The 72,089-nt window shown below is 33.3% G+C and overlaps 5 protein-coding genes and 2 long non-coding RNA genes across 11 annotated transcripts in view; 1 reads left to right on the top strand and 6 right to left on the bottom strand.

The window, feature by feature from the left end:
• The window catches only part of LOC116142774, a 21,188-nt gene extending 13,120 nt beyond the window's left edge, over window positions 1-8,068 (bottom strand). For both annotated transcript variants that reach the window (XM_031428179.1, XM_031428183.1), the window contains exons 1-2: window positions 7,974-8,068; window positions 7,234-7,550 (exon numbers count right to left, since the gene is read on the bottom strand). In XM_031428179.1, the coding sequence (XP_031284039.1) occupies window positions 7,234-7,525 (292 nt within the window). In that variant the 5' untranslated portion in view covers window positions 7,526-7,550; window positions 7,974-8,068. The remainder of the gene's footprint in view (window positions 1-7,233; window positions 7,551-7,973) is intronic.
• Window positions 8,069-17,245: 9,177 nt separating this feature from the next.
• LOC116142775 lies at window positions 17,246-20,635 on the bottom strand. The gene is made up of 6 exons (XM_031428184.1): window positions 20,587-20,635; window positions 19,885-20,066; window positions 19,716-19,796; window positions 18,842-18,949; window positions 17,773-18,042; window positions 17,246-17,374 (listed from the first exon to the last, which is right to left on the bottom strand). Exons 2-6 carry the CDS (start codon window positions 19,960-19,962, stop codon window positions 17,246-17,248), a joined length of 666 nt encoding a protein of 221 aa, XP_031284044.1. The 5' UTR covers window positions 19,963-20,066; window positions 20,587-20,635.
• Window positions 20,636-38,482: 17,847 nt separating this feature from the next.
• Window positions 38,483-39,410, top strand: LOC116142724. Its single transcript, XR_004130036.1, has 3 exons — window positions 38,483-38,588; window positions 38,948-39,163; window positions 39,332-39,410. It is a non-coding gene; the product is annotated as an uncharacterized LOC116142724 (long non-coding RNA).
• A 1,615-nt stretch (window positions 39,411-41,025) lies between these two features.
• LOC116142740 lies at window positions 41,026-41,609 on the bottom strand. The gene is made up of 2 exons (XM_031428144.1): window positions 41,312-41,609; window positions 41,026-41,204 (listed from the first exon to the last, which is right to left on the bottom strand). The coding sequence occupies exons 1-2, from the start codon at window positions 41,607-41,609 to the stop codon at window positions 41,026-41,028; spliced, it is 477 nt and encodes a 158-aa protein (XP_031284004.1).
• A 2,690-nt stretch (window positions 41,610-44,299) lies between these two features.
• Window positions 44,300-51,499, bottom strand: LOC116142771. Of its 2 annotated transcripts, XM_031428176.1 has the most exons (10): window positions 50,750-51,499; window positions 49,750-49,860; window positions 48,799-48,985; window positions 48,042-48,370; window positions 47,758-47,932; window positions 46,857-47,037; window positions 46,688-46,768; window positions 45,821-45,928; window positions 44,922-45,191; window positions 44,318-44,569 (listed from the first exon to the last, which is right to left on the bottom strand). In XM_031428176.1, exons 4-10 carry the CDS (start codon window positions 48,343-48,345, stop codon window positions 44,432-44,434), a joined length of 1,257 nt encoding a protein of 418 aa, XP_031284036.1. In that variant the 5' UTR covers window positions 48,346-48,370; window positions 48,799-48,985; window positions 49,750-49,860; window positions 50,750-51,499; the 3' UTR covers window positions 44,318-44,431. The 2 variants fall into 2 exon arrangements, with proteins under 2 accessions (XP_031284037.1, XP_031284036.1); XM_031428177.1 differs by lacking the exons at window positions 45,821-45,928; window positions 49,750-49,860; window positions 50,750-51,499 and having other exon boundaries at window positions 44,300-44,569; window positions 48,799-49,085.
• A 4,647-nt stretch (window positions 51,500-56,146) lies between these two features.
• Window positions 56,147-62,257, bottom strand: LOC116142766. Of its 3 annotated transcripts, none has more exons than XM_031428171.1 (10): window positions 62,148-62,257; window positions 61,250-61,517; window positions 59,938-60,820; window positions 59,105-59,819; window positions 58,838-59,012; window positions 58,209-58,389; window positions 58,038-58,118; window positions 57,759-57,869; window positions 56,822-57,091; window positions 56,147-56,623 (listed from the first exon to the last, which is right to left on the bottom strand). In XM_031428171.1, exons 4-10 carry the CDS (start codon window positions 59,742-59,744, stop codon window positions 56,396-56,398), a joined length of 1,686 nt encoding a protein of 561 aa, XP_031284031.1. In that variant the 5' UTR covers window positions 59,745-59,819; window positions 59,938-60,820; window positions 61,250-61,517; window positions 62,148-62,257; the 3' UTR covers window positions 56,147-56,395. The 3 variants fall into 3 exon arrangements, with proteins under 3 accessions (XP_031284031.1, XP_031284030.1, XP_031284032.1); XM_031428170.1 differs by having other exon boundaries at window positions 59,105-59,751; XM_031428172.1 differs by having other exon boundaries at window positions 58,862-59,012; window positions 59,105-59,751.
• A 947-nt stretch (window positions 62,258-63,204) lies between these two features.
• LOC116142767 lies at window positions 63,205-64,344 on the bottom strand. Its single transcript, XR_004130039.1, has 2 exons — window positions 64,190-64,344; window positions 63,205-63,476 (listed from the first exon to the last, which is right to left on the bottom strand). It is a non-coding gene; the product is annotated as an uncharacterized LOC116142767 (long non-coding RNA).
• Window positions 64,345-72,089: the final 7,745 nt, after the last annotated feature.

The raw sequence follows: 72,089 nt of genomic DNA, 5'->3' as shown, positions 1-72,089 counted from the left end.
TTCTGATTTCTAGAACCGAAACCTACCCTATGAGAGTCGATTTCGGGTAAGAACTAGAACTGAAACCTAGGTGCTCACCGGTTCTGGTTTAACTGGTTCTTTTGCACACCTCTACCATCCACAGTTAAAATTTAATTGAAGAAAGAGAAAATGGTAAATTCAAAAATTAATCAAAGGGTGCTTATGTCATTTTACCCCTATATAAACTTAGTTTAAAAATTAAAAAAAAAAAAAAAAAACCCTAAATCAAACCCTTTAACCTTTCTTCTTCGCCCCTCAACATTAGAATCCTCCACCCCTTGGCTAGGTGCGATTTGGCTAGAATAGCACTCAGCCAGGTGCGATTCGATCAAATTCTCCACCCCCAATTGCACCAAATCTGCCCCCATCACACCATTTTCAGGCCATCGGAATCTGATGGCAAACTTCCAGCAAAACCTTTTAGTTGAGTTCAACTTTGTGGAATACAGGGCCATGAAGGTAAACCAAATCAACAAGGCACTAGATGAAGCAGTGTCTTCGTCACAAAATACACCCCCAATATTTCACGAGGCAATGAGGTACACTCTTCAAGCTTGTGGGAAACGTTTCGCTCCAACTCTATGCATTGCTTCATGCGAGTTGGTTGGAGGAAACGAGTCTTTAGGGATGCCAATGGCTTGTGCACTAGAGATGATGGTAGCATCAGCTGTGATTCTTGATGATCTCCCTTGTCTGGATAATGATGATCTTAGATGAGGAAAGCCTACAAATCACAAGGTTTTTGGTGAAGAAAATTCAATTCTTGCTATGTTGAAGTTGTTGTCGGGCTATGTCCAACACTTGGGTCAAAAGGAGTTGTGACGAGGTAGGTTGTAGACACCAACAGTGGAGGAAAAGAAGTTTGGGTGAATTAGAGTTCATTCACGGGAACAAAATTGGGAAAATTGCAAAGACGTCAATGGTTAATTTGTGGGGTTTTAGTGGGAGGAGAAAATGATGTTGAGATATAGAGGATTAGGAAACGAGAAGAGGAGAGTAGGTATTTTCATCTTTACAATATTTATATTATGTTAGTTAAGGATTTTACTAATAAATTTTAATGATGAGTTGTAAAGCATCGTTTTAAAACTTTTCGGCTGGAAAAGGTCTTTAGGTCAAACTTTGGGTGGGAAAATGTCGTTTACTTTATAAAAAAAAAATAATACTAGTCTTACAAAAAGGCATATAAAAACTCATACAAAGAGTTAAATCCAACTCTTGAAAGAAGGAAAAAAGAGAGAGAGAAAGAGGCAATCATAAATTTCAAAGACTGGATTTGACTCTTTGTATAGCTCTTTGTAAGGCTAATATTACTCTTTAAAAAATGATTATCAAAATGTTATAATATATTTAAAAAGAAGGAAAAAAGTATAGACTTTCTAATCCATACATTTTCCCCGTTGTTGGACAAAATATTGGCACATTAATACAAACTTTAAATGGATATTCCATGTTGGTTTGGATGAATTTTTATGCCTGTTTGATTTGTAATTAAAAAATAATTTTTCAAAAACTAAAATATGATTCAAAATTTTGACTTATGCCCAAGTATTCTTAAAATTTGAAAATGTATTTGATATAATATTTAAAAATTGTTTCCAGATTAAAAACTATAGAAAACTTTGAAATCGACTTTAGTTGATCTCTAATTTACACTAGTTTTAGGATTGTAACCAAAAACGGCTTTAAAAAAACAATACGACTTATTTGTACCAAACACATTTCCACAAAAGTAATTTGATATAACCCTTGTTTTCAAAAACAAAAATTGTATATAAATTCTATATTAAATGGATCTAAATATACCAAATTTTCGATGTCAAACATTAGGAGTTTATTTTATCTGTCCCCTTGGTAGATAGTTAAGTCTCAACTCTCAATTGTTACAACAAGTTTTGGAAAGTATTAAGAACACCATGGATGAGGGTTTTTCTTATTTATATATTAATGATCTTATATATATATAGTAAAATATCTCTATAGTAATACTCTACACAGGAATAAGCTCTATACAGTCATAAAAAATTATAGTCCCAACTTGGGATAATTATAAATTAAAATAAACTCTACATTGTAATAAGTTAAAATTTTTCTAATTCCTATATTAAGAAAGTTGCTTCCATATAGTAATAATTATCTATATATTACAATATATATATATATATTGTATTACATATTTAAGATGAAATAAAATATTTATTCAAAGTTATTGAGACAATGATTTATGCTTTAGAGTTGTTCCACATCTTTTAACTTGCAAGTATATAATAACACGTTAGCATAGACATCTTCTTGTTGAAACCAAAATATTTCTAACTTTTCAAGCATGCTTAGAGCTTTTTGGCATAAAACTTTTTGTATTTCCGAACTATTATCCTCATAATTATTTTCTGTCTCTTCTTGTTTAATTGCAGCAATGACTATTAAAATAATGAATTGAAATCCTAACACATACTACTAAAACGTGAATTATAAAATAAAAAATCAAAACAATAATTTTTATAACTACACCTCTATTAAGTTATAATCTTCTTATAGTAATAAATTAGTTAATCCCACCATTATGACTATAGAGAAATTTTAGTTGTGCGTATATATATATAATAATTTTTATAACTACACCTCTATTAAGTTATAATCTTCTTATAGTAATAAATTAGTTAATCCCACCATTATGACTATAGAGAAATTTTAGTTGTGCGTATATATATATATATTGACATGAGGTTTTTGATATGTTCACAAGAGTTTTGTGATATTTTTAGGAGGCTTCCCACAATTTTACTATTTCAGGGAGGTATCTAATACTTTTCAAAATTGTTGGGGCGCTTCGGATTTAGCTGTCTCTCAGGGGTGAATAAAACTAATCCCAAACATTAGATAAAGATAAACAATTATTGAGAAAAACTACTTTCTCTTTGTATCAACTTTTCAGACGCAGTGCTTTACAACATTATACAAATGGGTTTTGCTATAGTACAACGTTGTAACAATACATCAATGTGAAACTTGTAAATGGAAATCATAAAACTGTATTGTAATATCCACTATTACATGGTTGTACTATCCTGCAAACTTCTTCAAGAAGGTGTTTAAGTTACTTTTGGTAAAGCGAACCATTAAAGAACGAAATGACCTTTTGCTTTTCCCTTTCGCTGCTCTTGGTGGGTAATGGATTTGTGGAAAAAAAAATTTCATTCAGATTTCGAAGATTGTACATATTAATAACATAGAAAATTCTTAATTTAAAACAAATAGGATCCTTCCTGAATATTTTTGACCAACTTCTTCAAAGTCATCAGTCAACTCTGTTAGTTAACGGGAATTAAGAGAGACCTTTCAACTCCAGATTTTGCAGAGAAAAAGAAGGCTATATTTTTTTATGCAACTGGTGCAGTCATATTTTTCTTTGTTTTAAAGATTTCCAGCAGCCGCATCAGCAATTTTTCTTAATCAGCATGTGTCTTTAGCACAACTATACATAATCTATCCATGATTTACCAAGCATACCATTGTTGAAACGCCAAACTTGTACCATATTAAGCTCATACAGGGATTAAAAAAGAAAGAAAGAAAGAAGCATTAAAAATATTTTGTAACAATATTTACAAGAAATGTTTCCATCATTGGAAATGGACATGAGCTACTCCCATCAAGACATGAACGTATTATCATTTTCACAGTAGGTAAAGCTTGGCACGAGTTGCTTATGTCAAGAACTGCTCACAAAACAGAAAATGATCCCATATCAACCCTAAGGTGTCCTCAAACATATTATACGTAGTATACTTCTGTTCCTGGAAATTGGGAAAAAAGAAACAATAAACCCATGCAAGATCGTCTGTGTCCCGAACAAATAAGATAATAATAAATGCAGAAATATGTTGGGAAAAAAAAAAAAAAAAACACAGAAGTAATTGCTCATATGATTCATTGCAAAAAAATCATTAAACTTAAACACAGTTAAACTCAAAATATTTTCATTTAATCTTCTATGATGAAATGTTCATAAAATTTTTGGAATTTTTTTTGCATTTCATTGAAATTCTCTATCTTGAAATTGTTTTGCAACTCAACGGTGAAATTAGAATAAGATTGGGAAACAATAGCTTCAATGATAAATTTCTGAATAGCAATAATATCAACATTTATTAAGTCCCACGTGAAAAGGAATCAAGTGACAAGTTGAATGCAATAATAACATTACCAGATGTCTGAACTAATCGCTTAAACTTCAGAGTAATCTCAATTGAAGACTCCCCGTTAGAAGACTCAAAAGAAAATCGTCAGCATGTCTTACCTTGAGCCTCAGTGATGAGTTTTCATACAACTTATCTATTGTGTGCCAAACCTTTTTAACATGGTATGCCCCCGAGTTTGACTTCCCTAGGTGCCATCTCAAACCACCCTTCACTCCTGGATCTAAACAGCTGAACTAATCAGATTTCTAAGGCTTTGAATTTCTTCATCCTGGAAGAACGCAAATAATCAGTTTGATCATAGATATCATTCTCAAGGATAACTCTATAAACTAAAACATTCAATAGATACATGTTAACTACTGTTCCTTTGGTTTTCCATAATTACTCTTCTCAAAAGACCTACTCCACCAAAATATATATATATTATATATATATATATATATATATCAAAAAGGAACCTCATTGTGCAAAGCAAAAGCATTACAATTTTTATTCTACAACTTGGCAATTAAAACTTTGACTCTGATGATTTTGTTTTTTACTTCAGTCACTTGTTACGCCTCATGATGTCTGCAGAGAAACTCTCATAGATTGTAATCCTCAGTAAAAAGGTATTAAATATTTAACTGTATGTTTAACTCTTTGAGCATTGTCTTGTATTTCTTCTTTCTTCATCCCTTAGAAAATGGACTTTGTCCACATAAAATCAAGTTAGAGAATGAAGATTTCCTTCTACTGCTTTAAAGTTGTTTTTTTCTTTGTTTGAAATGAATAAATATTCTGATTAGTAACAACAACGATAAAATTAACATGATTAAAAGAGAGACAGAAAATAGAAACAAAGTTATGCTATATTATTCTACCTAAAGCATCTAATGGGTAGGGTTGCACATTAACTTACAGTTAAGTCAGTGCCAATACTCTTCGTCCATAGCGTCAGCCTCAGGTCTAAATTCTTATCCACGCATGATGTGTATATGGCCATTCGACGAGTATGGTTTGTTTCAACCTACAAGAAAAATATCTCCAATTGAGCATGAGGCTCTACATACAAAATAAAGATAAATTTAAAGTGAATATAAAATTCTGGCAATTCAAAATATAAATAAACAAATGAATCCAATGAGATACTTAATATTTCTTTATGTCCCCGATATATCACCCAGATCCAAATCCCATGAAGCAAAAGGCACTCTTCGAGAAGGGCATATTCAAGTTGGTTCATAATCAGCAATATTTTTTGCAATTTAACACTCAGGATCAGTACACCTGTAGATCAGTACACCTGTAACTATATATATACTTGGGTTTATTAGATACTTATCTAAGGGTTACGTCAACTTTACTTGTTTGGTTTATATCAGGACTTCTTACTCTTGTATAAGCAAGCCCTTTACAAACAATTCAAAAGAGTTGAAAAGTATTTCCTTTTTCTTCTTCTTTTAATGGTGAATTCCATTTAAATGTTTATGGGAAGACTTCTAAAATGGTCTTAATCAGATTCTAAAAATTTCTATCCTTATCCTGTTTCTTCAACTTTTCTTGCTTCTATTATAGTAGTTCCATCACTTTTTACAACAAAATTCATCTCACAAACTCAGTTCAATCCAATTTCTTTTTATTCAATAACATAGATATAGGTGCCGCTGACAGCTTTTTTTACCTCTACAATTCCTGGTATAATTAACTTTAGCAAAAGCCTTGTTTCATTGACTTTTCTAAAGCAGCTAACTCTGAATGTTTAAGAATCATGATTATCAAATTGAAGTATCGACCTCCATCATCCTATTTACACAACACTGATTTATTTTTATAATAGGTTAAAATAATGGCAACATTCATGCAAAATCTGATATATTAACCACATATATAAGCATGTAACAGAAAACTTGCCTTATAGAGCTCAAGCGTTTTATCTTCTTTTACTCTACATTTGCAATTAACGATTGAGTGTGGTCGCATGCTGTCAGTCACCTAGACAATGAAATTGAAGTCAACAGCTATATTATCAGAAGTACAAGTAACATGATTTTAACAGACAGGTGTTTAGAAGAACAATTACCGTGATCTGGTATACATCCTTATCTGCTTCAAAATCAAATCCTATTTTTGGAACAACTCCACTTATAATGTTTTCCATATAAGACGTAGGAATATTTGTATGAAATCTTCTCCTCAATGGTTCCAAAGTGGTTTCAGTGACTGGATATTTTTTGACCTTTTCTATGTTCACATAATAGGACCTGCATCACAAAGATTAATGTTATAATAGCTGCTTAGTACAATTTTTTTTTTTTCTGGTCACCAACTATTAGTACGTACATATGTTTGCTTTACATTACAAACTAATTGAGCTGCAAACATGACATAACTATTAGTAGATATGTGCTTTTGCAAAGTGTTTCCGTCTTAACAAAGGATAATGGAAGTCAAACGAAGGGTTTGAGTGAAATAGTAAATCATAACAAAAAAAAAGCAGCCAATTCAAAGGCCAAGAGATAGCATGTGTGATAAATCATTGTTTTAATTTTCTTTACTTTGGCTTTTTAAGAAATATTACCTCATAATTTTCCTCTAATTCAACTGCTAATTCTTAATTAATCATAAGATTCTGTAAGATTCTCGTGACAGTCTTAGTCATTTTGGCTTATGTAACATTCATAAAGAAAGAGAAATCAAGGAGGCATTATATAAAATTCAACCCGATAAAGCAAAACAAATCTTTACCCAAGAAAACAAATTTTGCCAAATCTAGCGACCAATATTGGCTTTAGTTTCTCCAGCTTTTTGCGCTCCATTCTGTTCCTCAGATTGTTAAAACAAGTCAATATATCTGGCCATGCATTTTTAGCAACGATTCCCCAAGGTCGTCTTGATATATTCCCTCCCGCTTCATCATTACCTACAAACAAGAGAGAAAAAGATCAATTCTACTACTTTAAACACTAGAATGAAATTCAAAAAAAAAATATAATACATTAAGATAATTCTAAACAGGGCATAACACCACCTTTATCTGCATGATCGTTCACTAAAACTAGGGACTTTTCTCCTAGAGTCCGCTCAATGGGTTCTGAAATCCGCTCAAGGTGGATAAATGAAGGAAATTGGTCATCATCATCCAAACCAACAATGAACCATCTGTATACGCATGTTTTTGGAATGATAATATTCACAACACTGTCTACATCCCTCAAGTTCAAATCTCTCTTGAATTGTGGAGCAAGCAGCTCTCGAGTTGGAGTTGGAGTTGGACGGTTCAAATCCTTTGAGTGTCGCTTGTGTGGTGGAATATAAGCCATAAAGATAAAGCAACAATCTTAAATCCTGTTAGAATGAATCATCAACAACGGAACTTTGCAAATAAAACCACTCTCCCAATTAACACCCAATTTTTGCAAAACCAACAAAGTAATAGAATAACCCAAAACCTCTAATACTCCAACCTCAAAACCTCTGAAAATAATAATAAGAAATAAAAAATAAAAAAAACAACTCAAGAAATGTTTCTCTTACTTTTATTAACAATTATATATCCAACCAATAAACATAATGGCTTGCAACCATTACGACCCTAATAGAAATAAACAGTCTTGAACTAGTCAACATCAGTATTCCAGATTGTAGATTGTCTAAATTTCTTCAGGTTCCCCAGTCATAAAAAGAGGAACACATAAAATAAAAATAATTAAATAAATAATAATGAATAAAAACCTAACAATTTATGTAGTAAGAATCCGTCTCACTTACAAGGGATTTCAAAGGCTTGGCAGTCTTGTTTGTTTCAGTCTGATATTCCCACTTAAGTATATTATACATATGTATCAAAAAGAAAGATGTCGCTATCCTTCAAACTTCTTCAAGAAGGTGTTAAGTCACTTTTGGCAAAGTGGACCGTTAAATATTGAAATTATCTGCTTTCCCTTTCCCTGATGTTGGTGGGTCATGGATTCGTGGAAAAAAAATGTCATTCAGATTTTGAAGATTGGACATAATAATTACATAGAAACTTCTTAATTTAAAAAAAATATATATATTTAACGCATAAATATTTGTGACCCAACTTTGAATTTCATTATAGCATAATAGCTTCTGTAGTGACAAGTTTTATCTCACTATCTTCGATCATATATTCAAGTGATTTATTAATGGATAATTATTTTGAAAAGAAAATAGCCTACAGTTATAAAGATTTAATTGAACTTTTTTTCTGTCATCTCTTTATCAAAGGATTTTAATATTTTTTTGAAAGGATTATCAAAATGTTATGGTTGTCATCTCTTCATGTGTAAGCTTCCAAAAGATTACTTCACCAATAAGATTTCAAGCCATGATGTCATTTTGGCCACGTGTTACGATACATGAAGGTTATTTTACACCTCATATTGGCCATATGTTCACACTTTATCTTTCACCTAAGTCTGATAACTTCTCCAGAATAAAATTCAACAAACACTGCAAACCCTTTCAAATTATTACAGTCTGATGGCTTCACTACAGTCTGATAGCTTCACCAGAGATTAGAACAACCACTGCAACACTTTCAAAATTATTACAGTCTGATGACTTCACTACAGTTTGATAGCTTCACCAGAGTTTAGAACAACCACTGCAGACAACCACTGCATACAATTAATACTGCAAACAGCATACGTAGTAGCCTTCAAAAACTCATCTTTAACTTTCATTCAGAAGTTTCAGCAACTCCTTTTGAATACTTTTAACTGACAATTCTGCTCCAATCCAATTCTGCACTACTTTAAAATTTCAAGATTATCACAACAACTTCCACAACAACTTCCAAAAAAAAACTTCAAGTCATCTTCAACCCAAAGAGAAAAAAAACTGCAAGTTCTTCAACTCAACATGCAGAAGTTTCAGCAAAATGCACATTGAATCAGAATCTTGACAAGTCTGCTCCAATTCAATTCTGCACTACTCTTCCAACTTCACAGATCATCAAAACTACTTTCAAAAAAAAACTTTAGCAAAGTCATTTCAGACCCTTCAGTAAAATCAGCTCAACTCATCATTCAGAAGTTTTCAGCAAGAAGCACACACAACCAATCATGCAACTCTTCCTTCAGTAAAACAGCTTCACCTCATCATTCAGAAGTTTTCACAAGAAGCACACACAACCAATCATGCAACTCTTCTGAAACACCAACCAACACCAGAATTGTTAATACACAAAAATTCACAAATGAAACACAAGTAATCAGACATTCACACAGGGTATTAAACTGATGGAGTGCTTTGACATTAAGCTTTTCTCGAAATGATACAAACTTGGAAGCTGGCAATGCCTTAGTGAGAACATCTGCTTTCTGAAATTCAGTAGGAACTACTAAACTTTCAGTTTGTTTTCATTAACTTGATTTCTTACAAATGAGCATCAAGTTCAATGGTTTTGTCCTCCATGAAACACAGGATTTGAAGCTAAGGAACCAGCACTTTGGTTGTCACACACCAATATAGGAATACCAACAAGTTGCAGTCCAAGCTCAGTGAACAGGCTATTGAACCAGACAATCTCAGTTGAGCCTTGTCAAGAGCTCTATACTCTGCTTCTGTAGAAGACAGAGCAACAACTCTTTGTTTTCTGGAAAACCATTGAATTAAGTTGGATCCAAGGAAGACACAGCGCCACTAGTGGACTTTCTGTCATGCAAGCTGCTGGCCCAGTCAGCATCAGTGAAACATTCCAGTTGGAACATATGACTTTTGGTGAAAATACCTCCATAGTTAGAAGTTCCTTTAATATACCTCAAGAGTCTCTTACAAGCCTGCCAGTGAAGCTGCGTTGGTGCCTTTAGAAACTGATCAGTTGTTCACTGAGTAAGCAATGTCTGGCCTGGATAGGATAAGGTATTGCAGGGCTCCAATGGTATCTGCGTAAAGAGCAGGATTGTCAATGACTCACTGTCATCAGGGGTGAGTTTAGAACCAGCTGCCATGTAGTAGAAACGGTTTGCATCACACCATTTTGGTTTTGATGAGAATGTCATTGGCATACTTCTCTTGGTTCATATAAGGCCAGATGCATCTCTTGTAACCTCAAACCCAAAAAGTATTTTAAAGAACCAAGAACTTTCAAAGCAAACTGAGTGTTAGTTTCTGGACAGTTTCTTGAATCAGCTGAGGAGTGTTTCCTGTCAAGAGTATATCATCCACATACTAAGACATACATGACTTGATCTTGACTATGGAAAATGAAAGACTTGGATCAGCCACTGAGTTCACAAACCCCAATCCAAAAGCTGCCTAAGCTTGTCAAACCAGGCTCTTGGAGCCTGTTTCAATCCATAGAGTGCCTTTTTAATTTGCATACATGATGAGGGTGGCAGAATCAACAAACCCTTCTAGTTGTAGCATATTTACACTTTCGCTAGGTCACCATTTAAGAATGCATTGTTAACATCAACTTGCTGAATATCCCATTCATGGCTCACAGCTAGATCAAGAATACTCTAACAGTGGGTGATTTAACAACGGACTGAAAGTTTCCAGGTAATCAATTCCAGGGGTTTGTTGAAGCCTTTTGCAACTAATCTTGCCTTGAACCTTTGAATAGACCCATCAGCATTATGTTTAACTTTAAACACCCATTTACAGCCCACTGGATGCATGTCTGGAGTTAGTGGAACCAATTCCCAGGTTTGGTTAGCTAAAAGGGCTTCAAATTCTGATTTCATAGCAGCTGTCCAAGAGGGATGAGAGAGTGCTTCTGAAACAGTGTTTGGTTCCTTGGTATCAAGGTGAGAGGTGGAGATAAGGGCAGTATTGTGAGCTTTAGCTTTGGACCTAGTGACCATTGGGTGAGTGTTTTGGGTTTGGGTAGGGATATTGGATGATGGAAATGATAGATCAACAATCAATGGGATGGTTTCAAAAGATGCATCAGAATCAATGGTGATAGGAGAAGTAGCAGACAAGGAATTATCAGGTACTAAAGATAAGTCATGCTTGTTAAAGATCTGATCCTGTGCAGTAGGACAAAGAGAAGAAGATGAAGACTGGTCAACCAGTGAAGTAGAACCAGAGTGATCAGTCATTGATGCTGAAAAAGGAGAGGTTTGAGAATGACTAATGGGATTATCAGGCACTATAGAACCAGGACCAGAACTGGGAACATGCCAAGGAGACTGAAAACAGAACCAGAAGAGGACTGTATGGAATTTGAGTAAGAAGTTGAAGTATTGGAAATATGTGCATTTGATGAAAAAGGAAAGTCCATTTCATCAAATTTAACACTTTGACATATATAAATTCGACCACTAGGAGCAAGATACTTGTATCCTTTGTGTTGCAAACTAAAACCAATAAAAGTACATTTAGTGGTATGAAAATCAAATTGTGATGATTATAGGGCCTAAGGAATGGATAAACAGCATAGCCAAAGACCTTTATGTGAGAATAGTTTGGGAGATGATGAAACAGTTTTTGAAAGGGAGAGAAATTAGAGAGCACTGGAGAGGGCAGTCTGTTAGTTAGGTATACTGCAGTTTGAAAGGCATGCCACCAAAATTTGAGGGGCATGCCACCAGAATTTGAGGGGCATGCCACCAGAATTTGAGGGGCATGTGAGCTTGTGCCAGTAAGGTTAGACCTTGCTCAATAATTTGTCTATGCTTTCTCTCTACTCTACCATTTTGTTGGTAGGTGTGAGGACATGGATGTCTAAAAGTAATACCATGTTGAGCAAAGTAAGGTGCAAGACTCCTAAATTCACCTCCCCAATCAGTTTGAACACATTTTAAGGTTGAACTGAATTGTCTCTCTACTAGCTTATGGAACTGGATGAAGACAGAATAAGTTTCAGACTTAGTTTTCAGGGGAAAGATCCAGGTAAACCAACTGTGATCATCCAAAAACTGGATGTAATACCTGAATCCCTCAGGTGAAGAGACAGGAGATGGCCCCCAGAGATCTGAATATATCAGATCAAGTGGTTTAGATGACTGAGAAGAGGACCTAGGATAAGTAGACTGTTTTAATTTTCCAAATTGGCATGCTTGACAAAAGGTGTAATCAATCTTGGACGAGTGAGGTACTTTAAGATCAGTTAGCATTTTAATTAGAACAGAACTATTTGGATGTCATAGTCTCCTATGCCATAGCATAACATCAGTTCTTTGAGCAGGAAATAATTGTATACCATGCATTGTTATTTCTATCAGAAGCAACACAAAAGGATACATTTTCAGAGTTATATTCTGTAGTTTGAACAGAATTAGATGCTACAACAGAAGGCTTATTACAAGACGACAGGGTTGCCAGCAGAAAGGCACAACCTGATAGACTCTTAGAAGTATTGTAGATGCTAAAGGGACAGTACAAGTGCTGAAAGAAGGCACTGAATTATTATTATGAAGCTGATGATGAGCTGAAGCTGCCAAGGTCTTCAGCAGATTTGAAGGAAGTAGGGATGAGGGCTGAAGTTGATATAGACCATCCTAGTAACCCTTGAAGAAGAATGGCTCTGGAAGTCTTGTCCTTAACCACACAGTAATCAGAATAAATTCAACAAACATTCATTATCTTTAGTAAATTAGATATGCTAAGGAGTTTTTTTGTAATTGTAGGGACATAAGTACATTTCTAAGATGCAATTTCCACTAGAACAGATAACCAAGAGAACCAATATGAAATGAAAGATCACCATTTCCCACTTGGAGCTGTTCACTGCCAGTGTAGCTAGTGCTTGTTGTTAGCTGCCCAAAATCAGAAGTGACATGGTCTGTTGCTCCAGAGTCATGTACCTGCTGCATCCTGAACAGCTGAGGGTGTAGCAACATAATTGATTGCTGCAGGGATTGGTTCTGAGTATGAGTCTGAGATTGAGCCATAAACACTTGACTGTTTGTGTGGCAGGTCCAGATCCAGAGGATTGATGTGTTGGGGGGGTAAAATCAAGGACAATTTGTGTTGTACTCCTTTGAAGACTGAACTGAGGATCCTGAATGCATATGGTACCAGTTAGGGATTCAGAGATCCAAATTGGAACCTTGATGACAGTCCTGAGTGTGGATAAAAGGATGGTCTTCCAGTAGAAAAACAGGTGATCCTGTAGGCTCAACATTTCTTCCAAAATTTGAGAAGCAAAAGTAGGGCTTGTATTGTTCCTGACCGTTGCATTGTTACCAGTAAGTCACATCAAATCTGTGGTAACAATGCAGAGCTAGATGGCCCGTCTTCCCACAGACTTGACAAACAAATCTGTTTCTACCACCTATTCTACCTCGGCCTCTTCCTCCAGTAACATGACCAGATGGATAAAGATAATTCTGATTGAGGAGTGTAGTACGCAGGATAAGTTTGATGTGCAGACTGATTTGCAGTAAAATGAGGTGGTACTGGGTTATGTGTGTTGTTGTAAAGATAATGGATGTGTGTGTGAGGAAGACTGGGAACTTGCTCTTAGAAAGGTTCCATTTGCATCCAATGATGACTTGTTTCTGTTACTATCAACACTTAAATTTGCAACATTAGCAGAGATCCCGTGAAACTCAGATTGCATAGCTGAGGTCAGTGCATTATTTGCCTTTTCTAACCTAAGCTCCAGTTTCTGCAGAATTATTTGAGCTTCCTGAACATGAATAGGATCTAATCTAGACTCTAATCTATAGTAATGTTCACAACAGCTGCGTCATAGTCAGAATCAAGACCATCAATGAAAATGAAATTTAACAATTCTTCATCATAATCATAATTCCACTTGAGGATAAACTCTCAGCAAATCCTTCATTTTAAGAAAGTGTCATGCATACTAAGGTCATATTTCTTTGTATTTTGCAGTAAGTTCTTAAATGTAGTGTTTAGCTCGTGACTCAGTAAGAAATTCCTTTTCTAAAGTAAGCCAAATCTCAGTTGACAATGACATTTAGAGATTACCGAAAAAATTGACTCTGAAATGGACGACAACAGCCAGCTGACGAGGAGCTTGTCTGTCTTCTTCCAGGTGGTATTCCGGATTAGGTTTTTAACAACTTCAGAAGTTAATCCATCTGATTAACTCGAACGAACGGCGCTGGACAAGCAATCATTCCGGTGAGATATCCTCAAGATCATGAGCTCCTACGGCAAACAGTACTTGCGATTTCCAGAATCTATGATTATTCTGTGAGTTTAGGGTTGATTACAGGGAGTGGTTTGAGGTTATTGTAGTTGAGCAAGTGTGATTGCTGAAATCAGAACTATGCTTTTGTCCAGATTGAGTTGAATCTTATCAGATTTGGTGTGTGGAAAGATTTGAAGAAAAATCGGCCATTGACGTTAGTCAGTGGCTCTGATACCAAGTTGAGAATCCGAATTTGAGAGGAAGAAAAGTGTTTACTGTTGAATCTTTTCTATTGATTAAAAAATTCAGAGTTTTACAAACTCTTTTATATTTACAAACAATACACGTGTAAGTAACAGAATTTAGCACTTGCCATTTACAGTGGTGCACGTGTAAGTGACAGAAATTACAATTTTGCCAGTTTATACACTAATCCTAACACACACCTAGATTACCCTCAGAATAATATAAATAAGGGGTTCTCACCTCAAACCAAAGATATACAAAATCTCTTTAACTATAAGAGCATTACAACAATAGTCTCTCTAGAACAAATTCTCTTTGTAAACACATCAATAAAATAACAGTAGACGTAGGAATTGCTCCGTGTATCTGAACCACTTAAAAATTATTCTTGTCTATTTTCTATTTATTTTTACACATTTACTGTTTAGCATTTCATTTACTGTACTTATAAACTTCATTGAACCCACAGGTTCAACATCATACTTGTATTTCACGATCTATCATAGACCCTTTGTGCAAACTTTCCGAAGGCTTGCGTATATCTCGGTGGTGAGAAAAACCACATCAACAATGGTGAATTCTGAAATGGTTTATAATTATTTTTCCAAATTTATACCCATAAAAACTGTTTACAAGAACGTTGACCCAAAAATCTTTTCAAAAACAATTCCTTTTAATATAATTATAATAAATAATATATTTAAAAAAGAATGAAGAAATTACAGATTTTCTAATCCATACATATTCCCCATTGTTGGACAAAATATTGGCCCATTAATAAAAACTTTAAATGAGTAAACGACTTTTTCCCACTTAAATAATGGTTTAATGACACTTTCTCACTCACCAATTTTTAAAATACCTCTTTACTATCCAAATTTATATTATATTTCTAATTCTGACATCATTGTGAGCCCAAACAACCACCATTTTCTTCCCCAATCATCACTCACCAAAACCCCTCAAACCCTGTCTCGCTAACCCTGCCAATCTCCAACAATCAAGTGATTAGGGTTTGCATAGTTGTCCCCTCTCAAGTCAAGTTTTGATCAATCCCAACCACCAAAATCCAACCTTCCACTACCAAAAGCCTCATCGGCCTCCTCTCTTCAAAAGCCTCATCGGCTTGGATCGAGTTTGATCTCTGTTCACTGCCATAATATAAATTTGGGTAATAAAATAGTATTTTAAAAGTCGGTGAGTGGGAAAGTGTCATTAAGTCATTATTTGGACGGGAAAAAGTCGTTAACTCACTTTAAATGTGAAATATAGGTTTGGATGAATTTTTATGTCAGTTTGATTTTTGATTCAAAAATCATTTTCAAAAACTAAAATATGATTCAAAATTTTGAGTTAGATCTTAGGCCTCTTTTGGATTGAGGGATTCTAAATGAATAGTTTTATTAAATCCATGGATTTGGTAAAATACTTCGTTGGGTTTTAAACACAAAAAAAAAAAAAAAAAAAAAATGTTGAAACCAAAATATTTCTAGCTTTTCTAGTATATTTAAAGTTTTTTGGCATAAAACTTTTTGTATTTTCGTTACTATTATCCTCATAATTATTTTATGTCTCTTTTTGTTTAATTACAATAATGACTATTAAAACAATGAATTGAAATCCTAACACATACTACTAAAATGTGAATTATAAAATAAAAAATCAAAATAGTAATTTTTGTAACTATACCTCTATTAAGTTATTACATTTTTATAGTAATAAATTAATTTAATGCCATCATTATGACTATAAAGAGATTTGACTTATATATATATATTGGCATGAGGTTTTTTGATATGTTCACAAGAGTTTTGTGATATTTTTACGAGGCTTTCGACAATTTTAGGGAGGTATCTAATACATTTCAAAATTGTTGGGGCACTTGGGATTTAGCTATCTCTCAGGGGTGAATAAAATTAATCCCAAACATTAGATAAAGATAAACAATTATCAAGAAAAACTGCACTTTATCTTTGTATCAACTTTTAGATATAGCGCTTTACAAAATTATATAAATGGGTTTTGTTATAGTATAACGTTGTAACAATACATCAATGTGAAACTTGTAAATGGAAATCATAAAACTTGTATTGTAATATCCACTATTACATGGTTGTACTATCCTGCAAACTTCTTCGAGAGGGTGTTTCAGTTACTTCTGGGAAAGTGAACCATTAAAGAATGAAATGGCCTTTTGCTTTTCCCTTTCGCTGTTCTTAGTGGGTCATGGATTTGTGGAAAAAAAAAATTCATTAGATTGTACATAATAATAACATAAAACCTTATTAATTTAAAACAAATAAGATCTTTCCTGAATATTTTTGACCAACTTCTTCAAAGTAAACAGTCAACTTAATTAGTTAACGGGGAACTAAGAGAGACCTTTCAACTCCAGATTTTGCAGAGAAAAAGAAGGCTATATTTTTTTATGCAACTGGTGCAGTCATATTTTTCTTTGTTTTAAAGATTTCCAACATCCGCAACACCAATTTTCCTTAGCATGTGTCTTTAGCACAATTATACATAATCTGTGAATGATTTACCAAGCACACCATTGTTGAAACGCCAAACTTGTACAATATTAAGCTAAGGATTAAAAAAGAAAGAAAGAAAGAAGCATTAAAAATATTTTGTAACAAATATTTACAGGAAATGCTCCACCATTGGAGACGGGCATGGGCTATTCCCATCACTGACATTAACGCATTAACATTTTTCACAGTAGGTAAAGCTTGGCATGAGTTGCTTGTGTCAACAAGTGCTCACAACACAGAAAATGATCCCATATCAACCCTAAGGTGTCCTTAAACATATTATACATAGTATCAGCATCCACCTTCTGTTCCTGAAAATTGTGAAAAAAGAAACAATAAACCCATGTAAGATCTTCCGTGTTCTGAGAAAATAAGATAATAATAAGTGCAGAAATATGAAAAAAAAAAAAAAAATACAGAAGCAATTGCTTACTTCATATGATTCATTGCAAAAAAATCATTAAACTTAAACACAGCTAAAACTCAAAATATTTTCATTATGATCTTCTATGTTGAAATTGTTCATAAAACTTTTGGAAAAATTTTGCATTTCGTTTAAATTTTTTATAGTGAAATTGTTTTACAACTCAACGGTGAAATTAGAAACAATATTTGGAAAACAATCACTTCAATGATAAATTTCTGAATGGCAATAATTTCAAAAAGAGAAGGTCAAGTGAACAAGTCGAATGCAATAAATAACAATTACCAGTATGTCTGAAGCTAATCGCTTGAACTTCAGAATAATCTCAATTGAAGACTCCCCAGTAGAAGACTCAAATCTAAACCGATCAGCATGTCTTACCTTGAGCCTCAGTGATGAGGTTTCATACAACTTAACTTCTAGGTGCCAAACCCCAGTAACACAGTACTGATCCCCCGAGTTTGACTTCCGTAGAGGCCATCTCAAACCACCCTTCACTCCAGGATCTAAAATAGCTGAACTAATCAGGTTTCTAAGGCTCTGAATTTCTTCATCCTAGAAGAACGCATATAATCAGTTTGATTATAGATATCATTCTCAAGGATAACTGAAACAGCTATAAACTAAAACATTCGATAGATGCATGTTAAACCACTGTTCTTTTTGGTTATACATAAGAAAAATAATACAGTAACCGAAGAATACGCACCGAATTCATGCACCGAATAACGTGACGTCATCCTTACTGTCGATTAATTATAAATTTCTTTTTTTAAGAAAACAGGATGGTACCACATCATTCGGTGCATAAATTTGATACGCATTCTTAGGTAACTATAGCATTGCTCTTTAGATAATTACTTCTCTCAAAAAACAAACTCCCACAAAAAAAAAAAAAAAAATCAAATATATTGTGCAAAGCAAAAGCATTACAATTTTTTAAGTCTACAACTTGGCAATTAAAATTTTGATTCTGATGATGTTGTTTTTTTACTTCAGTCACTTGTTAACGTTCATGCTGTCTGGAGAGAAAACTCTCATAGATTCTAATCCTCAGTAAAAAGTTATTATATATTTAACTGTATGTTTAACTCTTTGAGCTTTGTCTTGTATTTCTTCTTTCTTCATCCCTTAGAAAATAGACTTTGTCCAGATAAAATCAAGTTATAGAATGAAGATTTCCTTCTACTGCTTTAAAGTTGTTTTTTTCTTTGTTTGAAATGAATAAATACTATGATTAGTAACAACAAAGATAAAATTAACATGATTAAAAGAAAGACAGAAAATAGAAACAAAGTTATGCTATATTATTCTACCTAAAGCATCTAATGGGTAGGGTTGCACATTAACTTACAGTAAAGTCATTGCCAATACTCTTGGTCCATAGCGTCAGCCTCAGGTCTAAATTCTTATCCACGCATGATGTGTCTATGGCCATTCGACGAGTATGGTTTATTTCAACCTACAAGAAAAATATCTCCAATTGAGCATGAGGCTTTACATACAAAATAAAGATAAATTTAAAGTGAATATAAAATCCTGGCAATTCAAAATATAAATAAACAAATGAATCCAATGAGGTACTTAATATTTCTTTATGTCCCTGATATATTACCCAGATCCAAATCCCCTGAAACAAAAGGCACTCTTCGAGAAGGGCATATTCAAGTTGGTTCATAATCAGCAATGTTTTTGCAATTTAACACTCAGGATCAGTACACCAGTAACTATATATATACTTGGGTTTATTAGATACTTATCTAAGGGTTATTTGTTTGGTTTATATCAGGACTTCTTAATCTTGTATAAGCAAGTCCTTTACAAACAATTCAAAAGAGTTGAAAACTATTTCTTTTTTCTTCTTCTTTTAATGGTGAATTCCATTTAAATGTTTCTGGGAAGACTTCTAAAATGGTCTTAATCAGATTCTATCCTTATCCTGTTTCTTCAACTTTTCTTGCTTATATTATAGTAGTTCCATCACTTTTTACATCAAAATTCATCTCACAAACTCAGTTCAATCCATTTTCTTTTTATTCAAAAACATAGATATAGGTGCCGTTGACAGCTTTGTTTACCTCTACAATTCCTGGTATAATTAACTTTAGCAAAAGCCTTGTTTCATTGACTTTTCTAAAGCAACTAACTCTGAATGTTTAAGAATCATGATTATCAAATTGAAGTATCGACCTCCATCATCCTATTTACACATATAACAGAAAACTTGCCTTATAGAGGTCAAGCGATTTATCTTCTTTCACTCTGCATTTGCAACTAACGATTGAGAATGGTCGCATGCTGTCAGTCACCTAGACAATGAAATTGAAGTCAATAGCTATATTATCTGAAGTACAATTAACATGATTTTAATAGACAGGTGTTTAGAAGAACAATTACCGTGATCTGGTATACATCCTTATCTGTCTCAAAATCAAATCCAATTTTTGGAACAACTCCACTTATAATGTTGTCCATATAAGACGTAGGAACATTTGTATAAAATCTTCTCCTCAATGGTTCCAAAGTGGTTTCAGTGACTGGATATTTTTCGACCTTTTCTATGTTCACAGGATAGCACCTGCATCACAAAGATTAATGTTATAATGGCGGCTTTAGCCAATTTTTTTTTTTGGTCACCAACTATTAGTACTTACATATGTTTGTTTACATTACAAACTAATTGAGCTGCAAACATGACATAACTATTAGTAGATAATGCTTTTGCAAAGTGTTTCCGTCTTAACAAAGGATAATGGAAGTCAAAGGAAGGGTTTGAGTGAAATAGTAAATCATACAAAAAAAGGCAGCCAATTCAAGGCCAAGAGATAGCATGTGTGATAATCATTGTTTTAATTTTCTTTACTTTGGCTTTTTAAGAAATATTAGCCCGAGTTTCGATTCAGAGATTTAATTCACTCTTATCCCTTCACTGGGAAAGGAAGGGGAAACCTCATAATTTCCCTTTATTTAACTAGTAATTCTTAATTGACCATAAGATTCTATAAGATTTCAATCATTTTGGCTTATGTAACATTGATAAGAAAGAAATCAAGGAGGTATTATTAAAACTCCAAGCCGATAAAGCAAAACATACTTTACCACAAAAACGAATTTTGCCAAATCTAGCGACCAATATTGGCTTTACTTTCTCCAGTCTTTGCAATCCATTCTGGTCCTCAGATTGTTAAAACAAGTCAATATATCTGGCCATGCATTTTTAGCAACAAATTCCCAGGTCGTCTTGATATATTCCTCCACTTCATCATTACCTACGACCAAGAAAGAAAACGATCAATACTACTACTTAAACACTAGAATAAATTCAAACAAAAAAATATAATACATTAAGATAATTCTAAACAGTGCATAACACACTTTATCTACATGATCGTTCACTAAAACTAGGGACTTTTCTCTAGAGTCCGCTCAATGGGTTCTGAAATCCGCTCAAGGTGGACAAATGAAGGAAATTGGTCATTATCATCCAAACCAACAATGAACCATTTGTATACACATGGGTTGGATTGATAATATTCAAACACTGTCTACATCATGCTGAGATGATCTCAAGTTCAAATCTCTCTTGAATTGTGGAGCAAGCAGCTCTGGAATTGGAGTTGGAGTTGGAGTTGGACGGTTTGAATCCTTTGAGTGTCGCTGTGTGGTGGAATATAAGCCATAAAGATAAAGCAACAGTCTAAACCCTGTTAGAATGAATCATTAACAACGGAACTTTACGATAAACCACTCTGCCAATTAACAATCAATTTTTGCAAAACCAACAAAATATTGAATAACCAAAACCTCTGAAAATAATGATAACAAAAAAAAAAAAAAAAAAAAAAAAACTCAAGAAATGTTTCTCTAACTTGTACTAACAATTATATATCCAACCAATAAACATAATGGCTTGCAACCATTACGACCCTAATAGAAATAAACAGTCGCTTGAACTAGTCAACGTAAGAAATTAAGAATTCGTCTCACTTACAAGGGATTTCAAAGGCTTGGCAGTCTTGTTTGCTTCAGTCTGATATCCCCACGTAACTATATTATATATATACATATCAAAAAGAAAGATGTCGCGATCCTTCAAACTTCTTCAAGAAGTTGTTAAGTCACTTTTGGGAAAGTGGACCATTAAATATTGAAATGATCTGCTTTTCCTTTCCCAGATGTTGGTGGGTCATGGATTCGTGGAAAAAAAAATTTCATTCAGATTTTGAAGATTGGACATAATAATTACATAGAAACTTTTTAATTTAAAAAAATATATATTTAACTTATAAATATTTGCGACCCAACTTTGAATTTCATTACAGCATAATAGCTCCTGTAGTTACAAGTTTTATCTCACTATCTTCGATCATATATTCAAGTGATTTATTAATGGATAATTATTTTGAAAAGAAAATAATTCTTTAGCCTATGGTTATAAAGATTGAATTGAACTTTTTTTCTGTCATCTCTCTAGCAAAGGATTTTTAATATTTTTTGAAAAGGATTATCAAAATGTTATGGGGTGCGTTTATTAATTTTATTAAATACCTCCAGAAAAAAAGTTTAAAAATTAACAAAAACACTCCCATCGACCCATACTTGTCAGATTTCGACAACCACCATCGGTGGTAGTCGGAATCTGCCACAACATTGAATTACCGATCGGAATTGGCCGGTAATTCACCGATCTGTCATTTTCCGGCCAAATCCACATCAATGATGGCCAAAGAAATGGCCGTCGTTAATGGTCAATGACGGCCAAATCTTGGCTATCGTTGACCGACAATGACGGTCATATCTCAAAGATGGACTTCTTTGGCCTTTTCTAGTTGTCGACAACCACATCTGACCGTAGATCTGGCCGAAAAAGGCCATATCGACGCTATACCCACCAGATCTGGCCAGTATGTGTTGTTACGCAATTTTTTGGCCAAATTCCAACAGCGGTGGCCAGAATCTAGCACTGCAGGTAGTGGGGGTGTTTTTGTCATTTTACAATATTTTTATATATTGGGGTGTTTAGTAAATTAGAAAACCTAGGTGGGTTTTTTTATAAATTTTTAAATTTTACCCAGTAATACTCCCCTATCCAACTACCCAATTAATATTATTCCTAAAATCCTATCAAAAATAATAAAACAAACACACCCATGGTTGTCATCTCTTCATGTGTAAACTTCCAAAAGATTACTTCACCAATAAGATTTCAAGCTATGATGTCATTCTGGCCATGTGTTGCGATGCATGAACGTTATTTCACACCTCATTTTGGCCATAGGTTGAGATGCATGAAGGTTACTTCGCATCTAAGATCACTCTCAGAATACTATAAATAGAGGGTTCTCACGTCAAACTAGGGATATACAAAATCTCTTTAACCATAAGAGCATTACAACAATAGTTTATCTAGAGCAAATTCTCCTTGTAAACACATCAATAAAATAACAGTAGACGTATGAATTGTTCCGTGTATCTAAACCACTTTAAAAGTTGCTCTTATCTATTTATTTTTACGCATTTACTGTTTAGCATTTCATTGAGTCTACTTATAAACCTCATTGAACCCACGAGTTCAACATCACACTTGCTATTTCACGGTCTATCATAGACCCTTTATGCAAACTTTTTGAAGGCTTGCGTACATCTCGTTGGTGCGAAAAACCGCATCAACAATAGTGAATTCTGAAATGGTTTATAATTATTTTCCAAATTTATACCCATCAAAACTGTTTACAGGAACGTTGACCCATAATTAAGAAAATATAATCTTTTCAAAAACAATTCCTTTTTAATATAATTATAATAAATAATATATTTAAAAAGAATGAAGAAATTATAGATTTTCTAATCCATACATATTCCCCATTGTTAGACAAAATATTGGCCCATTAATACAAACTTTAAATGAGTAAACGACTTGTTCCCTCCCAACTAATAGCTTAATAACACTTTCTCACCCACAGACTTTTAAAATACCACTCTATTATCTAAATTTATATTCTGTTTCTGATTCCGGTATCGTTGCGAGCCCAAACGACCACCATTTTCTTCCCTGATCATCACTCACCAGAACTCCTCAAACCCTACTTTCACTAACCTTGCTAATCACCAACAATCAAGCGATTAGGGTTTGTATAGTTGCCCCTCCCAAGTCAAGTTCTAATCAATCCCAAGCACAAAAATCCAACATTTCACCACCAAAGGACTCATCGGCCTCCCCTCTTCAAAAGCCTCATCAGCATGAATCGAGTTTGATCTTTGTTCACTGCCAGAATATAAATTTGGGTAGTAAAATGGTATTTTAAAAGTCCGTGGGTGGGAAAATGTCATTAAGTCATTATTTGAGTGGAAAAAAGTCGTGAACTCACTTTAAATGTGAAATATTGGTTTGGATGAATTTTTATGTCAATTTGATTTGTGATTCAAAAATTATCTTCAAAAACTAAAATATGATTCAAAATTTTGAGTTATATCTTAGGTCTCGTCTGGATTGAGGGATTCTAAATTAATAATTTCGTTAAATCCATGGATTTGGTAAAATACTTCATTTGGTTTTAAACAAAAAAAAAAAAAAAAATGTTGAAAACCATGGGTTTTGGAAAATCCACCACCCTCCAAAATCCTTTATTTTTTTTTTTTTAAATCCCACCTGGTAGATGGGATTTTGCCAAATCCATCAGTTTTAATAAAATGGGGGATTTTGATAATATTTTAATTTTCCAATACTACCCTTTTAATAATCTAATATCCCCAGTAATTATCCTTTACCCTATATTAAAAGAAATATATTTATCGTTCACTCTTTTTGCGCTCTTCACTTTTACATCATCAGCATCTTCAAAGCATACTAAAGAAATAATCTACCAGTGAGTTTCCGTTCATTTAATTAATTATTTTTTATTTGCAAAAAGTTTATATATATATGTGTGTGTGTGTGTGTGTGTGTGTGTGTGTGTGTGTGTCATTTTGCAAAGTAAGGGGTCCCACATATATAGATTGGGGACAAACTCTAATATGCTATGATGAAAAGTTTCATATGTTTTTGGAGATGTTATTAGTCCATTATATTGACACTAATTTTGTATTTATGTATGGTCATGTTATATGTTTTAATATGAAATTGTTCAACTATTGAAGTTATCATAAATTAAGATAGTTGATACCATATTATATTAACCTATAATTTTTTTTTTTTTTTTTTTACCAAATCACAAAAAATCATTTATTATAATTGGACTTCTCTATCAAATATAATTTAACTTGTATTTAATTAAATGAAAATTGAATTTTTGTTGGTTTTGGATATTGAGGGTAAAGTTGGAAATTATTTATCTAATTTATGGATTGTATTCACTTAACCAAACATGAGTGCATGGAAATTTGAATCAACAATCCATGGATATTTTATATTTAAACCAAACAATAGAATTTATTAAATACATGGATTTTGAATCCATGGATTGTACAAAAACCATGGATTTTAAAATCCCTCAATCCAACAAATCCTTAGTATTTTTACTATTTAAAAATGTGTTCGATATAATATTTGAAAACTATAGAAAACTAGGAAGTCAACTTTTAATCATCTTCTAATTTAAACTTTTTAAGGATCGTATACAAAAATTGTTTAAAAAAAAAACAATTCGACTTATTTCTACCAAACACATTTTCATAAGATTTGATGTTATGTAACCCTTATTTTATCCCCAAGAGGTTAGCCTGGTAATCAAGAATGTTTGCTCCCTTCACTGACTTTCTAGTTTCAAACTAGGGGTGAATATGGTAGCAGTTAGAACTGGAACCGACGTGTAGAATCGAAACTGAAACCGAAACCGAAACCTACGTGGAATTGACACTGTTCGGTAGGTTCTGGTTCTAATTTTTTGGAACTGGACCCGAAAACTATAATGGGAACCGCTTCGAGTGCCCGGAATGGAACCTGTCTTGGAACCAGGACTAAAAAGAATATCAATAAACATTGGGGGGTCTATTGTAATTTTAGATATAAAAGTTAAAAAATATAAAATGAGATGAAGACACAGATTAGTGAGTTAGGTGACGTGGCGAAGAAGTGGGTGGAGGCCCCACTTGGTTGGTAGATTACATTAAATTATAAATTGCGTTTGTTTCATTATTTCGTCACTATCTTGTCTCTATTCCAATTCCAAATATATGTTTGTATCTTATTTTCAAAATCATATCCTAAATTAAAAAACTTTTTAAAACCCCTAGGTTTGTTAATTAAAAAAAACACCCCAACAAAAAATTTATAAAGTGACAAAAACACCTCCACCAGCCCATAATTGTTAGATTCTGGCAACCACAGTCGATGGTGATCGAAATCTGTCACAACAGCGCATTATCGATTGAAAATGGCTGATAATGCGCTGATTTGGCCTTTTCCGGCCATATCCACTGTAGATCTGTGGTGGATCTAATCAAAAAAGGTCATATCGACGCATGACTAGCCAGATCTGGTAGGTCGTGCGACGTAATGCCAGATTCCAATGGTGGTGACTAGAATCTTACAACTATGGGTGGATGGGGGTGTTTTTGTCATTTTACAAAAAATTTATATATTAGGATGTTTAGTTAAATTAGCAGACTTATGGGGTTTTTTTGTTAATTTTTAAATTCTCTCTCTTAATAATCACCCAACTCTGCCTACCAATAATATTTCAAAAATATTACTCAAAATACTAAAACAAACGCACTATATTTTTATAATATTTAAGTTTTGATTAATTAATTAATTAAGTATATAATTGGAATTAGGATCCAATATTTAAAAGTGTTTTAATGTTATTAAAAGTATTATTTTTGAATAAAATAGTATATTTGATTGAATAATATTTACTTCAAGTCTTCAATTATCAAGTTTTAAGTATATCTATAGTAAATTAGTAATTACATATGATAAAATGATAAATATCAATACATTAGTTAAATTAAATGACTAAATATTTAATTAGTTATAACATTATAGTATGACAACTCATGGTATATTAAAAAAGACAAGTGTTTTGTAATCAAACTTAAATTAATGATATAAAACAAACTTAGAGTCATATTAATTATTTAATTAAAGATACATAAATCATATTTATATTAATATTTAATTTGATTCTTTTGTCACAATTAATCATTTGTGTTTTGGTTTTGATTGAGAAATTTTGTGTGAATTATGATAAATTGATTGAATTCAAGTGTTGCCTAGAGATTAGAGGATATGTGAGTCGCATTGAACAAAAATGAATGATTGATGAAAAGTTGTAAACTATTAAATGCACGTTTTTTAATTTGTTAGGGGCGTATTTGTAAAATTTTAAGGTGTATTTGTCATTTTCTAAATTAATAAGGAGATAATTAACTTTTTACAAGGTAGCCGGGTAAGGAACTGCAACATGCATTTCAAGTTCTGCTTCTAGGAATCTAAGAACCAGAACTGATCAGTTCCGGTTTCTTTTGTTGGGAATCGACTAGTTCCAGTCCCTCAAAAAATTGCAAGATACTTAGAACCGCTCACTCCTAGTTCAAACCACCTTGACGCCATCTACCAAATTTGTGACTCCAATGTTTTAAAACTTGGCCTGACCTAGCTAGTTGAACTAGTTCAACTGGGACTCAGGGCCTTCATTAGGCTGGGTTACCAATTTCCTTATTCATCGAAAACCCTCAAATTGGGATGATGATTGGCAAACAATTGAAGGTCAGGATGTTGGGAGTTTGGAAAAGGAAGGGCTGATAAGTGCAATAGTGCTCACTAAAGTGATTTCTAGTGATTAAAACTGCATTTTGTCCAGTATATACCCCTGTTAGTAGAAGTTCAAGTAGGAGAGATATACTAAAATTTTATAACAAAATAAATAATAAACTTAAAAATAAATTTCAAAATTTTAGGAATATATCTATTGCACTTACATAAGACATATGGGTTTGTAGATCACAAACAGTTTTTTTAACTGTCACAATATATTTCTTGGATCATAATTGGGGTTTACAAAAAAAATTGATGGGTTTTAAACCATTATATGAAAAACACAGTGTTGACACTATTTATTTTATAATTCTTGAAGTTTTGTAAGAATATGTATTAACTGATAGAGTTGTAGCTCAAACGTTTGATAATGCAGTTGCTAACACCGCGACAATCTCTTTATTTAAAAAGATATTGGATCCGCTTGGTGAAAGCAAATCTTTTCACCAGAGATGTGCTTGCCACATCATCAATTTGATTGTTAAAGTAGGTTTAGATGCTATACATTAAAAGATAGAGAGGGTGCGCACGACTATCGGATTTATCGTCGACAGTAACAATAAAAGATGGCAGGAGTACGTCAAATATTGTAGGCAAGAAGACCCACCGATTCGACCTTTGAAGTTATGTACAGACATGCCTATCCATTGGAACTCCACCTACTTGAGTTGGAAAAAGCTTTGTCAACCGCAAGACAAATTACATATTTCGTCAACCGAAAGAACCATCCAGAGGAAGTTGTCAACTATGATGATTGGGCGGTTTGTGAACTTTTTTATTCATTTCTTAAAATTTTTTATAATTCCACTAATACATTATGTGGTATTTATTATCCGACTACTAATTTTGCCTTAGATATTTTATTTCAAATTTCTAAAACTTTTGCTAAATATAAATATAATGATGTTTTAATGGAAATTGTTTTAAAGATGGAAGAAAAATACGAGAAATATTGGTTAGATATTCCATTCTTATATGGATTATGCCTTGTTGTAGATCCTAGGTTTAAATTACACGTGGTTAACTGTATAATTACTGAGATATGCCAGCATTTAGGATATGATTATACGTCTTATTTGACTGACTTTAAGCAAAAATTGGAAAGCTTTTTTTTTCTTTATATCAGAACAAGTACAATAGAAGTGGAAGTAGAAGGTCTAGGAGAGATAATTAGGACCTTAATGAAGACCTCCATCAAGGATCGAGCATGTGGACGTATATGGAACATGCCAGAAGTAGCAGCTCCAGCTCATACATACATGGACCAAATCAGCTGAATCGCTACCTACAAATGGACCTGTCCTACATGACGAAGAAGGAGAAACGTGCAATGGATTTGCTTCAATGGGGAATCGACTTTGAATGGTGGAACCAACATCAAAGTCGATTCCCCATTGTAGCTCAAATGGCACGTGAAATTTTATCTATGCCGGTTTCTACAATTGCATTCAAGTCTGCATTTTCAACGAGTGGCCGGATTATTGAAGACAGAAGATGCTCTTTAATCGATGAGATGATTGAAGTGATAACATGTTTATGGGATTGGACTAGGGGTGAGCACGGGTAGCGGGTAGAACCGGAACCGGGGGTAAGAACCGGAACCGGAACCGGAACCGGAACCTACCCAGAACCTGCACTGTGCGGGTAGGTTCCGGTTCCAATTTTTTGGAACCGTTACTGTGCGGTTCCGGTTCTGGTTCTTACCCCCGAAGGAACCGGAACCGGAACCGGAACCTGTAAAAAGGGTACCCTGTTTGGAACCTGTAGGGGGTACCCTGTTTGGAACCTGTTTTGGAACCTATTTGGAACCTGTTTTGGAACCTGTTTGGGAACCTGTTTGGAACCTGTTTTGGAACCTGTTTGGAACCTTTTTTGGAACCTGTTTGGAACCTGTTTTGGAACCTATATTGGAACCTGTTTTTGGAACCTGTTTAGAACCTATTTTGGAACCTGGACTATAATGAAATATTTGTGAAATGTAAATAATGGGGGAGTTTCTATTATTTTACATATAAAAAAAATTAAAATAGAAAATATTAAATTTTTAGAATAACCTAATTAAATAAATATACGAATACAATTATACTTATTACATATAAATTACACCATATTAAAAGCTTTAATATATTATAATATATTAATATTAAAGTTTTGATCAATTAAGTGAATAATTGGAATTATGATCCAATTAAAAGTGTTTTACATTTTTAATGTTATTAAAAGAATTATTTTTGAATAAAATAGTATATTTGATTGAGTAATAATATATTTAGTTATTTACTTCAATTATCACCGTTCTAAGATATCTATAATAAGTTAGTAATTAATTAATTATATATGATAAATTGATAAACATTAATAAATTTATTAAGTTAAATAATATAACCAATACATTATAACATACATTATAGTTAATGATAACTAAAATTATAATTTTATAACTACTTAATGATTTATAGTATAATTAATTATAGCATTACATTAATTGATTACTACTTAATTAAGACTTATATAAACATTAGTACAAACTTAATTAAATGATTGAAATCATTTAATTATTATAATACATTAAAAATTTATATTATGATTATTTAATAGTTAATTCATATACACATTACATTATAGTAGGATTATTAATAATTATAACATTACATAATTAAATAATTACTTAATTGATTATGAGTTATGATTATTATGTTTTAAACATTAGTAATTACTAATTGCTACAAAAAATTAGCACAAATACTAATTGAATGATAAGAAATTTAATTAATTATAACATTACCTTATAAACATTTCATTAAACATTAATTAAACATTACATTATAGTTAAATAATTACTCAATTAAAATTAATATTATTATATTACATTATATATTATGATCACTTAATTAATTATAGCATTACATAGTTAAATGATTACATAATTACATAATTAGTTATGAATTATAAAATTACATTATAACATTAGTAATTACTAATTTACTATATTATTACATTACTTAATTAAACGATTAAAAATTTAATTAATTAAACATTACCTTATATATTTATAATATAATTACTTAATACATTATAACATCTATATAAACATTAGTTATATAATCAAATGATTTGAAATTTAATTAATTAAATATTAAATTATAGATTTAGTATAATATTTAATTCATTTAAACATTACATTATACTCTTATAGTATGATCATATAAGTAATATAACATTACATAATTAAATAATTACTTAATTGATTATGAGTTATGATATTATATTTTAAACATTGTAATTACTAATTTACTATATAAACATTAGCACAATACTTAATTGAATGATAAAAAATTTAATTAATTATAACATTATCTTATAAACATTCATTATAAACATTAATTAAGCATTACATTATAGTTAAATAATTACTCAATAAATAAATATTATAATATTACATTATATTATATGACTTACTTTAATTATAACATTATATAGTTAAAGATTACATAATTACTTAATTAGTATGAATTATAACATTACATTATAAACATTAGTAATTACTATACTTACATTACTTAATTAAACGATTAAAAATTTAATTAATTAAACATTACTTTATATATTTGTAATATGATTACTTAATCAATTATAACATTCCATATTAAACATTAGTATATTAATTAATGATTTGAAATTTAATTAATTATAATATTAAATATAGATTTGTAGTTGATTACTTAATTATTATAACATTACATTATAATATTATAGTATGATATATAATAATATAACATTATTAATTAAATAATTACTTAATTGATTATGAGTTATGATATTATATTTTAACATTAGTAATTACTAATTTACTACATAACATGATACACACTTAATTAAATGATAAGAAATTTAATTAATTATAACATACCTTATAAAACATAATTAAGCATTACATTATAGTAATAATACTCAATTAAATTATAATATTATTATATTCCATTATATTATGATCACTTACTTATTATAACATTATATAGTTAAATGATTAATAATTACTTAATTAGTTATGAATTTTAACATTATATAATAAACATAGTAATCTACTATACTTTACATTACTTAATTAAACGATTAAAAATTTAATTAATTATAACATTACTTATATATTTTGTAATATGATTACTTAATCAATTTAAAAATTCCATTAAACATTAGTTTAATATTATTAAATGATTTGAAATTAATTAATTATAAATATTAAATTATAGATTTGTAGTATGATTACTTAATCATTATAACATTACATTATACTATTATCGTATGATCATTATAATAAATAACATTACATAATTAAATGATACTTAATTGATTATGACATTATATTATAAACATTAGTAATTTATAATTTGTAAATATTTAATCGAATTATTATAATTTATTATTATACTTATATTATAAATTTATTGTAGAATTATTAATTATTATCATTCTATTATAACAATATTATATACTTAATAAGATGATTAACATTTAATTAATTATAATTTACATTATAATTAATTTTTTTTTTTTTTAAAATAATAATTATTAATTAATTAAAATTTACCATGTTACATGTAGTATGATCATTAATTAATATAACATACAATTTACATTGTAGTGATCCACTTATTAATTATAACATTACTTTGTTTCTAATATAAAATTTACTAAATTATATTTGGTTATTATAAATACCCAATAACCAATTAAACATCAATTAATAATTTAAAACATTAATTAATTATTAAACTATCAAATAGAACCCTGGCAAATGGCAATGTAGTAATAGTATTAATAATGTTGTTGTTATTAAATGATTTGGTGAAGTATTTTATGTGATTGGATGATATTGTTTGTGTTTTGGTTTTGATGACGAATATTATGTGAATTGTTGATGAATGATTGAATTCAAGGTGTGTTTAGAGATACAGGTTATGAGTTACATGGACACAAAGGAATAATGAAATTTGTAGGGGTTGTATTTGTAAACTTATAAGGTGTTTTTGTTATTTTTTAAACTAATAGGGGGGTAATTGATTTTTTACAGGATACCCTGGAAAGGAACCGGAACCTGCATTTTAGGTTCGGTCCCTTGAATTGAAGACCAGTACTGTGCGGTTCCGGTTCCGGTTCCTTTTTTTGGGAACCTGTACTGTGCGGTTCGGTTCCGGTTCCCTGGAAAAGTGCAGGGTACCCGGAACCACCAGCCCCTCCCTAGAGTGGACTCATGTAGAGAGAAGACTACAACAACAACCTGAAGATCCCAAACTATCGAACTCTTTAGGAGCACAGATTTAATGATTTAAATATTGTTGACGATGAAGATGAATAATTTAATAAAATATTATTTAATGTTTATTTGTGAAGCATGAATGTGTGATTGTGTGAATATATTTTTATGTTAAAATTAACCATTTATTATTTTATTTTATTATTTTTTAAGTTAAATAAACTTTTAAAAACATAATCTACCCTGAAAACTTACTAAACTCCCTACATGATTTCATTTCGCCTAAAAATATAAAAAAAAGACGAGGGGAAAATAAAATTTTGTAGGCCAATAGGACTAATCCTATTGGGCACCGGACTCGTCCTAGGGACTGGTTGGGGTCTTGAAATTGTCTGGGCCTAGGACTGATCCCGGCCCATAAGTGACTGGTTTCAAAGGGACCAATCCTAAAAGGGCCCAGCCTAGGCTACTTGGGACGGTCCTTGACACTCTATGTTTAGGTATTGAAATTTCGAGCCATAGCTTGATTTTCAACACAAGCTAGGTGAGCCCAACTTGTTGTTAAAAACGAGTCGAGTCTCGAGCCCATTTTCCCTGGCTCGTCAAGCTCGAGACTCGACTCAAACTCACCAAAATGTTCACCAAGTGAGGCTCATTTAGGACAAAACTCGACTCGACTTGATTCTTTTATAGTCCTATTTGTGGTCCAACTTTGAATTTCAAAGGATAATAGCTTCTATAGTTACAATATTTGTCTCATTAAAACAATATAATTCTTTAGTCTATAGTTATGAAGATTGGATTGAACTTTCTTTCTGTCATCTCTTTAGGAAATTATTTAATATTTAAAAAAAAAAGTAAACAACATCAAGGTTTGACCTAAATACACTTTCCTACCTGAAAAAGTTCAAAACAACGCTCTCCCATCAACCCACTAGGAGTGGGCGGGTTTCGGTACCCACCCTTTTTTGAAGGAACCGAAATTGGCCAGTTCCGAAAAAATGGAATCAGATTTGAAACCTGTAAAACAGGTTCCGGTTCCGAGTTCCTGATAAAATTCCCTATTTGTTTAAAAAAATGACAAATAAACCCTTAAAAAGCTACAAATACACCCTCATCTTACAACGAATTTTGACCATTGAATTTAACTCATATGCCAATCACTTTGAAAAAGCTTTTTTATAAGCTAAAACTCTGAGCACTGCTTGCAAACAAAATAAGCCAAGTTCTCTCCTTTCTTCTCTTATCTTCTTCTTCTCCACACAAAATCCTAGTCAAGGTAGCCCTAAAAGTTACGTCCATCTCTCTGTTCCCATCATCTTCGAACAAAACAAGCCAAGTTCTCTCCTCTCTTATCTTATCTTGTTCTTCCCCCCACAAAACCCTAGCCAAGGGAAAACGAAGAGCGCCCTATTGTAGATCTCTTTTCTTCGCTTAAATTCTCCTTCTCCTTCTCCTATTTGCATTTATTAATAGAGGATTTGTGCCGAATTTTAAAAAAAAGGTGGAAGAATTTGAAAGTCTAGCCAAGTTGATTTTTTTTTTTTTTTAATGCTTTGTTGATATTTTGTATGAATAATGAAGATTTTTTTTTTTTGTCAAATTGATTTTTTGTATGAATAATGAAAATTTGGGTTTCAGATAATGTTAATGTTAAATGGCGGAATTTGTTGGATTTGAATTTTTTTTGTGTGTGTGTGTGTGTTCAATATCAATGAGAAGAAAATGAAAGGAAAAAATAGAGTTATTTTTATTAAAAAAAATTGGTTTTTGTTGCTGTGTTCAATATAGGTGAGAAGAAAATGAATAGAAAAATAAAGTTGTTTTTATTAAGAAATAAAGGTTATTTGTGATGAATTAATTTTAATACAAGGTAAGGACATCAATTAAATTCAGCTGTGAATAAAAACAAAAGAAAAAACAAGACAAAATTTAGGAAGAAATTAGGTAAAACTTTAATTGAATCGTAAAATTTAACAATGGTCCCTATAATTTTCTAACATTCATTTAGTCTCAGACCCGCACAATACTAGTTTCTGATTTCTATAACCAAAACCTACCCTATGAGAGTCGATTTCGGGTAGGAACTAGAACTGAAACCGAGGTGCCCATCGGTTCTTTTACACACCCCTATCATCCATGGTTAAAATTTAATTTAAGAAAGAAAAAATGGTAAAACCTTAAAATCCTCCACCCTTTGGCTGGGTGCGATTTGGCTAGAATAGCACTCAGCCAGGTGCAATTCAATCAAATTCTCCACCCCCAATTGCACCAAATCTACCCCCATCACACCATTTTCAGGCCATCAGAATCTGATGGCAAACTCCCAGCAAAACCTTTCAGTCGAATTTAACTTTGTAGAATACAGGGCCACGAAGTTAAACCAAATCAACAAGGCACTAGATGAAGCAGTGTTTTCGTCACAAAATACACCCCTGATATTTCACGAGGCAATGAGGTACACTCTTCAAGCTTGTGGGAAATGTTTCACTCCAACTCTATGCATTGCTTCGTGCGAGTTGGTTGGAGGAAACGAGTCTTTGGGGATGCCACTGGCTTGTTCACTAGAGATGATGGTAGCATCAGATGTGATTCTTGATGATCTCCCTTGTTTGGATAATGATGATCTTAGACGAGGAAAGCCTACAAATCAGAAGGTTTTTGGCGAAGAAATTTCAATTCTTGCTATTTGAAGTCGTTGTCGGGCTATGTCCAACACTTGGGTCAAAAGGAGTTGTGGCAAGGTAGGTTATAGACACCAACAGTGGGGGAAAAGAAGTTTTGGTGAATTAGAGTTCATTCACGGGAACAAAATTGGGAAAATTGTAAAGACGTCAATGGTTAATTTGTGGGGTTTTAGCGGGAGGATGAAATGATGTTAAGATAGAGAGGATTAGCAAAAGACAAGAAGTGAGAAAGGTATTTTTATCTTTGCAATATTTATACCATGTTAATTAATGGATTTTACTAATAGATTTTAATGATAAATAGGAAAGTGTCGTTTTGAAACTTTTCGGTTGAAAAAAGTCATTAGGTCAAACCTTGGGTGAGAAAATGTCGTTTACTCTTTTTAAAAATGATTATCAAAATGTTATAATATATTTAAAAAGAAGGAAGAAACTATAGATCACTTTCTATTCCATACATATTCCCCGTTGTTGGACAAAATATTAGCACATTAATACTAACTTTAAATGGATACTCCATGTTGGTTTGGATGATTTTTTTATGCTTGTTTGATTTGTAATTAAAAAATAATTTTCAAAAACTAAAAAATGATTCAAAATTTTGACTTATGCCCAAGTATTCTTAATATTTGAAAATGTGCTTGATATAATATTTAAAAATTATTTTCAGATTAAAAGCTATAGAAAACTTTGAAATTGACTTTAGTTGATCTCTAATTTACAATAGTTTTTAGGCTTGTCCAAAAACTACTTTAACAATAAGACTTATTTGTACCAAACACATTTCCATAAAATTAATTTGACATAACCCTTGCTTTCGAAAATAAAAATTGTATATAAATTCTATACAAGAGTTTTTTTATATGTTCACAAGAGTTTTGTGATATTTTTAGGAGGCTTTCGACAATTTTAGGGAGGTATCTAATACTTTTCAAATTTGTTGGGGCGCTTGGGATTTAGCTATCTCTCTGGGGTGAATAGATAAGGATAAACAATTATTAAAAAAAACTACTTTATCTTTGTATCAACTTTTCAGATGTAGTGTTTTACAACATTATCTAAATGGGTTTTGCTATAGTACAACGTTGTAAGAATACATCAATGTCAAACTTGTATATGGAAATCATAAAACTTGTATTGTAATATCCACTATTACATGGTTGTACTATCCTGCAAACTTCTTCAAGAAGGTGTTTAAGTAACTTTTTGGGAAAGTGAACCATTAAAGAATGAAATGACCTTTTGCTTTTCCCTTTCGCTGTTCTTAGTGGGTCATGGATTTGTGGAAAAAAAATTTCATTCAGATTGTACATATTAATAACATAAAACCTTCTTAATTTAATACAGATAGGATCCTTCCTTGGAAGATCTTGTTGATAAAATTGTTACTGAACGAAAAATTGCGGAAAAAAAATCTGTTCCAAAAAGTGTGACTAGTTTTCTGTATTGAAGAAGACGAAGATCAACTCTTTTATAGTTAGTGAAAAATAACGAAGAAACGCAGCGTTTTGCTTGTACCATATTAAGCTCATACAAGGATTAAAAAAGAAAGAAAGAAAGAAAGAAGCATTAAAAATATTTTGTACCAAATATTTACAAGAAATGTTTCCATCATTGGAGATGGACAGGGGCTATTCCCATCAAAACATTAACGTATTATCATTTTCACAGTAGGTAAAGCTTGGCACGAGTTGCTTATGTCAAGAACTGCTCACAACACAGAAAATGATCCCATATCAACCCTAAGGTGTCCTCAAACATATTATACATAGTATCAGTATCCACCTTCTGTTCCTGAAAATTGTGAAAAAAGAAACCATAAACCCATGTAAGATGTTCCGTGTTCTGAGAAAATAAGATAATAATAAGTGCAGAAATATGAAAAAAAAAATTACAGAAGCAATTGCTTACTTCATATGATTCATTGCAAAAAAATCGTTAAACTTAAACACAGCTAAAACTCAAAATATTTTCATTATAATCTTCTATGTTCAAATTGTTCATAAAACTTTTGGAAAAATTTTGCATTTCGTTTAAATTTTTTATAGTGAAATTGTTTTGCAACTCAATGGTGAAATTAGATGTTAAATAATTGAAGTATAACGACGTCGTTTTAACCAGGAAACAAAACGCTGCCGTTTTGTTTAATATCCCAAATGAATCTCAGCCATCAACAATAAAGAGAATCCAACGGCTCAAATGCGTTCAGAAGTCAACAGTATAAAAGGGGACTATTCACGCATTAAGGGTAATCGAGTTTTAGGTTATTCGTTTTTCTTCTCTGTAAAATTGGTGGGTGGTCTGTGCTAGGGTTACATACTCATTCGGGGTTTTTTTCTTCTCTGTGTGAATCCTCTAGTGTTGCGTTTGAGGGCAGGGGTTCCTTGAAGGTTATAGAGCACTCTAGGGAATTAGGATTTGCGGGATACAGGGACTGAGTGAGTGATTGTTTCTGGGATTGTTAGTGAAGAAGATTCTTCTGTAAAGTGTAATCTTTGAGGATATCAATACTAGTGCAGCGAGCTCCATATTCTGGAGTTCAACGTGGATGTAACTTGTTCTATCTTGAACAAGCGAACCACGGTATATCTTGTGTTGTGTGTGTGTGACTTGATTTTGCAGTTTTTGGGTTGCTTTGTGTTTAATCTTGCAGGTTGAAGATTGTTCTTGTTTTACAACATTAGAAACAATATTTGGAAAACAATCACTTCAATGATAAATTTCTGAATGGCAATAATTTCAACATTTATTAAGTCTCACCCGAAAAGAGAAGGTCAAGTGAACAAGTCGAATGCAATAAATAACAATTACCAGTATGTCTGAAGCTAATCGCTTGAACTTCAGAATAATCTCAATTGAAGACTCCCCAGTAGAAGACTCAAAACTAAACCGATCAGCATGTCTTACCTTGAGCCTCAGTGATGAGGTTTCATACAACTTAACTTCTAGGTGCCAAACCTCAGTAACACAGTACTGATCCCCCGAGTTTGACTTCCGTAGGGGCCATCTCAAACCACCCTTCACTCCTGGATCTAAAATAGCTGAACTAATCAGGTTTCTAAGGCTCTGAATTTCTTCATCCTAGAAGAACGCATATAATCAGTTTGATTATAGATATCATTCTCAAGGATAACTGAAACAGCTATAAACTAAAACATTCGATAGATACATGTTAAACCACTGTTCTTTTTTATTTTACATAAGGAAAATAATACAGTTACCGAAGAATACGCANATCAAGCAAAGCACATTTCATCCACTTTCTACCAAAATTACATTCCAAAAGCATCATTTTATCTCACAAAATCCCCCATTAGCCTAAATAATTGCCCAAGAACATCGTTATATACAATCTCACCCTTTTCTTTCATTCAATTGTTGGTCCATTTTTTGGCCTCAACAGGTATTAAGATCCTATTCATAATCTAGAAGAAAGTGTTTCATGATAGTAAAATCCTTCATAGCCAAGTAATTGAGGAATGATATGTTACCCGGATGTGAATTCCGGTGTCATTATAGTTACTAAAGGGTTTTGATAACACATTATTATATATTATCAAGGGTAATTCTATGATATTGGTACAGGTTTTTTTGTTATAATATCTATAATTGGGCTGGCAGTGTTTGATTTTAATTCTGATTAAAGATGTTTGCTTTACTTGGAACTACTTGTTAAAGGGGAATGCATATTTTTATATTAAATTATGTGATTGGTTTAGTCTTTGAGTTAATTTTGTCATTTCCTTTGGGTTTGTGACATAGTTTTCCATCAGTATTGAGGAATGGTTTGTCGAAATTGGGTGTTCCTCGTGAGGTTTTTGGAGTTCTATTTAATTGGATTGATGCTAATGAAGACTATCTAAAGATCCCGGAAGCAAAAGGGCAGATTAGTGCTATTCGAAGTGAGGCATTCTTCATTCCCTTGTATGAGCTTTACCTCACATATGTGGAATTTTCAGGTTAACATTTGGACCAAAGGTTTGTTTCTTTTGACTAGACTAGAAAATTCTGTGTTATTTTAGAATAATTGAATTTACTCAATAATTCAAGGGCCAAAAACTAATTGTCTTTTCATGAAACCTTTTGAGTCCATCTAAACTCCTGGGAGGATCACAACATTTTGTGGTTTATTGATTTTTGATACAGGAGTCCATCAAGAATATCTCAAGAAGCTGCCAACTCTTATGTTTTTCCATGAATCTGTCATATTTTTGCTGCAGCAGGTAGCAGTTTTTATATTGATCTTCCCTTGTTTTGGGTTAATTTCTTGTGAAGGTGAGATGGTTTTGCTGACAATTGTCATATGTAAACATTTGCAGGTGGTGGTGGATTTGGAGGTTTCGGCAGCCAACAAGGGTTAGCTTTTGGTGGGGTTGCTGGAGGAACTGGAAATAGATTTGGCTGTGTTTTTTGGGTAGCAGAAAGTGTATTTAGTTGAGGCCAAATTGGCCTGTTTTGGTAGGTTGTTATTTTGGGAACTGTTAGAATTGCTGGAACTATCATTTTCCAGATTTCTTGACTGTATTTGCTTCCTGGTAATCAATGAAATTTTCTCAATTTTTCCCTTAATTGTTTGGTGAGTGAGGATCTTGGTTGACAAATTTTTAGGCTGCTGTTTTATCAGTTGCCAAGGCCAATTTGTTGATAATTTGATATCTTTTTGTTTGAAGTTTTGAATAGATAATAGTAAGGATGATTTTGACAAGCCCCTACCGCTTAAGCGATCAAGGGTAATTTATGTATGCTCGCTTAAGCGAAAGCTGCATCGCTTAAGTGATTGTGTACTCGAGGATAAGTTTAGACACAAATTAGCTTTGGTTGCGTAAGCGATGTGGGTTATCGCTTAAGCGATCAAGACTTATATATACTGGATCGCTTAAGCGAAAACTGCATTGCTTAAGCAATCTGTTATTTTTTTTATTTTTATTTTTTTAATGTGGATTATTTGATAATCCCATATTAAATAACGTTAATGTTAACTTAAGACGTTCACAACATCAGAAGATTCGGGAGAAAGGAAGCAAATTAGCCTTGATCGCTTAAGCGACATTAGTTATTAACACATATTAAGGCTAATTAAGAAGGATTATTTGACAACCTAATTCCATCAACACATATTAAAGCCATTTAAGAATATTATTAACATTAATTTAAATCTCGGACATTCACAACATCAAAATATAACAGCTAAGATATGTGACTAACAACCCTATGTTACATGAAGGAATGTCATAGCACACTAGTATGACACGTTAGTAAAAACGTATCTCATTTCACAAATATGGATGGTTATGATTGAATATATAGCTAACCCACATTACAGAATATAATTTCTCACTCAAACGTTCACAATATCAAAATATTGAGGAGAAAAGAAGCAAATTGGCCTTGGTCGTTTAAGCGACGTAAGCTATCACTTAAGCGATCACAACTTATCTATATTGGATTGCTTAAGCGAGAGTTGACATCGCTTAAGCGATTGTGTATTTAAGAAGGATTATTCTAAGTACAAAAGCAAATTACCCTTGATCGCTTAAGCATCCTTACTATCATCTATTCAAAACTTCAAACAAAAAGATATCCAATTGTCAACATAAAAAATTGAAAACAACAAAGCATTCATAACAAGTCCATGAGACAAAAAAGGTAATCTCATAAAGTACTCATCAAAACCATTAAAATTGCTTTATGATTCACTAATAAGTCTTCAACNGTAATTCTTAATTGACCATAAGATTCTCGTGACAGACTTAATCACTTTGGCTTATGTAAAATTCCTAAAGAAATAGAAATGAAGGAAGCATTATATAACATTCAAGCTGATAAAGCAAATAAATTCTTTACCCACGAAAAAGAATTTTGCCAAATCCAGCGACAAATTTTGGCTTTACTTTCTCCAGCTCTTTGCACTCCATTTTGTTCCTCAGATTGTTAAAAGAAGTTAATAAATCTGGCCATGCATTTTTAGCAACAAATTCCCAAGGTCGTATTGACATATTCCCTCCCACTTCATCATTACCTACAAACAAGAAAGAAAACGATCAATAATAAACTAAAACACTAGAATGAAATTCAGACAATAAAGTATACTACATTACGATAATTCTAAACAGGGCATAACACCACCTTTATCTGCATGATTGTTCACTAAAACTAGAGACTTTTCTCCTATAGTCCGCTCAATGGGTTCTAAAATCGGCTCAAGGTGGAGAAACGAAGGAAATTGGTGATTATCATATAAATCAACAACGAACCATCTGTATACGCATTGGTCTGCATTGATAATCTTCACAACCCTGTCTACATTATGCCGAGATGATCTCCAGTTCAAATCTCTCTTAAATTGTGGAGCAAGCAGCTCTGGAGTTGGAGATGGACTGTTCGAATCCTTTGAGCGTCGCTTGTGTGGTGGAATATAAGCCATAAAGATATAGCAACAATCACCCCTCTCCCAATTAACACCCAATTCTTGAAAAAATCAACAAAATAATAGAATAAACCAAAACCTCTAATACTCTAACCTCAAAGCCTCTGAAAATAATAACGAGAATTAAAAAACAAAAAACCGCAAGAAATGTCTCTCTTACTTTTACTGACTAACGATTACATATCCAACCAATAAACATACTGGCTTGCAACCATTAAGACCCTAATAGAAATAAACAGTCACTTGAACTAGTCAACATCAGTATTCCAGATTGTAAAGTGTCAAAATTTCTTCAGGTTTCCCAGTCATAAAAATGGGAAACTCACAAAAATGAGGAACTATCTTGGGTGATTGGATGGATCGATAAGGACTTATGAATATATTACTCAAAAAGTTTGAGTTTGATTCTCTTCCAATACTATAATAAAGATGGCCACTAAAAGATTTATCATATGTTAACTTCAAATAAAGAGATTATTCAAACGTGCGCAAGCTAATACAAACATTTATATCATCTAAAACTATAATAAAAAATAAAAATAATTAAATAAATAATAATGAATAAAAAACTAACAATTCATATACAGTATAGTAAGAATTCGTCTCACTTACAAGGGATTTCAAAGGCGGGGCAGTCTTGTTTGCTTGAGTCCGATTTTCCCACTTAAGAAGAATTAAAGTATCAAGAAGAGTCTGAAGAGAGATGCCGCCATCCTCCAAACTTCTTCAAGAAAGGTGTTGAAGTTACTTCTGGGAGAGTGAACCATTACAGGTTGAAATGACCTTTTGCTTTTTCCTTTCCCAGTTCTGTGTGGGTCATGGATCTGTGGAAAAAAATTTCATTCAGACTTTGAAGATTGGACATAATAATTACATAGAAACTTTTTAATTTAAAACAAATTATAGGACATAACAATTAAAAATAATTATTTAACTTGTAAATATTTGTGACCCAATATTTATCTCATTATCTTCGATCATATATTAACTCTCCATCAATTCTCATATAATTTTCTTATAAAATTGGAATATTTTTTTTTATATAAAATAAGTTATGTGACATAAGTAGTATATTCAAATGATTTATTAATGGGTAATTATTTTAAAAAGAAAATACTATAATTCTTCAGCCTATAGTTATGAAGATTGAATTGAACTTTGTTTCTGTTATATATTTTTTTTAAAAGGATTATCAAAATGTTTCGGTGAATTCTGAAATGGCTTATAATTATTTTCGAAATTTATATTTATAAAAACTGTTTACAAGAACATGACCCATAATAAAATAAATAAAAATAAAAAAACTGATAAATATAATGTTTTCGAAACAATTCCCTTTTTAATATAATTATAATATATTTAAAATGAATGAAGAAATTTAATGAGTACAGGACATGTTCATGGCGAAATGATAAGTTTTTACCCTGGTTTCATCCTTAAAGGTTAAAAGATTTTTAAGTTCTGACTACTATTATTATCATATTGCCTTTAACAAATAAACTAATAAATTATTGTTTAACCTCAAATTAATAGAATTAAAAATAACCATCCGGCTTTTAAATTTATTTCAATAAGACCCTCTCCTTCAACCTTCACCCTGCCGTCCAAACTTTTCAAACTACCATCTAAACCACCACAGCCCATTCCAAGCCACCACATTCCAAACCACCACGGAAGCCCATTCCAAACCACGCCATTCTAAACGTCACCACCATCAAAGCCGGCCCCCACCCATCTCTCCAAAACAACACCCACCATGAAGCAAATCAACCCAACACAATACATGCAAATAAACCCAAATCCACACCATCAATTATTAAAAAAAAAAAAAAGAGATAAAAGAAAAATGGGGAATAAAGGAAATGGAAAGGGACCAAATATCTGCTGTCCTATTCTGCCCATTGAAAATTTTCCATCGTTTTGTTTGATATTACCAAATGTGTAACCGAGACGAAGAGTCAATTATGGTTTTGCATGTAGCTCCCATCTCCTCTGCTCTGCTCCGCTCCAAACTATAGCTACATCATCCCCAACATCCTTAAAGAATAAAGTACAGCCCAACAGAGTCGCTCTACGAATTTTTCTTAACAATGTTCTAACATCCTGACAACCAAGGTCTGTTGGATCTTCAAAGAATAATCCATGGATTTGTATTAGAACTCTGTCAACGTTTGCAAGTACCCCGTTACTTTCACTCTCATCCCTCCTCTTCTCCAGCAAAGAGTTGTAAGCGAGGAAGCAGCTTGCGGCGCGATGGTGGCGCGTAAGCGAGAGTAAGGTGGTGAGGCAGAGAAGATCTCGACCTAGACCACGATCTGGCCTAAGGCCGGCTAAACTTTAGGTGGAAATATGTCGTTACTTCTTTCTAATCCGTACATATTCCCCGATGTTGGACAAAACATTTGCACATTAATACAAACTTTAAATGGATATTTCATCTTGGTTTGGATGAATTTTTATGAATGTCTTGAGTTATGATTAAAAAAAAATTCAAAAACAAAAATATGATTCTAAATTTTAAGTTACTATTTTTAATATTTCAAAATGTGTTCCATATATTATTAAAAAACTATTAAAAAAAAAATCGACTGTTAATCAATTTCTAATATACACTAGTTTTTAGAATCAACAATTTTCAACACAGCAACAATCTTCCTGATCAGCATGTGATTTACAAAGCATACCATTGTTGAAACGTAATCTTGTACTCTTACAAAAAGAAAGAAGCAGCAAAAATATTTTGTAACAAATATTTACAGAAAAGTGTTCCACCATTGAAGACGGACACGGGCTATTCCCCCCATCAAGACATTAACGTATTAACATTTTTCAGAGTAGGTCGAGCTTGGCACGAGTTGCTTTGTCAAGAAGTGCTCACAACATAGAAAATAATCCCATATCAACCCTAGGGTGTCCTTAAACATATTATAGATAGTATCAGTATCCACCTTCTGTTCCTGGAAATTGCGAAAAAAGAAACAATAAACCCATGTAAGATCTTCCGTGTTCTGAAAAAATAAGATAATAATAAGTGCAGAAATATCAAAAAAAAAAAAAAAAATCATTAAACTTAGACACAGCTAAACTCAAAATATTTTCATTATAATCTTCTATGTTGAAATTGTTCAAAAAACTTTTGGAAAAATTTTGCATTTCATTGAAATTTTCTGTAGTGAAATTAGAAACAAGATCCGGAAAACAATCACTTTAATGATAAATTTCTGAATAGCAATAATTTCAACATTTATTAAGTCCCACATGAAAAGAGAAGGTCAAGTGAACAAGTCGATTGCAATAAATAGCAATTACCAGTATGTCTGAAGCTAATTGCTTCAACTTCAGAGTAATCTCCATCGTAGACTCCCCAGTAGAAGACTCAAAACAAAATCGATCAGCATGTCTTACCTTGAGCCTAAGTGATGAGCTTTCATACAACTTAACTTCTGTGTGCCAAACCCCACTAACACGGTACCGATCCCCCAAGTTTGACTTCCCTAGGGGCCATCTCAAACCACCCTTCACTCCTGGATCTAAAACAGCTGAATTAATCAGATTTCTAAGGCTTTGCATTTCTTCATCCTGGGAAAACGCATATAATCAGTTTGATCATAGATATCATTCTCAGGGGTAAATGAAACAGCTATAAACTAAAAATTCGATAGATACATGTTAAACCACTGTTCCCTTTGATTTTACAATATTACTCCTCTTAAAAGATCGACTCCCACTAAACAAGAAAAAAAAAAATCAAATAAGGAACCTCATTGTGCAAAGCAAAAGCATTACAATTTTTTAAGTCTAAAACTTGGCAATTAACACTTTGATTCTGATTATTTTGATTTTTACTTCAACCACCTGTTAACGTTCATGATGTCTGGAGAGAAAACTCTAATAGATTGTAATCCTCAGTGAAAAGGAATTATATATATATGACTGTATGCTTAACTCTTTGAGCTTTGTCTTGTATTTCTTCTTTCTTCATCCCTTAGAAAGTAGACTTTGTACAGATAAAATCAAGTTATAGAACGAAGATTTCCTTCTATTGCTTTAAAGACGTTTTTTGCTTTGATTGAAATGAATAAATATTTTGATTAGTAACAACAAAGTTTAAATTAACATGATTAAAAGAAAGACAGATAATTGAAACAAAGTTATGATGAATTATTCTACCTAAAACATCTAATGCGTAGGGTTGCACATTAACTTACAGTTAAGTCAGTAACAATACTCTTGGTCCATAGCATCAGCCTCAGGTCTAAATTCTTATCCACGCATGATATGTCTATGGCCATGTGACGAGCAAAGTTTATTTCAATCTACAAGAAAAATATCTGCCATTGAGCATGAGGCTCTACATACAAAATAAAGATAAATTTAAAGTGAAAATAAATATTTTTTTTTGGGAATTCATAATATAAATAAACAAATGAGTCCAATGAGGTACATAACATTTCTTTATGTCCCTGATATATTACCCAGATCCAAATCCCATGAAGCAAAAGGCACTCTTCGAGAAGGGCAAATTCAATTTGGTTCATCATCAGCAATGTTTTGCAATTTAACACTCAAGATCACACTTTTAACAATATATATACTTGGGTTTATTAGATACTTATCTAAGGGCTAAGTCAAATTGACTTGTTTGGTTTATATTAGGACTTCTTACTCCTGTATAAGCAAGTCCTTTACAAACAATTCAAAAGAGTTGAAAATTATTTCTTTTTTCTATTATACTAGTTCCTTCACTTTTTACACCAAAATTCATCTCAAAAACTTAGTTCAATCCATTTTCTTTTTATTCAAAAACATAGATATAGGTACCACTGACAGCTTCGTTTACCTCTATGGTTCCTGGTATAATTAACTTTAGCAAAAGCCTTGTTTCACTTACTTAATTTTCTAAAGCAACCAACTCTGAATGTTTTAACAATCATGATTATCAAATTGAAGCATCGACATCCAGCATCCTATTTGCACAATTCTGATTTAGTTTTATGATAGGTTAAAATAATGGCAACATTCATGCAAAATCTGATATATTATCCACACATATAAGCATGTGACAGAAAACTTGCCTTATAGAGCTCAAACGTTTTATCTTCTTTTACTCTACATTTGCAATGAATGATCGCCTTTGGTCGTGTGCTGTCAATCACCTAGACAATGAAATTTAAGTCAGTAGCAATATTATCTGAAGCACAAGTAACATGATTGTAATAGACAGGTGTTTAGAAGAACAATTACCCTGATATGGTATACATCTTTATCTGTTTCAAAATCGACTCCTATTTTTGGCACAACTCCACCTATAATGTTTTCCATATAAGACGTAGGAACATTTGTATAAAATGTTCTCCACAATCGTTTCAAAGTGGTTTCAGAAACTGGATCTTTTTTTACCTTTTCTATGTTCACAGAATTGGTCCTGCATCAAAAAGATTAATCTTATAATAGCTGCTTAGTCCAAATTTTTTGGCACCAACTATCAGTACATAAGTTTGCTTCACGATACAAACTAATTGAGCTGCAGACATGACTAGAAGAGAAAATAAATTTGGTACATAAGAGTATCATCATTATATGGTTAGAAATAGGTCAGCCGGCAGATTGATTGTTTTCCCAATTAAATATGTTATGTGACTGGTCAGTCAAGAAAAAGTCGGGCAGGGGAAATGATAAACGAGTTACTAGCACTAACAATCAAGCAATTCTCAGGTAAGGCAAGGCATCAACAGCAGTGCTAGATATGTGATTTTGCAAGTGTTTCCATCTTCACAAAGGACAATGGAAGTCAAACGAAGGGTTTGAGGGAACTAGTAAATCCTAACAAAAAAAGTGGCCAATTCCAAGGCCATGTCATAGCATGCAGGATAAATCATTGTTTTAATTTCCTTTACTTTGGCTTTTAAGAAATATTACTCAAAGTTCCTGATTCAGAGATTTAACTCACTCCTATCCCTTCCACGGGAATAGGTAGGGGAAAACCTCATACTTTCCCTCTATTTTTACTGCTAATTGACCATAAGATTCTATACAATTCTAGTCTCAGTCATTTTGGCTTATGTAACATTCATAAAGAAAGAGAAATCAAGAAGCATTATATATTATATAACATTCAAGGCGATAAAGTAAATCAATTCTTTACCCACGAAAAAGAATTTTGCCAAATCTAGCAATCAATTTTGGCTTTACTTTCTCCAGCTCTTTGCACTCCATTTTGTTCCTCAGATTGTTAAAAGAAGTCAATAAATCTGGCCACACATTTTTAGCAAGAAATTCCCAAGGTCGTCTTGATATATTCCCTCCCAATTCATCATTACCTACAAACAAGAGAGAAAACGATCAATGCAACTACTTTAAACACTAGAATGAAATTCAAACAAAAAAATATAATACAATTAGATAATTCTAAACAGGGCATAACAGTACCTTTATCTGCATGATTGTTCACTAAAACTAGGGACTTTTCTCCTAGAGTCTGCTCAATGGGTTCTGAAATCGACTCAAGGTGGACAAATCCAGGAAATCGGTGATTATCATCCAAATCAACAACGAACCATCTGTAGACGCATTTGTCTACATTGATAATCTTCCCAACCCTGTGTACATTATGCTGAGATGATCTCAAGTTCAAATCTCTCTTGAATTGTGGAGCAAGCAGCTCTGGAGTTGGAGTTGGAGATGGACGGTTCGAATCCTTTGAGTGTCGCTTGTGTGGTGGAATATAAGCCATAAAGATATAGCAACAATCTTAAACCCTGTTAGAATGAATCATCAACAACGGAACTTTGCCGAATAAAACCCCTCTCCCAATTAACACCCAATTCTTGCAAAAATCAACAAAATAATAGAATAACACAAAACCTCTAATACTCTAACCTCAAATCCTCTGAAAATAATCATGAGAATTAAAAAAATAAAAAGACCAGCAAGAAATGTTTCTCTTACTTTTACTAACTAACAATTACATATCCAACCAATAAACATACTGGCTTGCAACAAATAAGCCCCTAATAGAAATAAACAGTCACTTGAACCAGTCAACATCGGTATTCCAGATTGTAAATTGTCTAAATTTCTTCAGGTTCCCCAGTCATCAAAAAGAGGAACACATAAAATAAAAATAATTAAATAAAAAATAACGAATAAAAAACTAACAATTCATACAGTAAGAATTCTCACTTACAAGGGATTTCGAAGGCTGGGCAGTCTTGTTTGCTTCAGTCTGATATTCCCACGCAAGTATATATACATATCAAAAAGAAAGATGTCGCTATCCTTCAAACTTCTTCAAGAAGGTCTTAAGTCACTTTTGGGAAAGTGAACCACTAAAGATCGAAATGACCTGCTTCCCTTTCCCTTTCCCTTCCCAGCTGATGGTGGGTCATGGATTCGTGGAAAAAAATTTCATTCAGATTTTGAAGATTGAGCATAATAATTACATAGAAACTTCTTAATTTAAAACAAATTATATGACATAATAATTAAAAATAATTATTTAACGTATAAATATTTGTGACCCAACTATGAATTTCAAAGGATAATAGCTTCTGTAGTTACAATATTTATCTCATTATCTTCGATCATATATTAACTCTCCATCAATTCTCATATATTTAAATAAAATTGGGATAATTTTGTTTTATAAAAATAAGTATGTGACATAAATAGTACAATATTCAAGTGATTTATTAATGAGTAAACCACTTTTTCCCACCTACGGATTTTTAAAATACCAATTTATTACCCAAATGTTATATTCAGTTTACAATTTCTGTTAAATACAATGATTTTCATTGTGAAGACGAAATTACCCTCTAACCAAACTCACCCCACCCATTTTCACCCTTTAATCGCCAGAAGACATCCACTTTTTTTCCAGCGAACCCCCCATCTTTTAGGCTTGTTTCTAGTCAATTGGCACACTGAAAATTCACCCTTCCACCACCATGGGAACCCCCTTCACCCCTCTTCAAAACCAATGATTAGGAACTCGACCCGTTTGCTAACCCGGCTGTGTCACGGGTTGACCGGTCAAGTCATCATGTTCTAATTAGAATGATGACATCAGCATGATAAAAAACAAAAAAATTTAAAACTCGAAACTTTCAGAATGCAGTAAAAGACTTAAGCATACCACAATTAAGAATGCGTAAGGAAACAGAACAAAAAACTCTCCCCGGGAGATCCAAAGCAGCAGAAAAAGCAGTCCACACAAGAGTCCACAGCAGGCCACAACAGAAGGGACCTGCCACACACCACCTGTATAAGGATAAGAAAATCAAATCATCCCACTCCTCTCGAAGAGAGACCTGCACCTCCGCCTAGCAGCCCTCCCCTGCCTCACACCAACAACAAAACACACCTCCCGCGTCCCTTAAACCTGCATGAGCAAGATCAAAACACCACACACACATTCCTAGGCTCCTTACACACAACAGCAACTAAATGTCCCCTATCAAAGCCACCAATAGGGTATAAAACCTCACCCCCAGATCGGTGAAAAACTGCCTCCACAAACAACTACCTAGATCTACCAACCTCTATACAACTCATGGGTAAGTCCCATTCTTCCATCGCTTTACCCAAAAAAGCAAGAACAAATCTATAAATATGTATTAATGACAAAATACCAACCCAGAAACCTTATTCTATTCACCTTGTAAACAAAAAGGAACCAACTTGCATACAAACCTCCATAAGCACAATGATAAACTTTAAATAATTAATTCAAACCACATTAATCAAACTGCCGAAAATATTTAACGAGGAAAAAAAATCAATAATGCATAATAAATACAATTAAACTCCACCCACTCCCACAAAAAAAAATAATAAGGAATCAATAATGACACAACAAAATTATTATGCACAGCAACAAGAATTCTCATACTCAAAACAATTTTTATTGATCATCAATCAAGAACCAGAAAATGAAAAATCCCAGAAAACCCAAAACCCCATTTTCCCAAAACATTTGACGAATTTGATCAAAATCGATATCATCAAAATATCACAACAGAACAAAAAAAATTAAGACAAACCGATCAAATAAAATATTGAGAACTAAACAGAAAGTATAAAAAGAAACAAAAATTTACAACAATAGCTTGAAATGAACGTGATGAGTGAAGTACCCGGGGAATTATCATTGGCAGAATGCTTATTATTGTTGGCAAAATTGTTGTTCTGGTCATCACCGTTTTGATGATAATAAGAAAAGAACAGTTCCTTAGCTAAAGGATTCAACTTTGTGAACATATCAAACAGCTTTTGCACATTGAATTCCGAATCCGATTTCGGAGATTCCAACTTATTGTTACTCTTCTCGTTGTTGTCATTGTTGTTGGCGGTGGTGATTGTGTTGGCGGCGGTTTGTTCACCGGCAATTTCAGCAACAGCAGCCATAGGATCAAAAAAAAGTATAAATTTTGAATGTAAATTCAACAAAACAAAACAAATGAATCAAATTAAACTACAAAACTTTAGTTCAATTGAAGAATTCAATCGAGAGATAAGAATTGAAGACGAAGAATGACGATTGATTAAACACAGAGGAATGGCGGCTGAACACAAAGGGATGCCGACTGACCACAGAAGATGAGAAGGAGTGAGCAATTGGGTTCGTAAAAGCAAAAATGAAAATGAACCGGTTTTCTGTCCAAACCAGTTGGATCTGCGGTTCGCTATTGTTCTACCCATCCGACTCTGGTCCAATCCGGGTGTATGCATACAACAATGCTAGGGCATCGATATTATGTACTGAATTGTTATACCAAATTACGTATCTCATGACTCAAACCAGTTACATATTTCAGGATTATAATGCTACGAACACCAATATTGTATACTAAATTATGTGTCTCATGACTCATACCAGTCATGTATCACATGAACTAATATTTTATGAGTGAATAATCGTTCATCAACTATGAACGATCATTCTTTGTTATGAGATAGAAGTCTATTATATATAGATATCCATCCATGCGAAACGAATAATAGATTATTGTTCATATTATATAGACGAAACTCTATTTACTATTAACGTGGTCCATACTTAAAAAAAAAAAAAAATTTAAATAAAATAAAGTACAGCCATTCACCATTTCTTGACGCCATCCCTTAATTTTGAACCTATCCACAGTATAGACGGGCGACCATACTGTAAATTTTTAAAAAAATTAAAATATCTTATGAACGGTTCTAGAGCTGTCAGAAGCATTAAATATTCTATGGAGTTTTCTCAATGCGAAGACATGTTAAAGTCATGTTGATTTTGGTGGTCTGTCATTGCATATGCTGCGAAAACTGGCATCTGCTTTGGATGGAATATGATGCTGTCTAACAAGTGGGAGATTGATGGAATTTACTTTTTCTGTTCTTGGGAGTTGGGCCTTGTTCCTGGGGTTTTATCTGCTTTGTACTTCTCTGTCGTCACACTACAACAATTACTATTGTTGGCTTAGCTGGTGAAAGGATCAGAGCAATTCTTGTTCTTTTGTTTTCAGAGCGTTGATATGGTTGCTTGTGTTACAGCTAAAATTAAACTTTCAAATCTAGCTCAAGTACTTTCAGACACTTGCTATTTTACCACCTCTTTTCGCATTTTCTTTCTAGGAAACATACTGGCAACCTAGTCAGTGAGCAGATTTTACACTGAGCCTCCTAAAATGTTGAAATTGATCAACCTGGAGTTTGGGTGCTTGTAGCTGGTGGCAGCTCTGTTTCTGTTTTCTCTTCCCCTCTATCATCAGAGAACAATCTATCCATTTTATATGAACTCTCGTCCATCATTCGTTTCACATGGACAGGCGTCTACATATAATGGACTCCCGTCCAATAACAATAAACGACCATCCATAGTTGATGAACGGTCGTTCATTCGCAAAATATTGGTTCATGGGATACGTGGCTGGTCTGAGTCATGGGACACGTAATTCGGTGTAATAATTCAGTGCACAGTGTCGATGTCCGTAGCATTGTTGATACATATAGATAGGTTTATTCACAGATCGAATCGGAGAAGAGGCCAGTCGATGATTGAACCAGGTCGGGTTCCTAATCATTGTTCAAAACCCACCATCCAATCAGCTTTGCCCACTCCCCGTTTGTCGTCGACCGGTCTTTTTGGGCGCCTACCACTAAAAATTCCCCAACCAACCTACCCTTCTCCTGAGTCTTGCCTGTTAGCACGCCTACAACCTGCCCCTACAAGTTGCTCATAAACCACCTCCCACCGCTGCCTATCCCTTCCAACAGCCACAACCCAACCACCACTCCAACAGCCTCTACACCATCCCCACCCACTTTTCCAACCCTCAATTGACCCAGAACAACACCCTAACACCCGCCCGCCAACTGTTCGATAAAATTCCCCAACCAACCAAAACACACTCCACTAGGTGGGCTTGGATAGGAAACCCTCCTTTTCTTCTCTTCTCTTCTTAGGCTCTTCCATTACATACAATTGCCGTCAGAGTTGGGAATGCCAATGACCAAAAAATCAACAAACAAACCACAAACACTTTAAATAAACCTTCCTCGATCATCTTTCAACCAAACAAACACAAAAAACTAAACGAATCAAACCTAATTAATCAATCAAAACTCGGAAAACCCTAAGGTGGGGAAGCTTCAATCGTCGGCTATTGGTGAGTAAATGGAATGGGGAATGTTGGGGCTTTTGGAGAGGAAGAGCAAGTGAGTCGATTGATGGTGACAGAGACAATTTCCGATAACGGAATCGACCAGAAAAGTACACGATTGATTCGCGCGATTCTTGCCCTTTTCTGGCCACTTGTGGCATCGGAAATCTCTTTTGAGACCATCAATCAACTCACCGACCTCCCATCTCCAAAACTCCCAAACTTCTCGATGCCAGTTGCACGTCATTCACTACTCTCCGCCACCTAGGGTTTCATCATTTTTGTGCCAATTCCGCTTGATTCCCGTGGCCAAAATCCAATCTTCCGCAACCCTTTCATCCTCCGATCCCCCCTCTTCAAAACCCCTCAAACTCTTATGCTTGGTTACTCACCATTCATCAGCCGTGAATATCCGCCCTTCGCCATTTGCTACCTTTTGGAATTTTAAATTTTGATTTCAGATGCAAAATATTAATTAACCATCCTGTCCTCACTTATAACTAACCTTTTACCATCAGCCTTTCCTCACAATAAAAATTACTGACAAATTTGTACTTTAAGTAAAAATATGGTATTTTAAAAGTGTGAGGATGGAAAAGTGTCATTAAGAGTGGTAAAAGTCAATTAACTCTTTATTAATGGGTAATTATTTTAAAAAGAAAATTAATTCTTTAGCCTATAGTTATGAAAATTGGATTGAACTTTGTTTCTGTCGTCTCTTTAGGAAAGGATTTTAATATTTTTTAAAAAGGATTTTGAAATGGTTTATAATTATTTTAAAAATTTATATTAATAAAAACTGTTTACAGGAACATTGACCCATAATTAAAAAAACAAATAAATATGACATTTTCAAAATAATTGCGTTTTTATATAATTATAATATATCTAAAAAGAAGGAAGAAATTATATCCCCATGTTTGTTTCACTCTTTTAAATCATTTTTCTGTTTAGGCATGGCAATGTTCCCCGAAATTTCGGAGACCCGTCTCATCCCGCCCCACCCCATATGGCACGGGGAAGCCCTGGTTTTTTCTGGGATAAGGGCAGGGGTGGGGGTGTTTTAATCCCCGTACCCAGGGATGGGGCGGGGAAGGGTGATGCATTTCCCCCCACCCCATATATAATATACAAAATTAAAAATTGTATATATATATTTACTTTTCAATAATACCCCTATATTTTACCTAATTACACAATTATCCTACCTATATAAACTCATGTTTTTCCAATTTCCCTCACCATAAACAATTGAACAAGAGCAAACCCTAACCCATATTTATGTAAAATTATATATGTTTAAACGATTAATTTAAGTGTTTGTTATATGGACGAGAATTAACTATTGTGTTTAGTAATGTTCAAATTAATTCATGTTTATGTAAAATTAATAGGGCGGGGATAGGCTTTCAACATTCCCTTGTGGGGCAAGGAAGGAGAATTCCTGTCATCCCTGTAACGGGGATGGGGCAGGGGTGGGGAGTGATTTTGAGGGCGAGGATGGGTATGGTGAATGAGATCCCCGCCCCGTCCCATTGCCATGCCTATTTCTATTATCCTATTTGGATTAAAAAACAGAATGTGTGTTTGTTTGCTTATTGAGATTATTATTCTAAAAATTACTCCAAATCAAATAAGATTTTTTCTATTGAAAATGAAAATAAGGGGAGACTTGTTTTCTATTATCCTATTCTATTCAACTTAAAACATTTAGATTATTTTTAACCCCCTATATTTGTTAATTTAGCTAAACACCCCCACAATAAAAGTTTAAAAATTAACTAAAGCACCCTAGTCAGCAACCACTGTCGACTGCCAATTGCCACCGCTGTCGTTAGAGTTGGAACAATGCACGACCAGCCGAATCTGGCCGGTCGTGCGCTAATCTTACCATTTCCGGCCAGATCTACGATCAGAGTTCTGGCCATAATTGACGGCTTCATTTTTGTGAGGTGTTTTTGTTAATTTTTAAAGTTTTATTGTGGGGGTATTTAGCTAAATTAACAAATGTAGGGGGTTAAAAAATTATCTAAATGTTTTCTAAAAATGTACCAAACAACTTTTCAGCATTTTATCCAACTCTGATATAATTTTCAAATATTATACCAAACATATTATCAGAATCTTATCATGTTCTATTTAATCCAACTCAACTCAACTTAAAATAGTTTTTCAGAATATCAGATTTCAAATAATCTACCAAATAGGCCATATACGTTCTAATCCATATATATTCCCTATTGTTGACCAAAATATTGACACATTAATACAAACTTTAAATGAATATTTCATGTTGGTTTGGATGAATTTTATGTCCGTTTGATTTGTGATTAAAAAATCATTTCCAAAAACTAAAATATGATTCAAAATTTTGAGTTGTATCTTACTATTTTTAGTATTTAAAAATGTGTTCGATATAGAATTTAAAAACTATTGAAAACTGGCAAATTGATTCTTAACCGTTTTCTAATTTACACTTTTTAGGATTGTATATGAATACTGTTTTCGAAAAACAATTTAACTTATTTGTACCAAACACATTCTCATAAGATTTGAGGTAACCCTTGTTTTCAAAAACAAAAATTGTATATAAATTTTATATCAAATGGATCTAAATATCCCAAATTTTTAATGTCAAACATTAGGGGTTTATTTTCTTCGTCCCCTTGATAGATAGTTAAGACTCAAGTGTTACAACAATGATGAGAGGTTTTTATATATATATATATATATGTTCACAAGGGTTTTATGATATTTTTAGGAGAATTCTAATAATTTTAGAGAGGTATCTAATACTTTCCCAAATTGTTGGGGCGCTTGAGATTTACCATCTCTCGGGGGTGAATTAAATTAACCCCAAACATTATATTAAGATAAACAATAATTACTTCGTCTTTGTATCAACTTTTTCGATGTCGTACTTTACAACATAATACAAATAAGTTTTGCTATGGTACAATGTTGTAACAATACATCAATGTGAAACTTGTAAATCAAAATAATAAAACTTGTAATATCCTCTATCACATAATCGTATTATAGCCATAGCAGTGGCTAAATCAACCATATGGGTTGATATCTCAGTTTATCTAAGTTAATTACACAGGCTAAGGGGAACTAGAAACCATAAAACATCTAAGATTTGGCATTGACATCCTCATTTAGCAAGCAATCTTCTTCTCTTTTAACCTTTACTCGGTATACCTTTTTTGGTAGCAATTTTTCCTTATATTTCTGTCCTCCCTCTTCTTCAATATAATCAGTTGTTGTCAAGAACTGCTCACAACACAGGAAATGTTCCCATATCATCCCTAAGGTGTCCTTAAACATACTATAGCTCGAATCGCTTTCACGCTTCTGTGCCTACAAATTGAAAACAAATCACAATAATGAACACATGCTTGATCTTCATAATCATAGTCAACAACTGAAATATACACTCCGTTGCACAAAATTCATATTCAAAGGTTACTTTATTCATGGATCGATATCATTAAAATGTAAACAAGTAAATGAAGAGTATCTCTATAATAATATTTGACAATCTAAATAGAAACTTACCAGTAATTCCGAAACTATTCCCTTGAATTTCAGAGAAACCTCCCTTGTAGCATCCTCAGTTGCAGTCTCAAAATTATATCGATTAGCACTTTTTACCTCGAGCAACAACCATGGGCTTTTATAAACTTCAGATATTGTGTGCCAAATCCCAACAACCTTGTATCTACTACTCTGAGAATATGCTGTCTGGGGCCATCTGAATCCACCCTTCTTCGCCGGATCCACAACTGCAGAATCGATCAGATTGCTAATCCTCTGCCATTCATTATCCTGAAAAAGTGCATACAATTATTTTGAACATATAACAAATTCTCAAGGATAATTTGAATCCAGCTAGAAACTCTAAGATATGGAAAATTCATGTTAAACCACTATTACTTTTGGCTTTAAGATTATATTAGTATCTAAAAATATGCAATACATATAATTTCTTCAACTCAAAAGCGGGAACAAAGAAGCAAAAATCTCAATGCACAAGCGTTAACCTTTTCAAGTCTACAAGTTTGGATAAGTGCTAATATAGAACCCATTTGGTAACTGATAGATACCTCTCCCAATTCAGTCAACCACAATAGAAACAACAAGCAAATAATCGAGAATTAAACTCAGAGAGCAACAAGCACCTGTAGCCAAAATCCAGAAACACTAGCTCTTATATTGATATTCCAGCAACACAAAATACACAGCAACAAGAACTTAACAAAACTAGCCAAAACAGAAAATCAAATAAACCAGAAACCAAAACAAGAAATCAAAATGGTTTAAATGATTTCTCCTTTTCATTTTTTTAAACTTAAATGATTTTACTTAAGTTTTGACTAGAAAAAGATATGTAAGACCAACATCAAAAGGAAAAAGAAAAATTAAACGAATAGCAAGGTGACACTAAATCAGTCAAACTGAAGCATTTTAATTTGCATGGTTGTAGATAACTTACAGTCAATGCTGTTAAGATCCTCTTGCCACTAAGCATCAGCCTTAAATCAACAACCTTATCAAGGCATGATATGTTTATTACCATGTGACGAAGTTGGTAAATTAGTTTGACCTACAGGAAGAAATGCTTATAATTTAATATGAAATTCCATATGCAACAAGAAGAAAAACCTGTGATTACGAAATGACCCTGGTTACTGAATTCATGAGTTGTTTCATCTCCATCCATATCAGCATAAAAATATTTGATTGTAGAAAAAGTTAGAAGCAGAGAGCTTGCCTTATAGAGCTCAAGCTTTTTATCATTGTTTAAAGTACATTTGCATGATATAATTGAGTCTTTTTGTGTGCTGTCAGATAACTGCAAAAGGAAAAAGGTTATTAAGTCAGTATTTAACTAAACCAAAAGTACAAGAAGCTTGATCATATTGTGCTCAGAAAAGGTGATTACCCTGACATGGTATATATCCTTCTTCCCTTCAAAATCAATTCCAATTTTTGGCACAGCTTCCATTATAATTTTTTCCGTGTATGAAGTAGGAAAATTTGTGTAAAATGATTTACTCAATTTTTCCAAAGTTGTCTCAGAAAGCTGACCTTTTCTGACATCGTCGAACAACCTTGAAACATTCCTGAATCAAGAAGATTAACATTATAATTGCCGCTTGGTCCACTTTTAATTACAACTATTACTGGCAGATGCTTGCTTTACATTGTGAAAACTACTATTTTATGTAATAGAAGACCAAACGTATTTATACAGTAAGACATGGTTAGGGAAATGAGAACTTCTGTTATGTCAAAGAAATGTATGTAAATGGTCAATCAAGAAATAATCAAGCATGGCGATGGATTATTTTGTTTCCAGCAATAGGCTAGGAATGTGTCTACACAGATCAAATACCAATTCTTAGATTGAATGAAAGCTTCCATGAGATCTAACTAAACGTGGCACCATTATCCAATACATCAAGTCCAGTAAGGATATCACTATCTGGCATAAGCATCCTACAAGGGATTGGGGGGGTCAAGCCCATGAAAAAGAATAGCTAGCTATTCAGAGAAAACTGGATAACATACCCATGAAAAATAATTTTGCCAAACCTAGCAACCAATTTTGGATTGACTTCCTCCAGGTCTTGACACTTCATTTTCTTCCTCACATTTTCTAAACAAGACAGTAAATCTGGCCATGCCTTTTCTGCGACATATTCCCACGGTCTTCTGGATACATTCCCTCCCTCTTCATCCTTACCTAACAACCAAAAGATAAAAATAAATAAATAAATAACCTGTTAGCTGAATACAAGATTTTAAGAGTAATACCAAAAAGGGCAGACCACTAACCTTTACCCAGATGACTGTTCACAAAAACAAAGGAGGGATTTTGTCCATATTTGGGTTCTAAAGAAATCGGCTTAAGACATACAGAAGAAGGAAAATGATTATCATTTTCCAAACCTGTTGCAAGGCATTTAAAAACTGCGCGTTCTGGGTATACAATACTCCTAGTACTTTGTACATCATATCTCGGCGACCTCCACATAAAATGTCTATTGTTTGGAGGTGGGGATGGCCTCGCCGAATCATCAGAATGTCTATTGTTCCGAGGAACAAATTCCCTTCGAGTTGAGGAGGGCCTTTCCGATTCAATTGAAAGTCTATTGAACTGAGGATCAAGCTGCCTTTGAGCTGGGGATGACCTCTCCCAATGCTTAGACTGTTGCCCCTGTCTTGCAGCCATTACGACCCCAATATTTTGTACATCATGTCTCGGCGATCTCCACCAAAAATGTCTATTGTTTGGAGCTGGAGATGGCCTCTCCGAATCATTGGAATGTCTATTGTACCGAGGAACAAATTCCCTTCGAGTTGAGGAGGGCCTTTCCGATTCAATTGAAAGTCTATTGAACTGAAGATCAAGCTGCCTCTGAGCTGGGGATGACCTCTCCCAATGCTTTGAATGTCGCTCGTGTCTTGCAGCCATTACGAGCCTAATAGAAATAAACAGCCACTTGAACTAGTCAACATCAGTATTCCAGATTGCAAATTGTCTAGATTTCTTCAGGTTCCCCAGTCGTCAAATAGAGGAACACATTAAATAAAAATAATTAAATAAATAATAATCATCAATGAATAAAAAACTAACAATTCATATAATAAGAATTCGTCTTACTTACAAGGGATTTCAAGGGCTAGGCAGTCTTGTTTACTTTTGGCTGATCTTCCCACTTAATAAGTATATGCGTATCAAGAAGAGAGATGTCGCTATCCAGCTAACTTCTTCAAGAAGGTGTCAAAGTTACTTCTGAGAAAGTAAATGAACCATTAAAGATTGAAATGACCTTTTGCTTTTCCCTTTCCCTGTTCTTGGTGGGTCATGGATTTGTGGAAAAAAATATTTCATCCAGATTTTGCAGATTGGACATAATAATTACATAGAAACTTCCTAATTTAAAACAAATTATAGGATCCCTCCTGAATATTTTGGACCCACTTCTTCAACGTAAACAGTCTAACTCAATTCGTTAACGGGAATTAGTTAATGGTTTTCCGTAAGATGAGTCCTAAGGGCATAAGCACAAAATTAAGAGAGTCCTTTCAACTCCAAATTTTGCAGAGAAACGGAAGGCTGTATCTTTTTATGTAACTAGTGCAGTTATACTTTTCTTTATTTTGAAGATTTCTAGCATCCGCATCAGCAATTTTCCTTGATCAGCATGTATCTTCAACACAAATACACATAATCTGTGGATGATTTACCAAGCATTCCATTGTTGAAACGCCAAACTTGTACATATTTAATCACTTACAAGGATTAAAAAAGAAAGAAGCAGCAAAAATATTTTGTAACAAATATTAACAAGTAAATGTTCCACCATTGGAGACGGACATGGGCTATTCCGATAACTGACATTAACGTATTAACATTTTTCACAGTAGGTAAACTTGGCATGAGTTGCTTATGTCAAGAAATGCTCACAACACAGGAAATGATCCCATATCAACCCTAAGGTGTCCTTAAACATATTATACATGAGTATCAGCGTCCACCTTCTGTTCCTGGAAATGAGAAAAAAATATACAATATAAGCATGTAAGATCTTCCGTGTACTGAAAAAATAAGATAATGAAAAGTGCAGAAATATGGAAAAAAAAAAAAAAAAAAAAAACAGAAGCAATTCTACTTATATGATTCATTGCAAAAAATAAATAATAATAAATAATCATTAAACTTAAACACAGTAAACTCAAAAATTTTCATTATAATCTTCTATGTTGAAATTGTTCATAAAACATTTGTAAAAACTTGCATTTCATTGAAATTTGCAATGCTGAAATTGTTTAGCAACTCAACGGTGAAACTAGAAACAAGATCTGGGAAACAATCACTTAAATGATAAATTCCTGAGTAGCAATAATTTCAATTATTAAGTCCCGCATGAAAAGAGATGGTCAAGTGAAAAAGTCGAATGCAATAAATAACAATACCAGTATGTCCGACGCTAATCCCTTCAACTTCAGAGTAATCTCATTGTAGACTCCCCAGTAGAAGACTCAAAACTAAATCGATCAGCATCTTTTACCTTGAGCCTCAAGGATGAGCTTTCATACAACTTAATTTTTGTGTGCCAAACCCCACTAACACGGTACCAATCCCCCAAGTTTGACTTCCCTAGGGGCCATCTCAAACCACCCTTCACTCCTGGATCTAAACAGCTGAATTAATCAGATTTCTAAGGCTTTGCATTTCTTCATCCTGGAAGAACACATATAATCAGTTTGATCATAAACATCATTCTCAGAGATAAATGAAACAGCTATAAACTAAAACATTTGATCAATACATGTTAAACTACTGTTCCTTTTGGTTTTACATAATCACTCCTCTCAAAGGATTGACTCCAACACAAAAAAAATAAAAAAAATAAGGAACCTAATTTTACAAAGCAAAAGAATTACAACTTCTGCTTAAGTCCACAAGTTGGTAATTAAAACTTTGATTCTGATGATTTTGTTTTTTTACTTCAACCATTTGTTAACTTTCATGATGTCTGGGGAGGAAACTCTCATAAATTGTAATCTTCAGTGAAACGGTATTGTATATATGACTGTCTGTTTTTAACTCTTTGAGCTTTGTCTTGTATTTCTTCTTTCTTCATCCCTTAGAAAATAGACTTTGACCAGATATAATCAAGTTATAGAACGAAGATTTCCTTCTACTGCTTTAAAGTTGTTTTTTTCTTTGTTTGAAATGAAGAAATATTCTGATTAATAACGACAAAGATAACAATTAGCATGATTAAAAGAATGACAGAAAAAAGAAACAAAGTTATGCTAAATTATTCTACCCAAAGCATCTAACATGTAAGGTTGCACATTAACTTACAGTTAAGTCAGTGACAATACTCTTGGTGCATAGCATCAACCTCAGGTCTAAATTCTTATCCACGCATGATATGTCTAGGACCATTTGATGAACCGGGCTTAATTCAATCTACAAGAAAAATATCTCCAATTATGCTTGAGTCTCTACATACTAAATAAAGATAAATTCATAGTGAATATAAAATTTTGTTGGCAATTCAAAATATAAATAAACAAATGAAACCAATGAGGTGCTTAATATTTCTTTATGTTCCTGATATATTACCCAGATCCAAATCCCATGAAGCAAAAGGCACTCTTCGAAAAGGGAAAATTCAAGTTGGTTCATAATCAGCAATGTTTTTGCAATTTAACACTCAGGACCACACCTTTAACGTTATATATGCTTGGGTTCATTAGATAATTATCTAAGGGCTAAGTCAAATTGACTTGTTGGGTTTGTATCAGGACTTCTTACTCCTGTATAAACAAGTCTTTTACAAACAATGCAAAAGAGTTGAAAACTATTTCTTTTTTCCTCTTCTTTTAATGGTGATTTCCATTTAAATGTTTCTAGGAAGACTTCTAAAAAGGTCTTAATCAGATTCTAAAAATTTCTATCCTTATCCTGTTTCTTCATCTTTTCTTGTTTATATTATAGTAGTTCCATCACTTTTTACATCAAAATTCATCTCACAAACTCAGTTCAATTCATTTTCTTTTTACTCAAAAACATAGATATAGGTACCGTTGACAGCTTCATTTACCTCTACGGTTCCTGGTATAATTACCTTTAGCAAAAGCCTTGTTTCATCTACTGTACTAAAGCAAGCAACTCTAAATGTTTAAGAATCATGATTATCAAATTGAAGCATCAACCTCCATCATCCTATTTGCACAACATTGATTTATTTTTATAACAGGTTAAAATAATGGCAATATTCATGCAAAATCTGCTATATTATCCACATATATAAGCATGTCAGTAACAGAAAGCTTGCCTTATAGAGCTCAAACGTTTTATCTTCTTCTACTCTACATTTGCATGAAATGATCGACTTTGGTCATGTGCTATCAATCACTTAGACAATGAAATTTAAGTCAATAGCTATATCATCTGAAGTACAAGTAACATGATTGTAATAGACAGGTGTTTAGAAGAACTTTTACCTTGATATGGTATACATCCTTATCTGCTTCAAAATCAACTCCTATTTTTGGCACAACTCCACTTATAATGTTTTCCGTATAAGAAGTAGGAACATTTGTATAAAATGTTCTCCTCAATCGTTCCAAAGTGGTTTCAGCAACTGGATCCTTTTTGACTTGTTCTATGTTCACAGAATTGGTCCTGCATCACAAAGATTAATTTTATAATAGCTGCTTATTCCACATTTTATGTCACCAACTATTAGTACATATGTTTTCTTCACATTACAAACTAATTAAGCTGCAGAAATGACTAGAAGGGCAAATACATTTGGTAAATAGAGTATCATCATTATAAGGTTAGAAATAGGTCAGCCTGCAGATTGATTGTTTTCCCAATTAAATATGTTATGTGATTGGTCAGTCAAGAAAAAGTCAGGCAGGGGAAATGATAAACGAGTTATTAGCACCAACAATCAAGCAATTCTCAGGTAAGACAAGGCATCAACAGCAGTGCTAGATATGTGCTTTTGCAAGTGTTTCCATCTTCACAAAGGGCAACGGAAGTCAAACGAAGGGTTTGAGTGAACTAGTAAATCCTAACAAAAAAAGTGGCCAATTCCAAGGCCATGTGATAGCATGCATGATAAATCATTGTTTTAATTTCCTTTACTTTGGCTTTTTAAGAAATATTACTCAAAGTTTCTGATTCAGAGATTTAATTCACTCCTATCCCTTCCATGGGAATAGGTAGGAGAAAACCTCATACTTTCCCTCTATTTTAACTGCTAATTGACCATAAGATTCTATACGATTCTAGTCTCAGTCATTTTGGTTTATGTAACATTCATAAAGAAAGAGAAATCAAGAAGCATTATATAACATTCAAGCCGATAAAGTAAATCAATTATTTACCCACAAAAAAGAATTTTGCCAAATCTAGCAACCAATTTTGTTTTTACTTTCTCCAGCTCCTTGCACTCCACTTTGTTCCTCAGATTGTTAAAAGAAGTCAATAAATCTGGCCATACATTTTTAGCAACAAATTCCCAAGGTCGTCTTGATATATTCCCTCCGAAAAAAAATCAATAATGCATAATAAATACAATTAAAGTCCACCCACTCCACAAAAAAATAATAAGGAATCAATAATGACACAACAAAAATTATTATGCACAGCGACAAGAATTCTCATACTCAAAACAATTTTTATTGATCATCAATCAAAAACCAGAAAAATGAAAATCCAGAAAACCGAAAACCCCATTTTCCCAAAACATTTAACGAATTTGATCAAAATCGATATCATCAAAATCACAACGAACAAAAAAAAATTGAGACAAAACATCAAATAAAATATTGAGAACTAAACAGAAAGTATAAAAAGAAACAAAAATTTACAACAATAGCTTGAAATGAACGTGATGAGTGAAGTACCCGGGGATTATCATTGGCAGAATGCTTATTATTGTTGGCAAAATTGTGTTTGGTCATCACCGTTTTGATGATAATAAAAAAAGAACAGTTCTTAGCTAAAGGATTCAACTTTGTGAACATATCAACCAGCTTTTGCACATTGAATTCCGAATCCGATTTCGGAGATTCCAACTTATTGTTACTCTTCTCGTTGTTGTCGTTGTTGTTGGTGGTGGTGATTGTGGCGGTGGTGATTGTGTTGGCGGCGGTTGTTCACCGGCAATTTCAGCAACAGCAGCCATAGGATCAAAAAAGGTATAAAATTTTGAATGTAAATTCAACAAAACAAAACAAATGAATAAATTAAACTACAAAACTTTAGTTCAATTGAAGAATTCAATCGAGAGATAAGAATTGAAGACGAAGAATGACGATTGATTAAACACAGAGGAATGGCGGCTGAACACAAAGGGATGCCGACTGACCACAGAAGATGAGAAGGAGTGAGCAATTGGGATCGTAAAAGCAAAAATGAAAATCTTTTGAATTTTGGGGATTGTTCTAAGGAACCGGTTTTCTGTCCAAACCAGTGTGGATCTGCGGTTTGCTACTGTTCTACCCGTCCGACTCTGGTCCAATCCGCGTGTATGCATGCAAAAAGCTACGGGCATCGTACTGTATACTGAATTTTACACCAAATTACATGTTTATGACTCAAAACAATCACGTATTCCATGATAATAATGCTACGAACATCTATATACATCGAATTGTTATACTGAATTATATATCTCGTGAGTCGTAACTCATACCAATCACGTATTCCATAAACTAATATTTACGAGTGGAACGATCGTTATCAACATAGACGATCGTTCACTGTTATTAGATAGAAGTTTATTATACATGAACATCATCCATACAAAATAAATGATGGACTCTCATTCATGTTACATAAATAAAAAACCTATTACTATAAACCCACCCATACTTTAAAAAAAAAAAATTAAATAAAATAGGACAGTCATTCACCATTTCTTGACGCCATCCCTTAATTTTGGACTATCTACAGTATGGACGGGGTCCATACTGTAACTTTTTAAAAAATAAAATATCTTATGAACGGTTCTAGAGCTGTAAAGCATTATATTCTATGGAGTTTTCTCAATGCGGAAGACATGTTAAAGTCATGTTGATTTTGGCTGGTGTCATTGCATATGCTGCGAAACTGGCATCTGCTTTGGATGGAATATGATGCTGTCTAAGAAGTGGGAGATTGATGGAATTTACGTTTCTGTTCTTGGGCCTTGTCCTGGGGTTTTATCGCTTTGTACTTCTCTGTCGTCACACTACAACAATTACTATTGTGGCTTAGCTGGTGAAAGGATCAGAGAGAAGTTTGTTCTTTTGTTTTCAGAGCGTTGATATGGTTGCTGTGTTTACAGCTAAAATTAAACTTTCAAATCTAGCTAAAGTACTTCAGACACTTGCTATTTTACCACCTCTTTTCGCATTTTCTTTCTTGGAAACATACTGGCAATATAGTCAGTGAGCAGATTTACACTGAGCCTCCTAAAATGTTGAAATTGATCAACCTGGAGTTTGGGTGCTTGTAGGTGGTGGCAGTCTGTTTGTTTTCTTTCCCCTCTACATCAGAGAACAATCTATCCATGTGACTATCATCTGATATAGTGATGGCTGAAAGTATTTTATTTCAGCATTCAGGGGACATGGTTTTCTTCTTAAATCAAGTATCAGTTGTCAGAGGTTCTCTTTTAGTTCCCTTTATGATGGGTGCATGGACTCATTTCTTGACTGCATAGTTGACCAATTTCTTTTGTCACCTGCTGGCATGGTTGATGACGCCATAGAAGGACTAGAAAGCATGAAGAATATTGAGAACAACGTTCAGAATGAAGAGATTGTTTGATGTGCACGGTAGTTTGTAACTGATATAGTCATCGTGGATAGCAGAGAGATTGATTTGTGCATAATAAGTTTTTCTCATGAAGATCTGTGCTGACTGTGTTTACCTGCTTAGATTATGGATGGTTGTGGACGTCAAGAAGGAAAACCCTCAGGAATTAACATTTTGATAATCCTTTTGTTGATTACGGACTGGTTTTGTGAGCTGCTTAGAATATTAATGCTTCTGAAAACTCGATAGAAAAATATATGGACGGGCGTCCCGAAATTGTTTTCAAACTTTTGTTTTAATTGAAGCAATTATCAGGCGTCATTATATATTGACGTCCGTCATCATTGAGGGATGCCCGTCCACTATATAATGGATGAACATTCATAAGTTTTTTAAATTTTTTAAGATATTGTAATTTTTTAAAAAATTACAATATGACGAATGTCCATTCTAGGTGGACGGGGTTCCAAATTAAGGGATGGTCATCCAAAATTGTGAACAGTCGTCCCTTTATTTTATTTAAAATTTTATTTTTTTGTATGGACGGGTGTCTATTTTATGTGGACTCTCGTCCATCATTCGTTCCGCATGGACAGGCGTCCACAATAATGGACTCCCGTCCACATATAATGGACTCCCGTCCAATAACAGTGAAAGACCGTCATAGTTGATGAAAGGCATTCATTCGCAAAATATTGGTTCATGGGATACGTGGCTGGTATGAGTCATGGGACACGTAATCGGTGTAACAATTCGGTGCACAGTGTCGGTGTCGTAGAATTGTTGATGCATATAGATAGGTTTATTCACAGATCGAACCGGAGAAGAGGCCAGTCGATGATTGAACCAGGTCGGGTTCCTAATCATTGTTCAAAACCCACCACCAATCGCTTTGCCCACTCCCCGTTTGTCGTCGACCGGTCTTTTTGGCGCCTCCACCACAAAAATTCCCAACCAACCTACCCTCTCCTGAGTCTTGCTGTTAGCACGCCTACAACCTGCCCCTACAAGTTGCTCATAAACCACCTCCCACCGCTGCCTATCCCTTCCAACAGCCACAAACCCAACCACCACTCCAACAGCCTCTACACCATCCCCACCACTTTTCAACCCTCAATGACCCAGAACAAAACCCTAACACCCGCCCGCCAACTGTCGATAAAATTCCCCAACCAACCAAAACACACTCCACTAGGTGGGCTTGGATAGGAAACCCTCCTTTTCTTCTCTTCTTCTTAGGCTCTTCCATTACATACAATTGCCGTCAGAGTTGGAATGCCAATGACCAAAAAATCAACAAACAAACCACAAACACTTTAAATAAACCTTCCTCGATCATCTTCAACCAAACAAAACAAAAAACTAAACGAATCAAACCTAATTAATCAATCAAAACTCGGAAAACCCTAAGGTGGGGAAGCTTCAATCGTCGGCTATTGGTGAGTAAATGGAATGGGGAATGTTGGGGCTTTTGGAGAGGAAGAGCAAGTGAGTCGATTGATGGTGACAGAGACAATTTCGATAACGGAATCGACCAGAAAGTACACGATTGATTGCGCGATTCTTGCCCTTTTGGCCACTTGTGCATCGGAAATCTCTTTTGAGACCATCAATCAACTCAGACCTCCCATCTCCAAAACTCCCAAACTTCTCGATGCAGTTGCACGTCATTCACTACTCTCGCCACCTAGGGTTTCCATTTTTGTGCCAATTCCGCTTGATTCCCGTGGCCAAAATCCAATCTTCCGCAACCCTTTCATCCTCCGATCCCCCTCTTCAAAACCCCTCAAACTCTTATGCTTGGTTACTCACATTATCAGCGTGAATACCGCCCTTCGCCATTTGCTACCTTTTGGAATTTTAAATTTTGATTTCAGATGCAAAATATTAATTAACCATCCTGTCCTCACTTATAACTAACTTTTACCATCAGCCTTTCCTCCAATAAAATTACTGACAAATTTGTACTTTAAGTAAAAATATGGTATTTAAAAGTGTGAGGATGGAAAAGTGTCATTAAGAGTGGTAAAAGTCAATTAACTTTATTAATGGGTAATTATTTTAAAAAGAAAATTAATTCTTTAGCCTATAGTTATGAAAATTGGATTGAACTTTGTTTCTGTCGTCTCTTTAGGAAAGGATTTTAATATTTTTAAAAAGGATTTTGAAATGGTTATAATTATAAAATTTATATTAATAAAAACTGTTACAGGAACATTGACCCATAATTAAAAAAACAAATAAAATGACATTTTCAAAATAATTGCGTTTTTATATAATTATAATATATCTAAAAAGAAGAAGAAGAAATTATATCCCCATGTTTGTTTACTCTTTTAAATATTTTTTGTTTAGGCATGGCAATGTTCCCCGAAATTTCGGAGACCCGTCTCATCCCGCCCCACCCATATGGCAGGGAAGCCCTGGTTTTTTGGATAAGGGCGGGTGGGGGTGTTTTAATCCCCGTACCAGGGATGGGGCGGGGAAGGGTGATGCATTCCCCCCACCCCATATATAATATACAAAATTAAAAATTGTATATTATATTTACTTTTCAATAATACCCCTATATTTTACCTAATTACACAATTATCCTACCTATATAAACTCATGTTTTTCCAATTCCTCACCATAAACAATTGAACAAGAGCAAACCTAAACCATATTATGTAAAATTATAAGTTTAAACGATTAATTTAGTGTTGTTATATGGACGAGAATTAACTATTGTGTTTAGTAATGTTCAAATTAATTCATGTTTATGTAAAATTAATAGGGCGGGGATAGGCTTTCAACATTCCCTTGTGGGGCAAGGAAGGAGAATTCCTGTCATCCCTGTAAGGGGATGGGGCAGGGGTGGGGAGGTGATTTTGAGGGCGAGGATGGGTATGGTGAATGAGATCCCCGCCCGTCCCATTGCCATGCCTATTTCTATTATCCTATTTGGATTAAAAAACAGAATGTGTGTTTGTTTGCTTATTGAGATTATTATTCTAAAAATTACTCCAAATCAAATAAGATTTTTTCTATTGAAAATGAAAATAGGGGGAGACTTGTTTTCTATATCCATTCTTATTCAACTTAAAACATTAGATTATTTAACCCCTATATTTGTTAATTTAGCTAAACACCCCCACAATAAAAGTTAAAATTAACTAAAGCACCCTAGTCAGCAACCACTGTCGACTGCCAATTGCCACCGCTGTCGTTAGAGTTGGAACAATGCACGACCAGCCGAATCTGGCGGTCGTGCGCTAATCTACACATTTCGGCCAGATCTACGATCAGAGTTTGGCCATAATTGACGGCTTCATTTTTGTGAGGTGTTTTTGTTAATTTTTAAGTTTATTGTGGGGGTATTTAGCTAAATTAACAAATGTAGGGGGTTAAAAAATTTCTAAATGTTTTCTAAAAATGTTACAAACAACTTTTCAGCATTTATCCAACTCTGATATAATTTCAAATATTTACCAAACATATTATCAGAATCTTATCATGTTCTATTTAATCCAAACTCAACTCAACTTAAAATAGTTTTTCAGATATCAGATTTCAAATAATCTACCAATAGGCCATATACTTCTAATCCAATATATTCCTATTGTTGACCAAAATATGACACATTAATACAAACTTTAAATGAATATTTATGTTGGTTTGGATGAATTTTAGTCGTTTGATTTGTGATTAAAAAAATCATTTCCAAAAACTAAAATATGATTCAAAATTTTGGTTGTATCTTACATTTTTAGTATTTAAAAATGGGTTCGATATAGAATTTAAAAACTATGAAAACTGGCAAATTGATTCTAACCTTTCTAATTTACACTTTTTAGGATTGTATAGAATACTGTTTTCGAAAAAACAATTTAACTTATTTGTACCAAACACATTCTCATAAGATTTGAGGTAACCCTTGTTTTCAAAAACAAAAATTGTATATAAATTTATATCAAATGGATCTAAATATCCAAATTTTTATGTCAAACATTAGGGGTTATTTTCTTCGTCCCCTTGATAGATAGTTAAGACTCAAGTGTTACACAATGATGAGAGGTTTTTTTTTTTTTTTTTAATGGCTTTATATATATATATATATATTTATATATATATATATATATATGTTCACAGGGTTTTATGATATTTTTAGGAGAATTTAATAATTTTAGAGGGTATCTAATACTTTCCAAATGTTGGGGCGCTTGAGATTTACCATCTCTCGGGGGTGAATTAAATTAACCCCAAACATATATTAAGATAAAAAATAATTACAGTCTTGTACAACTTTTTCGATGTCGTATTACAACATAATACAAATAAGTTTGCTATGGTACAATGTGTAACAATACATCAATGTGAAACTTGTAAATCAAAATAATAAAACTTGTAATATCCTATTACATAATTGAATTATAGCCAATCAACCATATGGGTTGATATCTCAGTTTATCTAAGTATTACAAGGCTAAGGGGAACAGAAACCATAAAACACTAAGATTTGGCATTGACATCCTCATTTAGCAAGCAATTTCTACTCTTTTAACCTTTACTCGGTATATCTTTTTTGGTAGCAATTTTTCCTTATATTTCTGTCCTCCCTTCTTCAATATAATCAGATGTTGTCAAGAACTGCTCACAACACAGGAAAGTTCCCATATCATCCCTAAGGTGTCCTTAAACATACCATAGATTGAATCGCTTCACGCTTCTGTGCCTACAAATGAAAACAAATCACAATAATGAACACATGCTTGATCTTCATAATATAGTCAACAACTGAAATATACACTCCGTTGCACAAAATCATATTCAAAGGTTACTTATTCATGGATCGATATCATTAAAATGTAAACAAGTAAATGAAGAGTATCTTCATAATAATATTTGGCAATCTAAATAGAAACTTACCAGTAATTCCGAAACTATTCCCTTGAATTCAGAGAAACTCCCTTGTAGCATCCCAGTTGCAGTCTCAAAATTATCGATTAGCACTTTTTACCTCGAGCAACAACCCTGGGCTTTTATAAACTTCAGATATTGTGTGCCAAATCCCAACAACCTTGTATCTACTACTCTGAGAATATGCTGTCTGGGGCATCTGAATCCACTTCTTCGCCGGATCCACAACTGCAGAATCGATCAGATTGCTAATCCTCTGCCATCATTATCCTGAAAAAGTGCATACAATTATTTGAACATATAACTAATTCTCAAGGATAATTTGAATCCAGCTAGAAACTCTAAGATATGGAAAATCATGTTAAACCACTATTACTTTTGGCTTTAGATTATATTAGTATCTAAAAATTGAATACATATAATTTCTCAACTCAAAAGCGGGAACAAAGAAGCAAAATCTCAATGCACAAGCGTAACCTTTTCAAGTCTACAAGTTTGGATAATGCTAATATAGAACCCATTTGGTAACTGAAGATACCTCTCCCAATTCAGTCAACCACAATAGAAACAACAAGCAAATAA

Source organism: Pistacia vera, unplaced genomic scaffold, assembly GCF_008641045.1.
Source record: "Pistacia vera cultivar Batoury unplaced genomic scaffold, PisVer_v2 Contig418, whole genome shotgun sequence".
Lineage (NCBI taxonomy): Eukaryota > Viridiplantae > Streptophyta > Magnoliopsida > Sapindales > Anacardiaceae > Pistacia > Pistacia vera.
Note: the sequence above shows the minus strand (reverse complement) of the source record. Positions and strands in the feature narration are given on the sequence as shown.

Coding starts and splice junctions, on each gene's coding strand:
- LOC116142740 (XM_031428144.1), bottom strand. CDS start 41,609: ATGGCTTATATTCCACCACACAAGCGACGCTCAAAGGATTCGAACAGT. Junction 41,205..41,311: donor GAACAATCATGCAGATAAAG/GTGGTGTTATGC, acceptor TCTTGTTTGTAG/GTAATGATGAAGTGGGAGGG.
- LOC116142771 (XM_031428176.1), bottom strand. CDS start 48,345: ATGGCTTATATTCCACCACACAAGCGACACTCAAAGGATTCGAACCGT. Junction 46,769..46,856: donor AAGATGTATACCATATCAGG/GTAATTGTTCTT, acceptor TTCATTGTCTAG/GTGATTGACAGCACACGACC. Junction 44,570..44,921: donor AATTAGCTTCAGACATACTG/GTAATTGCTATT, acceptor CGCAATTTCCAG/GAACAGAAGGTGGATACTGA.
- LOC116142766 (XM_031428171.1), bottom strand. CDS start 59,744: ATGGCTGCAAGACACGAGCGACATTCAAAGCATTGGGAGAGGTCATCC. Junction 57,092..57,758: donor GGATCTTAACAGCATTGACT/GTAAGTTATCTA, acceptor GCACTTTTTCAG/GATAATGAATGGCAGAGGAT. Junction 56,624..56,821: donor GAATAGTTTCGGAATTACTG/GTAAGTTTCTAT, acceptor TTCAATTTGTAG/GCACAGAAGCGTGAAAGCGA.
- LOC116142775 (XM_031428184.1), bottom strand. CDS start 19,962: ATGGACAACATTATAAGTGGAGTTGTTCCAAAAATTGGATTTGATTTT. Junction 19,797..19,884: donor AGGATGTATACCAGATCACG/GTAATTGTTCTT, acceptor TTCATTGTCTAG/GTGACTGACAGCATGCGACC. Junction 18,043..18,841: donor GTATTGGCAATGACTTTACT/GTAAGTTAATGT, acceptor GCGTTCTTCTAG/GATGAAGAAATTCAGAGCCT.